At 38.4% G+C, this 52,368-nt stretch overlaps 1 protein-coding gene across 5 annotated transcripts; it reads right to left on the reverse strand.

Moving 5' to 3' along the window:
- Positions 1-337: 337 nt before the first annotated feature.
- On the reverse strand, positions 338-26,512 carry MDM2 (MDM2 proto-oncogene). Of its 5 annotated transcripts, none has more exons than XM_061416534.1 (11): positions 26,500-26,512; positions 25,704-25,788; positions 23,018-23,092; positions 20,733-20,866; positions 18,719-18,768; positions 16,035-16,102; positions 15,800-15,896; positions 11,653-11,813; positions 5,823-5,978; positions 4,737-4,814; positions 338-2,859 (listed from the first exon to the last, which is right to left on the reverse strand). In XM_061416534.1, the coding sequence occupies exons 2-11, from the start codon at positions 25,782-25,784 to the stop codon at positions 2,284-2,286; spliced, it is 1,476 nt and encodes a 491-aa protein (XP_061272518.1). In that variant the 5' UTR covers positions 25,785-25,788; positions 26,500-26,512; the 3' UTR covers positions 338-2,283. The 5 variants fall into 5 exon arrangements, with proteins under 5 accessions (XP_061272518.1, XP_061272517.1, XP_061272515.1 ...); XM_061416533.1 differs by having other exon boundaries at positions 16,035-16,105; XM_061416531.1 differs by lacking the exons at positions 25,704-25,788; positions 26,500-26,512 and adding an exon at positions 25,926-26,025.
- Positions 26,513-52,368: the final 25,856 nt, after the last annotated feature.

Below are 52,368 nucleotides of genomic sequence, written 5' to 3' on the forward strand. Positions count from 1 at the left end.
GTGTACAACAAATTCAAGTTTTCTTTTTGAAACTTTCTGGTATCTTTTTCCTATTTCCAAACCAAGTTAAAATACATGGAAGTGGAACTCACAGCTACGGAGAAGACTATAGTCCTAGCTTAAGAATTATAAACCCCAAATTAAGCTTTACTCTATTTGAGGAACACTCTTTGGCTAAAGTACTGATCCATTCAGCCATTACCTACCTATCTATATACATGGGTAAGTTGTCTATGTGTGTTGGGTGGTGGGGGGGGGGTATTTTTAAAGTTTAATACCATGTTCTGTAACTGGCACACAAACTTGCTGTACAAAATTACCCCAGTTCTATCCTAAATTCACAGTTCAGTTGGTTTTATTATCCTCACTTGAGTATGTACAACTGTCATATATAGGAGAAAAACACTGGGACCTTGTAAATCAAAGTTACTTTCACTATTCTGTTGAAGATTTAATATAAATCAAGATGTTAATCTACACAGTTTGAGAGTTATTTTAGAATTTTATGTTCTGATTCTGTTATTCTTAAAATAATGTATAATTTTTGGAATATTTAGAGGTTATAACATTTTTGGCTAGTATAAAAAAACAAGTCTTCTGTTTAGTCTATCCCTGACAATATCGAAGAGACTGGAGAATGAGAAATGTGTAAGTGCTACTCATGTAGCACCAATATTTCTTTTATCTAGAAAGAGCACCGTAAGCCCCCTACATACACACAAGTTCTAAGAGCACATTTGTGAAGTCCAATATGTTCCTTAGTTCAACCGAGTCAGCCTAGGTACCCAACTAACACAACTGGATACACAGTGCTATACTCTAATAGGTTTGTAACTTTTCACACAAATAATACATGAAAAACACAAAAAAATAAAATATTTATCTTACACAGCAGTACCTTAAAAAAATACAGCAATCCACTATACTGGTACAATTCAGCTGGTACACAGGGATTGGCACCAAGTGAATAGGCAAGAAGAGTTACTGACTGGAGGGAGAACGGGTGGGAGACGTTGGGGCTGAAGGATGGTCAGCTACAGGAGACAGAGGAAGCTGCGATTGCATTCATGCCTCACGCTGACGGCACAGGTTCTGGTTCCTTACTAGATTCAATTCTGTCTACCCTCTTGGAAAAACGATCCAGGGATGTCTGGGTGGTAGCTGTTTTTTCTCATCACAAAATAACATGGTAACACTGGACTGCATTCTGAATGGCTGCTGTGACCCTGTTTCGTGTACTGTTCTACATTTAGCTCCTGTGTCTCAAAAACGAACGGTACCTCCTCAAAGAAAAGCCCCATGCCATTTCCTGTGTTGGGAACCATTGTGGTCCGTCAGCTACTTTTTTCCTCTCGTCAGTCCACTCTCTCAACTGTTTTCACTTTCGTGTCCACTGTTACCACTTGGTGCTTTTTTTTTTCTTGGCTATATGAAACTTTTAGTATTTTATTTTCATAGTTTTACAGTATTGGTAAAAAATAATGACCATTATAAATAAGTATAAAATGGAAGCTGATGAAAAAATAACCCCAAGTCTTCCTTGACTCCCACCCTCCCACCAAAAATTAGGTAATATGTAGCAAATACCCTTTTCAGACATTATCTTGAGGCATATATTCACTTTGTAGTGGTGGATGGTTTAGTTGCTAAGTCGTGTCTGACTCTTGCGACCCCACAGACTATAGCCTGCCAGGCTCTTCTGTCCATGGGGTTTTCCCTTCAACAACTGTATGACCCCTGCTTTTACACTTGCTTCTGGACATCCTGAGCTTGAAATAAAAAATACTGTACTACTGTACTCTGCACAGTAGTGTACAGTATACAAAAGCACCGGCTGCAGAGGATGCATGCATGTGACGATGTATAAAAGACATGAGAACTTTAGTGGCTGAGCATGGAAATCCTTGTTTCACTCTTTCAAAGTTCGCAACTTAAAGGTTTCAACTCTTCACAGCTAGGCGGCTTACTGTATTTTAAGCATCTCCAAAAGACTATAGAAACGAAGGATTGGAAGGTGTAAGAGTATCTAAAATTTAAATATTACATCTTTCACAGGAACTTTTTTTTTTACATGAAAGGTACTAAATCCAATCTAAATTACACTGAAAGCCAAATATAAAATAGCAACAGAATAGGCATTTTCCTAAAAGGAATAATCGCTATTGGGAGAAATCTACATGTAAGGTATTATCTTGCTTTGATACACCTAAAAAAATAAAAATAAATTTCATGTCTAAATTTTTAGGCTTATAATATATAATTCTGTTTTTACAGGTAGTTCAACTAGGGGAAATAAGTTAGTACAATCATTTGAATTGGTTGCCTACATACTGGACAGGGCTTATTCCTTTTTTTTAACTTCTTTGCACATGTGAAGCATGCCATAAGATGTCCTGTTTTGCCATGGACGATGCAACCATTTTTAGGTCGACCCTGGCAAATCACACAAGGTTCAATGGCATTAAGAGGAAAACTAGACTCCATACTTTCTTCTTTGTCTTGTGTTTCTTCTCTCTCAAACTCTTTGACATCTTCTTGGCTACTATAAATGATGCTATTAGAAGTCGATGGCTGAGAATAGTCCTCACTTTCTTGAGACAGAGAGGCTTGTGTGATTTTATCATCATTTTCTTCAACACATGATTCTCTGGAATCACTGACCGTAGATTTCTTACAGTCAGGGACATCAAAGCCCTCGTCTTCTTGCATCGAGTCTCCTAGTTTGGCTTTCTCAGACATATTCCCTTTATCTTTTCCTTTATCTTCAGGAAGCCAATTTTCACGAAGGGCCCAACATCTGTTGCAGTGAGGTGGAAGGGGAGGATTCATTTCATTGCATGAAGTACACTTCCAATAGTCCTTCAAGGAAACAAGAGAGTTAGCTTCTATAACCCTTCAATAACCAATCCAGCAATGCTAGCAACTTGTTCACTATGTCTAAGGCAAAATGTTTTATCATACAACTCAAATTTCAGCATTTCATGTTTTATATAAAACAATGTATTTTCTCAAACATGATCTGGTAAATACCTATTTTTTCCAGCCAAACTACACTGAAAAATTCTAAAATGAAAAATGTATTCACCATGACCTTAACATGTACCTATAAAGTTACAGATACGGTTGGTTCGTTCAGTGTGTGTGTGCTCAGTCGTGTCCGACTCTGCAACCCCATGGACTATTGCCCATCAGGCTCCTCTGTCCATGGGATTTTCAAGGCAAGAATACTGGAGTGGGTTGCCATTTCCTCTTCCAGGGGATATTCCTGACCCAGGGATCAATCTCACATCTCTTGCACTGGCAGGAGCCACCTGGGAAGCCCTAAGAAATGGATATACAGTTTGTGTGTGCTCAGTCGTGTCCAACTCACTGTGACACCATGGACTGTATGTAGCCCACCAGACTCCTCTGGCCATGGAGTTTTCCAGGCAAGAATACTGGAGCAAGTTGCCATTTCCTACTCCAGGGGATCTTACCAATCCAGGGATTGAACCCACATCTCTTGCGTCTCCTGCACTGGCAGGCAGATTCTTTACCACTGCACCACCTCCTTTGGTTTAATCCAAGTGCTATGCTATGGGATCTTCTCTGTAGAGGCCTGTACCCACTCTACTCCTTAAAAGCTCAGATCTGATACCTTGCCCAGAGTTCACCAAATCAATCTAGACAAAACTATTATCCAGTTTGCCATTGACTAAATCTCTTTTAGAAGTTCTATAAAACCAGGGTTCAAATGGGTATTCCCTAATTTCACCCACAAAGGAAATGCTAAACGTTCTCGGCAATTACCACCAGCTAAACTCTGCCATCCTTGTCACTAGCCAAAATGCAACCTCCCACACTGGTTCTTTCAGGTTGTAAAAGCAGGGCTCTACTAAATGATAAAACCAAAGACAGAAGTCTTGTAATGTGGGAGGAAGGAAACGGCAACCCACTCCAGTATTCTTGCCTAGGAAATCCCATGGACAGAGGAGCCTGGCAGGTGTTGTCGCAGAGAGTCAGACATGACTGAGCACACACAGTCAGTGGAGGAAAGTGCTTCAAGAGTTCAAATAAATTGTAAGACCTATGTCTAAAATATTTAATTCAACCTGACATCAAATGAGTCAATTAGTTATTTGAATTATTTTCTAATATAGTATAGTATTTTCCTATACTATAGTTTTACAATTTCTCTTTTGCTTTAACTGGATAATAATTGTTTCTATCTCAGAAAAGAGAAAAATGTGATTTCCTACCTAAATAAAAGGCAATATTAAAAACAAAAATTAAACAATATTTAATTTAAAAAATACACATTCAATACCTCAAGAACTCTGAGGCATAATGTAAATGTTTAAGTCCAAATTTAATAGAAAATCCTATATTTTCTAATACAAATTAATATGAAAATATTTATATTTGGTAAGACTGGCAAAATGTTGGTAAATATTAGAACTGAATGATAAGTACAAAGGAGATACACTGTACTATTCTCTATGCTATATATACTCAAAATCTTCCATAATACAGTTCTTTAAAAGTTCAAATTCCAGCACAAAAAAAACCTAAAAAGAGTAGCCGCAGATTCCAACCCAATAAAAGAACAAAAATACTTATTAAAGTCATTAAAACTTCACAATTTTAACTTTATAAAAATTATCTCATGTCAAGAAGTAGGAGACTAGATATATTTTTTTAATCTTGATCTCAATGCTATTTTTTTGATTCCTTGAAAAAAATAAATGTATACTTACAGCTAAGGAAATTTCAGGATCTTCTTCAAATGAATCTGTATCACTCTCGCCTGCCTGATACACAGTAACTCGATACACCTAAAACAAACAAAACATTAGCATCCATTCATCACCTTTCTTCTTCAAACAGTAAGACCTGTCAGTGTTGAGTCCTAAACAAACAATATGTACTACAGTCGTCCCTATGTATCTGTGGGGAGACTGGTTCCAGGACCCCCTGAGGATACCTAAATCTGCAGATACCTAAGTCCCTTGTGTTAAGACTGCACAGTATTTGCATACAACCTATGTACATACTTCTCTATATTTCAATCATTTCTAGATTGTTTATAATACTTAATACAATGTAAATACTATGTAATAAGTTGTAAATGCAACATGAATGCTATGTAAACAGCTGATGGCTCACAGCAAATTCAAGTTTGGCATTTTGAAACTTTCTGGACATCTTTTTTTTAACTTGAATATTTCCAAGCTGCACTGAGTTGCATCTGCAGATGTGGAACCCGTGGTCCAACTGTGCTATATGTGAGAAATCTGAGACAAAGGTCACATGGAATGAGTGACTACAAAGGGAGAGAAATAGAGGACAATAAAATCCTCACCCACGACCGCAGAAAGTCAACACAGAGGATGTTTAAAATGAATAAAATAAAAAGTTCAATACGAGCAGTTTTGTTTTATAAATATGCAGGTATTAAATAATAGTGAGATAGCTAGAAATGTCCAAGCTGGTCATTTCTAGGAAACAGATCTGGTGGTACTATGTGACTTTAATTGCATGCTTTATTTTTATAAAAAGTAAATTAACAGTGAAAAGAGGAGAACTGGATTAATTTTAAAATGAGCAGACTATTATAATACTCATTAAGGCCTACTGACTTCTTGCCACTGTGTTTTTAAAAATATAAATAAGACAACAAGGAATTACAAAGCCTCAAGTCCACAAACCAATATTCTAGTTTGAATAAATTAAGAGCCAAAAATTGTGATATGAAATCTGATAACATTATTTCAACCTCAGTTAATGAATATGGAATGTATATAAGAATTTTAGAATATAATCAGAGAAAAGAAAAAAACTACCTCATCATCTTCATCCGAGAGTTCTTGTCCTTCTTCGCTGAGGCTATAATCTTCTGAATCAAGAGACTCAACTTCAAATTCTACACTGAATTGATCTGAAACTGAATCCTGATCCAACCAATCACCTGAATGTTCACTTACACCAGCATCCAGATCCTAAAATCAGGGGCAAAAAAAGATGACTTAATGGACATTACTTGTAACAGCTTCTTAACTCACCCTGTGCACCTAATTTCCCCTCAGTCCCATTCTACACATGGACACTAGGTTAAGCTTCTGAGTTATGACTATATAAATATTTTCTCTGTTCAAAACTCCATTTAAGAAAAAGGCCAAATTCCCTTGGCATTCAAGGTACATACAGTAACATCCATATTAACATTTTCATATTTTCTCCAACTAAACACCCTGCTTCCCCTTCACTAAATATGAAAAATTAGCCAGATCCAGATTGTTTTCTAAACCAAACTTCAACTTCCACACACACAATTCCTCCCTAACTGGAGTAACTTGAGTTTTCAAATCCTGCTCATTCTTTTTTGCCTTTTTTGCCTCTTTAAGGCTTTGTCAATGCCATAACTAAAAAAACACTCCCACCTTTAATATCTGTCTACTCATACTATTTTCACACACAATATACAAAACATAATTTTGCATGCATATTTATCTGAATTACACATACTTTAAGAGTTAAGACAATATCTAATCATCTTTATATCTTGATGCTAGTAGTTATAACACATACAATTATGATTTATACTTAATGAACTTTGAGAATTTCTTTGGAAGAGCTTTCATATATAATTTTTCAAATTTATTTTAAAAATTTTGTATCTGCTCATGTGATTCCTATTTTAAAACTCTGATTAACAGTATAAGAAACTAAGACCTTCAGTCCTGTAATATTTGCCATCAGTGGCTAAGGGTAAGAACATACATAAAGCAGAAGGCTAAAAACAGAAAAAGTACTTTGGTCTAGTAGTCAGGATACATACAATCTTATTTTAGACTTGCCACTAAGTGCCTTTAAGCTTAGACAAATTCAGTTTGTAAAGGCCACAATGATTTCATCCATGAACCATGAGTTTGGATTAAATGATCACTAATATTTAATCATTTATAAAAACAAGGTATATTATTTTATAACCACTAAGGTCAAAAGACTACAATATTTTTAAATCATGATGTTAGGAAAATAGTAGAAATAACATTCAAATCGCAGTTCTAATTCCTAAAAAAAAAGGGGGGGGCTCTATTAACAATCACACTAAAATCATAAGTCAAATCAGAATACAGTAACTATCCATCCTTTCACAGAAAAAGTTGGCCCATGCTGACCTAGGGGTTCTCTGAAGAGAGCAAAATTTAAAGTAGTTTTCAAAAGTTTCACCTGATGTTCAAAAAAGAAAAACCTAGAAACTTTTAAACACTGTGTATTTAGAAAGCATCAGACAGCCTTGATCTGAAAAAATATTAAAATCTGTTTTTCTGAATTTCGATTATGACAATTATTAGTTATGTGATCTAAAGTTATTTGAAGCCCCCAAATCTTAGTTTCCCATCTATAAATGGAGTTTGAGGCTACTGAGGTGACAAAATGTGGTAATTGCCTAGTATAGAGCCTAGAATGAGATGAGCTAAAATGAAGAAGGAAAGAAAAAAAAAAATCAACCCAACCAAAAGCTTTCACAACTCGGGACTTCACCTGAAAAACAAAAGAATTTTATTTTAATAAAGAGGATTTTTAGAAAAGAACATAGAATAGGACTAACAACAACAACAAAAATACCCTCTACACTGCTTTGGTTACAAGGCAGTATTTCAGGTAGAATGAACAAAAACTTTTAATATCACTTAGCTAGAATTCTGAAACAACTTTAACAAAGACTGTAAGTTTAAATGGGGCATAGTTATTGTATTAAAACCATCTGTAAGGAATCAGATCAGATCAGTTGCTCCGTTGTGTCCGACTCTTTGCGACCCCATGAATCGCAGCATGCCAGGCCTCCCTGTCCATCACCAACTCCCGGAGTTCACTCAGACTCACATCCATCAAGTCAGTGATGCCATCCAGCCATCTCATCCTCTGTCGTCCCCTTCTCCTCTTGCCCCCAATCCCTCCCAGCATCAGAGTCTTTTCCAATGAGTCAACTCTTTGCATGAGGTGGCCAAAGTACTGGAGATTCAGCTTTAGCATCAGTCCTTCCAAAGAAATTCCAGGGCTGATCTCCTTCAGAATGGACTGGTTGGATCTCCTTGCAGTCCAAGGGACTCTCAAGAGTCTTCTCCAACACCACACTTCAAAAGCATCAATTCTTCCGTGCTCAGCCATCTTCACAGTCCAACTCTCACATTCATACATGACCACTGGAAAAACCATAGCCTTGACTAGACGAACCTTTGTTGGCAAAGTAATGTCTCTGCTTTTGAATATGCTATCTAGGTTGGTCATAACTTTCCTTCCAAGGAGTAAGCAGCTTTTAATTTCATTGCTGCAGTCACCATCTGCAGTGATTTTGGAGCCCAGAAAAATAAAGTCTGACACTGTTTCCACTGTTTCCCCATCTATTTCCCATGAAGTGACAGGACCGGATGCCATGATCTTCGTTTTCTGAATGTTGAGCTTTAAGCCAACTTTTTCACTCTCCACTTTCACTTTCATCAAGAGGCTTTTTAGTTCCTCTTCACTTTCTGCCATAAGGGTGATATCATCTGCATATCTGAGGTTATTGATATTTCTCCCGGCAATCTTGATTCCAGCTTGTGTTTCTTCCAGTCCAGCGTTTCTCATGATGTACTCTGCATATAAGTTAAATAAACAGGGTGACAATATACAGCCTTGACGTACTCCTTTTCCCATTTGGAACCAGTCTGTTGTTCCATGTCCAGTTCTAACTGTTGCTTCCTGACCTGCATATAGGTTTCTCAAGAGGCAGGTCAGGTAGGTGGTCTGGTATTCCCATCTCTTTCAGAATTGTCCACAGTTTATTGTGATCCACACAGTCAAAGGCTTTGGCATAGTCAATAAAGCAGAAATAGATGTTTTTCTGAACTCTCTTGCTTTTTCCACGATCCAGCGGATGTTGGCAATTTGGTCTCTGGTTCCTCTGCCTTTTCTAAAACCAGCTTGAACATCAGGAAGTTCACAGTGCACATATTGCTGAAGCCTGGCTTGGAGAATTTTGAGCATTACTTTACTAGCCTGTGAGATGAGTGCAATTGTGCGGTAGTTTGCTCATTCTTTGGCATTGCCTTTTAAAACTATCCAAACATGAAGTTTGTGACACATCAGTTTAATTTAAGTGAGTAAAGTCACTCAGTCGTGTCAGACTTTGCGACCCCATGGACTGTAGCCTACCAGGTTCCTCGGTCCATGGGTTTTTCCAGGCATGCATACTGGAGTGGGCTGCCATTTCCTTCTCCAGGGAATCTTCCCGACCCAGGGATTGAACCCGGTCTTCTGCGTTGTAGGCAGACGCTTTATCATCTGAGCTACCAGGGTGGATTCAATTTTTAAATCACACATATTTGTTCTTGAGAGCAAATATTTTTCCCCTCACAGCATTTATTGACTATTTAAATTATTTGTTTGATTGCTGATGATCTATCTCCCAATGAGGCTAAGGATCATATCTACCTTGACTACTACTGTATCATTACTGCCAAAAGGAACCTGGCACAGAAAAGGCACAAATATCTACTGAATGAAGAACTTGCTCTTGGAGGAGAGCTCAACATGCCATCTAGTGGCCTACACAAGTAACAGCTCTATTAAATGTTACATCTAGAGGGTGCATCTCTATCAATAAAATCCCTGCTTTAGAAGAAAAAAATGCAAAGATAATAAAGTAACAAGAATACATAAAAAGAACATAGTTACTATCATAATTGGTTCATTCCTTTACATATTCTAGAAAACCATAAAACAATCACTAATATACAGAATGGCCATGAGACATTGCCATATCACAAATAAAGATTCCAATTTTAAAGACAAATGTTTAATGACAAGAAAATATTCCATTTGCTAAGTGTTCTTGTTGGCAAAAACTTCTTTACAAACCTCCCTTCAGTGGTATCTTAAAAATATTAATGCTGGCTAATACTTTGGAATTATTCTATCAGTAATCAAAAAGCACTGATATTTTCCCATCATCCATGCAATAATATACAAATATTTCATGGCCTTAGTAAATACTTTCCCTGATGTCTAGACCTATATATGGAAAATGTGAAGATCAGATTACAGCTGAGAGCTGTAATAAGGTATTTTTACTATAAATATTCAAGACAAAATTGTTTAGAATTCTAAGATTATCTTTGGTGCAGTGGCTCACAAAGATTCTCCAATATGTAGGGTGACATTAGTAACTAAACACTGGTACGAATTTTACCAACACACTCCAGTGCGACTCCATTATCTTCCACCCTTTTCGCCAAACCTGGGTTAGGAGTAGGGAAGATCTATCAGTTCAGTTCAGTCACTCAGTCGTGTCCAACTCTTTGCAACCCCATGAACCGCAGCACGCCAGGCCTCCCTGTCCATCACCAACTCCCGGAGTCCACCCAAACCCATGTCCATCATGCCATCCAACCATCTCATCCTCTGTCGTCCCCTTCTCCTCCTGCCCTCAATCTTTCCCAGCATCAGGGTCTTTTCTAATGAGTCAGCTCTTCACATCAGGTGGCCAAAGTATTGGAGTTTCAGCCTTAACACCAGTCCTTCCAATGAACACCCAGGACTGATCTTTAGGATGGACTGGTTGGATCTCCTTGCAGTCCAAGGGACTCTGGAGAGTCTTCTCCAACACCACACTTCAAAAGCATCAATTCTTCAGCACTCAGCTTTCTTTATAGTCCAACTCTCACATCTATACATGACCACAGGAAAAACCATAACCTTGACTAGACAGACCTTTGTTGGCAAAGTAATGTCTCTGCTTTTTAATATGCTGTCTAGGTTGGTCATAGCTTTCCTTCCAAGGAGTAAGCATCTTTTAATTTCATGGCTGCAATCACCATCTGCAGTGATTTTGGAGCCCCAAAAAATGAAGTCTGACACTGTTTCCATTGTTTCCCCATCTATCTGCCATGAAGTGATGGGACTGGATGCCATGATAATTAGTTTTCTGAATGTTGAGCTTTAAGCCAACTTTTTCACTCTCTTTCACTTTCATCAAGAGGCTCTTTAGTTCTTCTTCACTTTCTGCCATAAGGGTGGTGTCATCTGCATATCTGAGGTTACTGATATTTCTCCCAGCAATCTTGATTCCAGCTTGTACTTCCTCCAGCCCAGCGTTTCTCATGATGTACTCTACATATAAGTTAAATAAGCAGGGTGACAATACACAGTCTTGACGTACTTCTTTTCCTATTTGGAACCAGTCTGTTGTTCCATGTCCAGTTCTAACTGTTGCTTCCTGACCTGCATATAGGTTTCTCAAGAGGCAGGTCAGGTGGGTGGTCTGGTATTCCCATCTCTTTCAGAATTTTCCACAGTTTATTGTGATCCACACAGTCAAAGGCTTTGGCATAGTCATTAAAGCAGAAATAGATGAAGGTGCCCAATATGCTACTGGAGATTAGTGGAGAAATAACTCCAGAAGGAATGAAGGGATGGAGCCAAAGCAAAAACAACACCCAGTTGTGAATGGGACTGGTGATAGAAGCAAGACTCGACACTGTAAAGAGCAATATTGCATAGGAAGATCCATAGTTTCATTTGAAAGAAAAAAAATTTACCAAGTGTATAGCAGCAATCATACATCATACACGTATATTCTGTCTGAATGCCTATTAGGAATGCCAGAACTAGACTTTAGAGGATTACCGGATTTGATGGAGTTCCTGTCGATTCACTGCTACTGCTTCTTTCACAACATATCTCCCTTATTACACACAGAGCAAGGCTTTCATCAAAGGAAAGGGAAATATTATCAGATTTGTGGCGCTTTCTCTGTCGTTCACCAGGTAATTCATCTGAATTTTCTTCTGAATATGTAAAGAAAAACAATTAAATTGCTATACTGTAATTTATTTAAAAATTGAGCTGTCTGAAGTTACATCTGTACTAAAACTGTTTCAATGAAATTAAACAGAAAAATAATGAATGCTTCAAAAGTCAACACTTTTACTGATCTGTCCAACTGATGGCAGAACATTACATTTTTAAAAAACTTTTAAAGCTTGTTTCAGGACTTCCCTGGTGGCTCAGACCGTTAAGCGTCTGTCTACAATGTGGGAGACCCGGGTTCGATCCCTGGGTTGGGAAGATCCCCTGGAGAAGGAAATGGCAATCCACTCCAGTACTATTGCCTGGAAAATCCCATGGACAGAGGAGCCTGGTAGGCTACAGTCCATGGGGTCGCAGAGTTCGACACGACTGAGAGACTTCACTTTCACTTCACTTCAGAACTTTATCCAGTCACAATTAATTTAATCCATCTAGAGTTTTTACTAACAAGTCAGGATTTTTCTGTCAAACTTTAAAAGGTTTCAAAATTATTTAATTTACTTAGAAGGTATTCTTAATGTTCGGTTTCCTTAGTACTCAGTATTTTTAACAGGAATCATAATTAGCAAAATTGGTCCATTTATTATTTATTTGGCCATGTGGCTTATTTATTTATTGGGCCAGGTGGCACGCACAACCTTAGTTCCTTGACTAGGAATCGAACCTGTACTCCCCACAATGGAAGCTCATAGTTTTAATCATTGGACCACCAAGAAAGTTCCTGATCCATTTTATTTTAAATAAGAAATTATCTCTAACTTAAACTCAGAATGTTACCAAATCTGTCAGGAATATAAATGAGAGTCCTACCTCATATCAGACATAAAAATAAATTCCAAGTGGATTAAAAAACCAAACACAAAGAACAAAACCATCCAACTATTTTTATATAAGAATGGGAAGGGTGGGAAAGTATAATGTAACACTACAAAGCCCTCAAGAAAAAGATTATCAAGATTAGGTTATGTTAATTAAAACTTAATAACAATATAAAATACAATAAATAAAAGTGAAAAGGCATTGTCAAACTAAAAAAGAACTGCAATATATATTAGAAAATGGTTAATATCCATTTACACAAAGTCCTCCTGCCAATCAAGTAAAAGACAAGATTTTTAAAAAGTCAAAGGACAGTTCAATTCATAAAATACAAATGACTAATAAATATGAAAAAATGACTTATCTTCTAGTGATCAAAGAAATGCAAACTGAAATGAGATACCATTTTCCACCCATGAGAATGACAAAAACCAAAATGAGAAGGAGTGTCAAGAGACTTGGGAGAAAGGACTTTTTATACACTACTGGTAAAAATCCAAAACAATGTAATATTTTATAGGCAGTTTTTTGATCATAGATAAATACCTACACAATCATTTATAAACATATGTGCAAGGGTGCTCACTGCAGCCTTACATGTTAAGTACCCAAAAGGGTTATGAGATTTAATAAAACATACTCCTAATCTGTATGCCTGAAACAGGTACAACTCACACCTCTGCTCATTCCATTTCCCTCTCTTGACCTTCCTGGTCAGAAGTAATCTTTTCTTCCTCTGAATTCCCAAAACCCATTTATATCCTCTAAGATCAAAGTTTCTGATATAAGTTCTTAATCATGTTTATACTATTAGAAAAGGTGACCTTGACTGAAAGATGTGGACTAGAAGGGTAAAACCATGCTGTTGATGAATATTTTTTCAAAGTCCAGAATATTTTTTTAACTCTATTAAAAAATAACCTTTGGGGCTTTTTCTGATTATCAAAGTATTATATTACTTATTATAGAAGTCTCTTAAGAAATAGAAATTTACAAGTAAATCATCTATAATATAACTACTGAGATAACTACTATTAACACTTTAGTAATTTTCCAGCTGTCATTTAAAAAATTTATATCTTCTTAAACATACCTTTATCACACTGTACGTATAATTTGGGACTGTTTTCTAATTTTTTTTTTGGCTGCACTGCATGGCTTGCAGAATCTCAGTTTCCCAACCAGTGATCCAACCCAGGCCCTAGCAATGAAAGCATCAACTCCTCACCACTAAAAAAAAACTGCAGAACCACTAAAAAATGACCGCCAGGAGCTGTTTTCTCTTAAATATTTTTTTACACTATTTTTAATGCCTCAGAATATGGTGTCCATAATGTATGTTCATCATAACTGAACTATTTAGTCCACAAATCTGAGCACTGGCTTCTGTCTGGCACAGTGCTAGGCAGTGGGTGTAAAAGTGAAGTCAGCCATCATCCTTACCACCAGAGGAGGTTTACATTCAAACATCAAGGCAACCAAAACAAGCTATAATGAGTGGTATGAAGGAAAAAAGCAGGGTACCAAGGAAAAGAGTAACAAAAAGGGATCTACTTTTCTGGGTGGTTAGAGGCAGCCTCTCTGAGAAAGTAATAATTAAGCAAAAATTGAAAAACGACGAGTTGGTCTTGCAAGGCTGAAACAGAAGAAAAAGAATTTTGACTTGTTTGAGAACCAAACAATGTAGCTGAAACACACTGAAGGTGGGGAAAAAGGCCAAAAACCAGGATAAAAATAGATCAGGCCTTGCAAACCAATGTAAAAGTGTGGGTTTTATTTGAAGGTTAATAGCTTCAAAATAGCTAAAGGGGATCTGGCATACCACAATCCAGTTTACCTTTTATGATCCCTTTTGGTACTATGGTAAAGGACAGAAGCAGCAGTAACTAGAAACAGAAAATGAGAAGCTGCTGCAGTGGTCCAGGTAAGAGATGACAATGGCCTGGACTAGAGTGATGACATTCTCTGGCATTGTGTATGTTTTCAACTATGCATAATGCTTTAATTAACATCTTTACATATAATCTTTGAATTTCTGACTATATCCTTAGGAGAGATTCCTAGAAGTGGAGTCAACCATGATAATTTTAAGGACCCCAAGCCTTTTTATAATTCACAAAGGTCAACCAATTTATACTGACTGATGCACCACCGGTGTATTAGTGTCAACACGTACATTAGCAAGATTTAAAAAAAAATTATCTTTGCCAATTTGAAAGACCAGAAAAGACATCTTTTTTGCATTTTTTTGTTGTCTATAAAGCTAAATCACTAAAATCTACCCCTCCTCATATTTATTAGTCATTTGTATTTACTATGAAATTTGCAATTCGGATTTTTAATACTTTTCTTATTGATTTTTTGAAACTTTTAATACAGCAGAAATAGTAACAGTCGAATTTTAAAAGTAAATCAATTTCAGTATGTTGTAATTTTTAATTTATCTTTTAAACTCATTTAGTATTCATTTTGGCATAATGTACAGATGTAATTTGATTTTCACCCCACCCCACCCCCGGCCCCAAATAACTAACCATTTGTTCTAGTCCTATGTATTTAGTAAGACATCCTCTGCACTTTCTGCCCTTCGCCCTCATGTACAAAACTCTACCCTGAGTTTATCTATATTACTTCACTGATCTGCTAAATTCCTTTTTTTCACTTGAAATATACAGTTTTAGTTATTATGACTTTCACTGGGTAACAGCCTCCTCCCTCTACTCTTTTCTCTGTTAAAAATGCTCTTAGGTATTTTCTTTACCTCATCTTCATTTCTAAGATGTTACTTTCTGTTTTTAAACTCATTGCTTTGTTTTATTTATTAGAAATAACAAATACTTTAACTGGAAAGGTGACTAAGAATGATGACTAAAACAGAGTTTAAATTCTTGTCCTCTATTATGTTGACTAGCAGAGAGCCAACTATAAAATATAGGACACAGGAAACTGTGCCTGCTGTAGTCAACCAGAAACATGTTGCTAAGAAAACAATTTTTAAGCCAACTAAATCATATAAAAATAAGAACCTCAGAAATTCATTCACATAAACCACAAAAAGCACAATTTAAGTCTAAACATACTAGTATCAGTAAAAAATGAAAAATGAAAAGCAGTTTGAAAGTGCCAATTAAATATTCATATATACCTGTCTCACTAACTGCTCTCCTTCTAGATGAGGTAGATGGTCTAGAAACCATATCTGAAGATGAAGGTTTCTCTTCCTGTAGCTCTTGCACAAGGTCCTAAGCATTCAAGGGAGAAACAAACAAAAAAAACCCACAAACTTATAACATCAGGAAGCTAAAAATACATTGTTTTAAACAACCTTCCCCAATTTTCAAAAAAAGTATCATAGTAGAATGAGTTCGTATCAATATTACCTTTTGATTACTCCCACCTTCAAGGTGACACCTGTTTTCACTCACAGATGTGCCTGAATCTGATGGTTCTGCTAGAAAATAAAAACAAAGAATCACAAACTAAGAAAGGAAGGGCTACTCAATAGATGCTATCTAGGACAAACTCCTTACACAGTTTAACTTTCAACCAACATTGAACCTGTAGTCTCCCAAGTGCCATGCTGTGCTGGATACTAGAGATGTAAATAGATAATTCATTTTAATATAGAAGATACGTAAGAATCATCATAAAGTACAATAAACACACTAAAAGAAGTAAATTAATGGAGAAGATGGGAGTATGGAGTAATGATTATTTGGCAGAGTAAGGCAAGGTCTGAGTAACAAAGAATCAGGAAAGGTTTCATAGTTGAGTATGTGGAAATACAACTGGGAAAGGCTATTTCAGACTGAGAGCCCTGTGTGAAAAAAGCATCCAGACGTGAACTACCTGTGTTTGCTGTAGAACTACAGGTAGTTCATTACTATGGGAATGTAAGCAGGATCATCAAGGATCCGGCATGTCTTGCTAAACAGCACAAAGATAAACAAGCAGTATGCATGCCACCAACTGCAAATCACTGCATCCTTCTCAGCTAATATTTCACATTCCTCCCTAAGGCACGGCTGCAGCCACTCACCATTAAAAAGGTTTAATCTAAGAAATAAAATTGATCTGCTAGTTCACACCAAGTACTTTGGCCAGCGAGTATTAAGGAATCCCTAAATGGTCACTTTAAGCAGGAGTGACAACTCACTCTGCCAAAAGAGAAGAGAACGGGGCAGTGAAACCAGTGTTAGCAACTGCAATTACACACATGAAAAGCATTAAAGCCTAAACTAAAACATGGAAAAAAGGCCAATTCCAGAGAAATTAAAAAAGGTAAAAACCAACAGATACCTGGTGTCTAATACATAAGACAAGGGAGAAAGGAGTCAAGAAGGATTCCAAGATTCTATCTTGGGTAGATAAATGGGTGGCGTATCATTCACCAAGAAAGAAACTTCAGATGAAAAACAGATTTGAATGGGAAAATAATGAACTGAAGTGGGTAACTTTCAGGTAGGCAGGTTTAGTTTGTATGTTGATGTATAGACCTGTCACAGCGCAAGTCAAAATTTCAGATATGGAAATATATACAATCACCAAAGATCATAATCAAATACCCTTTATTACTCCCTTGGAAACATTTCACCTTAACAATGAAGCCAGGTCTGCGTATTAACATTTTAAAATGATATGCATTATCATTAAAAAGTTTCTCTTTTGTATTATAGGTAAAGGTATTATATTGATTTTAAGTTGTCCATATGAATAGGTTATATTTTTAGTGTAAGAGATGTTATAAAACAGACATAATAAAAGGGAAGTGCCAAGTATAATAAGGTTGAGAACCATATTATAAAGGAGTTCTGAAGTTAATTAAGTAAACTAAAACCTGAAACAAAACTCAGAATCTAAATAACATAGGTAATCTACAGGTTACCACCTCATTAATACAATTTTCCTAGCAATCAACAAAGGTTTATTTAAATGAACTGAATACATCAGGGACAATAATTCAGAAAACTGAAAATACTACAACAGATACTATAGTTGTTTATTTGCCTTTATTTGATTTCAAAAAGTGCTCTGTAAAACAAAATCTCAAGTTACCAGCCTAATAATTACTTCTGTTCTAGGATAAGATGATGATGCCCTTTTCTGGGTCTTAAATCCTAACTCTGGAAGAATAGGTATTCAATTCAACACATTTACTAAAAGACCTTATTACCAAACACTGTATTATGTGATGCAGATTGCAAACCTGAATAGGACATAAATGTATAAGCAAGTAAGGGTAACAAAGTAATATAACAATAAAATCTAATATGGAATAATAAGAGCTCAAAGGGGTGGTCAGTTCATTCTGGAAAGTAAACAAGCTTCTGAGAACAGTTCTTAATTACAGACCAAAAATAGACTTAGAAGTCTGTGGTATATTGGAGCCAGCTCCTACCAGCATTCCCAAGCCAAATGTACATTTCTTCCTAATCCCATGTTTGTAGTTGAAAATGGTCAAGGTCAGAGTATTTATATTATGAAAATCAGTAACCACACCTGTATATGTTTAGGTTTATCTTTATGGAATAAGAACCTAGCACTTTCATCAGATTATCAAAGGGTTATATAATCCAAAGACAACCAGTTAAGAATGACATCTAAAGGAAAGGAAGTAAAATGGCACTCACCTGGAAAAACTGGTAAACAAAGCTTTGTCTACTATAAAAAACACACAAGCAAAGGGCCCTTCCATTCAAATGGTCCTACCTAGGTAGCTGGATTACTTCCCAAAGTTTTTGAATACATGTTTCAAGGTTAGATCATGTCTACCATGCAGAATCTTTTGAAATTATCTACCTTTCAAACAAATTCTAACCTGACATCCCAAGGTTTAAATTTATGTAATAGGATATAGTGCAAATGTGCATAAGGAACTTAGCATTATGTTATTTGTGTTCATATGTATTTCTTCCTATTAAATTTATCATACCCTTACTATAATTAAATATACAATTAGAGCAACTTTTAAAGAGAATCACAATTATAAAATGTCTGCACATCCATAAAATGTCTTTAAGGTATTTTTACAGTATACGGTTTATGGCATTCAAAATTAACTTACCTTGCTGACTGACTACTACCAAATTTCTGTAGATCATTGTATATATTTTCCTTGTAAAGAAAAAGAGAGATGTACATTTTAAAATAAAAATATATTAAACTGGGCTGAACAGGACTTTTAAATATATATTAGTATAAGCTATCAATTACAACCCAAATTTTAAATTATTACATTCAAGTACTGATAAACTCCTAGACACTAAAAAGCACCAAAATAATTAGTTGCACAATGATTTACATACAGCCATTTTTAATAATCACTAAGGTCTCCCTAGCTCAAAGATTTCCCATCTCCATTTCCTAAAACATGCATGGTTTAGACTTTGGCAAAAGTCCACAAACACTGGTATGAACACATGAGGCACGTTAACATTCTTATTTTCAAACAGAAATTATCTAGCTCTGGGCATAGAAGTAGACTTAAAAAGGTAGTAGGTTATGTAAAACCCAATACATAGGAACTTGATTTATAGTTTTGACTTTCATCAACCTTGGATCAATCATCTAATGGATTTTCTTTCTTGATCTGAAAATTGAAAGATGAAATAGTATGCAGTCATTTAATACAGGCTGACTACTAGTCACTGTTCTAGAAATTGGGGAAAACAAAGAAGGAAATAAAAACAAATCTCTGCCCTCCTGGAACATAAGGAAACAATTCACTTATGCCAGTACTCAATGAAGTCATGGTATTCTTTTTTAAATAAATTAAAAATTTTAGAGAACATTTATTGGTCACAAGACATTTCTAATTCTCAAGGTTAAGGGGAAAGTGCCAATCCCAGCTAATTGTTTTCATCCTTGAGACTAATAATATAGCTCCTTAAACTCACAAAAACCAATATTCGTATTCATATCTCATTCCCAAGTCAATAGTTTCGCCAGTGTTTAACCTTAACACATTAGACTTCAAGTCAAAAATAATTTTAAATCTGTACTTTCAGTATCAGAAATTACAGCTCCAAACATTATCAAAATTTAATACATAGTGCAAAATTATCAAGTTATTTATTTTATAAAATTAAAGCTTATATTCCAAGGCCAAGTATAAAATAAAGTAGTAAACATAAATGGTTTGTCAATGGAAAGATGCTTATGTTAGTTTAATAGCAAGATGAAATCAAATAAAGTATATTCACCAATAGTTAAAACACATCTGTGCATACTATCAAAATGATGAGTAAAAATACCTTTTGGTGACAAACCGTAGTCACTTCTTCCCTGTCCTTAGCTTTCGCTCTTAATGTACAATAACGAATATATATTTTTAAGTGAAATTGTTTTAAAGTTATAAATATCCCAATTCAATTATCTTTTTAGCTATAATATTATTGAGCCTTAAATACCAGAAGCTAGTTAAATGTTTCAGGTGAAAAGTATTCATCTCATTAATTAAGACACTGCGAAGAGACGAACTGTCCTAAACCAAATGAAAGGAATTCCAAATGTAAAGAAAGAATGACTGAAAAAAGGGTCTTCAATTCCCAGTAGAACAATTCTAGAAATGTTACCTGGGTTAAATGCAGCTGATTAAGTGTCACAATGGTATATGACAAAGAAAAAGATCTCCAAAGTAACTAGAGCTCAAATTTAAGCCTTTAACCACAAGATAATATAAAGATTGTCTTTGGAAATGATTACAATATTTTTTTTTAATATGCAGTAACTTGTAGCTAATAAATGCTTTCCATGTGCCAAACACTATTTTTTTTTTACACACTGCTTCCTTATAACCTCTAGGATATTTATATTACTCCTACTTCATATTCAGGGGAAACTTAAGGCTTAACCCAATTTACCTAGTTTCACTGCTAGTAAATGACTGAGCTAGGTCTTAAACCCAAGCCTATAAGATTCCAGAACTCAGGTTCTCAAACAATATGCTGTAATACTGAGAAATTAAACTTCAGTTATCTTTTATACATATTATAACAATTTTCTCTGACAAAATGGTGTGAAGATGGAGGTGAACTGAAATGTTTGCCCAGTTGGCATTTTACAGACTAAAGACTTACCTGTGTTCCTTCACAGAGAAGCTTGGGACTCCAAACAAATCCCCTAGAAGATCATTTGAACAATACACAATATGTTGTTGTTTTTCATCATATAATCGTTTAGTCATGATATACTGGCCAAGATAAAATATAACCTGAAATAGAAATATGATTTCTGAGCATTAAAGAAAATTAAATATTAGTTTCAAATATACTCAATAACATCTCATTTATCTGAAGAGGGTTAAACAACCAACAACCACATCTAAATAACAACCATCCTATATTCTTCAAAAAAAGAAAAGAGCTGATCTTTTATGTTCTCCTTTTAATTTGACAGAAGTAGAAACACTGCTTCTGATTTACTTAAACTTTAAAATGTGTCTTTGGCCAGGGGTGGGGGAGGGCAGACTTCACCTTTGCCCAGATATCTAGGTATTACTTATTAGGAAGAAAGTGAAAGGCAGCAAAATGCAAAACCAATGATAACAATAAAAAGCTGCAGAATCAAAAAAACATCAATTAAAATATAGCAGTGACCTGGAGTCATTTACTAAATAGTTCCGGATACCATATAACTCAATAACCTGAGGTCATCACAGATGAGGAAGACAAGATAATGATCAATTAATTACATCTATGTAACAGCTGGGGAGAACTCAATGCATGAAATAAGCCCTCAAAGATACCAACATAATGCATACAGTAAGTAACCAAAATAATGACCCTGAATCATACATATATGGTTAATATTTTACAGTTTACAATGTACTTTTACGAGTACTTTCTCTTTCTTCTGATATTTCATAAATCATATGAGAAGTAAAAAAACTGACCAGGTCTTCTGACTCTTAGTCCAGTGTTTCTTTCTTTCTACTACTCCAATACCAGCTTTCATTACTCTCCCACATACCACAAAACAAAGATTCTACAACTGGAAACTGTGTCAGACAACATATACATCACTCTACACGGTCTAACATAAGCATTTTAAGTCTTTATCATGGTCTTGATCAGTTTTCTCCTTATTTCTATCTGCTACAAGTCATATTTTTTTGTTTCCTTAACTGATTATATAATAAGGTCAGACCCAAGTTAACATTCCTAAAATCATCATTTACCTTGATACTTCCCTGCAAACACCATCTATAGACTTAACTGGCTAAGCAGGTTTCAAACTTAAAGGAATAGCTGAATGTGACTGTGGATCAGAAATGGTAGACAGTGAGAAAGGAAGAAGGAAGACAACCTAGACTCCTTCCACAAAACATCCTGTAAGAAAATTTCTGGTGTGGCTAAAAACGGAAAGGATCTGAAATTTCTTCTTGCCCACTATCCTGATGTAGATAAAGTACTTAAGTATTTTAAAGTAATCTGAGCCCCATAAACTGTGAGAGATGGGGAAGAGGCACATTTCATTCACATCAAATTTTGCCCAAGACAGCCCAATCTCTCAGTGAAAAGCATGCTTTTGTACACAAATTCAAAGCTAGAGAACAACACATTGAAATGTATCCATTAAATAGAATGTATGTTCACGAATCAGCTCACCTCTATCCCAGAAAGATCAGTATACTGTACTCATGTATCTCTAGTGCAGAAGTTCTTAACCTGGGATCCATGGATGCCCAAATCCTTGGATAGAATTCAGGGGGTCCATTAATTTGGGTGGAAAAAAAACTGTCTATCTTTATTCTCACTACCTTTTAACTGAAATTTAGCTTTTCCTTCAATTATGAATACAGGCAACAAATCACAAAGTATTAACAATAACTGTGATTTTGTCACCAATAAAAAAAAAAATCACAAGCATTTCTCATATCATACTATGCTTGATGTAAACATCTCAAAATACCAATTATACTTACAACTTTCAAATTAATTTATTAGATCTGTTGCTGAATTAAAGTGGTCATAAAAAAGCATGTATCACAAACTTGTTTACCATTTTGTTAACTGTATTTTAATGTAATTTTTCCACTGTAATCCTATATATTTTGTTTCATCCATTTAAAAACATGATTCTGAGACAGAATTACCAATCTGAAAAGTCTTTACAACAGTGCATCAAGTGGGTTAACAGCACAAAAAGGCAATAAACTCCTATAGAGCTTCCCTTTGTCTGAGGTTCCCAGCTGAGAAATGAAATTCGAGTATAAACTGAATTTTCAACTTCAAATTATAGTCCAAATGAGCACAATACTTAATACCACTGCCTACTGAAAATCCCTCTATATGGCCAATTTCTCACCATGGCTATATGTAACTAGGAAGACTTTTTTTTTTTTAAACTTAGTTCAACATACCTCTTTCATAGTATAAGTGTCCTTCTGTGCACCAACAGACTTCAACAACTTCAAAAGCAATGGCTTTGGTCTAACCTATAAAGAACAAAGAGTTGCTATTATACTTTTAAACCATTCTAGAACCAAAAGCCCTGCAGGAAACTCATCCATAATGCATTTCAATAAGGGTAGCAAACACAATGTCTCGCAACCTCACAAGGTTAGACCCAAAAAAGTCAGTCATAATGTCTTCACTAAATATAACAGACTATGTAAACTGAATACCGCAGACTGTGTTTGGGGAAAAAATACTGAGACAGAATTATTATGCAAGTAATCAGAGGAACTGAAGTATTATCAGCTGTGATCAACATTCATGCCAAGGCAGTGAAACTTACTCTTTTTCCTCCAGCAATTTCTATCATCTGCTTACTACCTTACAAGCTCAACTGTAAACTGAATACCCAAATGAGCTTACTGTAAGCTAAATGACAAAATCTGAGAGAAAAAAATAAATGTAATTTACAATGAGTCCCTTTACCAATCTCTTCTTTCTGCAGATTAGGTTCGTGAAGGTTAAGGAACTTTAACCAAGCTGACAAGGATAATTAAGAACAGATCTGAATACTGCAACTCACAACCCTCAATGGCAAGCCAGCATTTTCCTCCTACTATAGTATCACGCTGACTTTTAGCTGGCTACGTTCCACATATCTACTTGACAAGCATTTTTTGAGCTTCTGCCATGAACCAGACAGTGCTGGTTATTGCACAAACACAAAAATGACAAATACAAAGAACAACGTGTATTGAAAGAGCCAGCCAACTAGATCAAGGGGTCATTTTTTTTCTTTAAAGAGCCCAATAGTAAACATTCTAAAGCTTTTCTCACCAGACAGTATGACTCAGAAGCATAAATAATATGCAACCAATGCATGTGGATGCATTTCAATAATACTATTCACAAAATTAGGCAGCAGACCAAATTTGGCTCATAGCCTGTAGTTTGCTGCCTCTGATCTAGAGGCTCTGCAAGTTGTATTGACAAAATAACTGGCAAGGGGGCAGGGATGTAACGTGTTTATGTTCTTTCTCCCTATCTGTTGCTATATTAAAATCTTCAAAAATCTTTACAGCTACACAACCACCCCTACAGGCTGGTGCTTCTGCACCTCCCTTCAGTATACTCCAGTCCTATCTAACTTTGAAATCTGACAGCAACCCAGTTTGGGATCTAATTATCAAAACTAGTTTAAGAAAATTGCCTGTTTCCTGCTCATCAACAGAACATTATTTAATAACTGAAAAATTTTAAACACACAATTAATGTAGTATTGAATCATTTATTGTTCTCATCATGTGTTTTTTCCCCTTGTGCTTACATTATGAGCTTTATTTTCAAGTTATTGAAAGAATCAATTCTCCCAGAGAACATATTTTTCTAAAATTTTGTTGTATTAACTTCAAACTATATAAAACAATGCAAAAGGAAAAATCTGCAATGAAAAGCCATAAGCTTTTTATTAAGACTTAAAAGACACGCATTAATAAGAAAATTATTATAAAAAATACCATTCTTTAATCTTACATAAGTAAAATTCTAGGCGAGAAAAGAAAAGGCACTAGAAGAAAATACAGCAATGTATTTGCATCATCTTGGGAGGGGAGAGTTCCTCCAAGGCATAATATGAAATTCAAATGCCATCAGAAATCAAATTTTACTTAAAGACCACATAAGCAAAGTTATTTGTAATATTTATAAATGATAAAAATCAAATACACTTAAAACAAAGAACAGCTACAAATTATTAAGAAAAACCAATAAGCCTAAAAGAAAAGTATACAGATTAAGACCAAGCAAACCCCAAGACACAGATTCAACAAATGACAAGATGCCCAACCTCACCAAAGATTAGGGAAATACAAATTTAAACAATACAATTTCTTTGTCAAAACAATGGCAAAATAATAAAGTGATAATACTCAGTTTTGGCAGAGAGAGGTAACACTTGTGTTAAGATATATAAACAAAGTGCTATTTGTAATACTCAAAAACTAAAAACAATGTAAAAAAGTCTATCACTGAAGGCATAAATTTTTAAAATGGTATACAAACACTGTGGGTTACCACGCAGCTGTTAAAGAAGAATTCTATATATTTTATTTATTGACACAGATGTTATTTGCCCAATATATACACATAAAATCCTATTTTAGCAAAATAAACCAAACAACATAACTAAAACTCACATGTACACATATATATGTGGATATGTACATACAAAAAGATCTAAAAAGTAAGCGTGATCAAAAGACCGGAATTTTCAGTTTTTACTTTATACTCTTCTATAATGTCTAAAATCTTTACAACAATCATGAATGATTTTTGTGACTTTCAGAAACCATTTAAAAGTTAAATACTAACAGGTCAAAATCGAAAAATCAGTCACATAAACCATAACTTCACCATCCATACTTAAGATAATGAAACTGACTTTTAAATTCAGTTTGGTAAAAAGCTAAGAAAATAAATAATGATGCTTACAATTAACTTCTGCTCCACAGTTATAGCTGAGTGGCAGAATTTAAGCTATGGAGTACAATTTCACGTAAAAGAGCCAGGCTATAATTAGGATCTATGGAATTTAGCAGATCGCCTCATAAAATAACTTATTGTTAAAGTTACGCTGGGGACAAAAATACCAACCAGGGTCTCTTGTTCCGAAGCTGGAATCTGTGAGGTGCTTACAGCACCATCAGTAGACACAGACATGTTGGTATTGCACATTTGCCTAAGAGTAGGAAAAAAAACACACGATAAAAACTTGAAATAATGAAATACCTGTTTTTAAAAAAGACAAAAATCATATAGAAATGAGACAAATAATGCCTTTACTAAAAGTAAAGCCGTTAGCAAGCGGGTCCTTACCTGGATCAGCATAAAGTAAGTGCTATATACGTAGGTGACTACAGGTTCTCTCTCCCAAACAGCCAGCGAATACAGCTGGGAAAAGGCATGTTTAAATAGCCCCAGCTGGAGACAAGTCAGGGCTTAGCTCCTTCTACTGCAGACTCGGAACGTGTCCGAACTTGACCAGCCCATCAGGAAAAGCTGAGTCAACCTGCCCACAGAACCAGCCCAATCTTGTCCAGACTCAACGCCTGGGTAATAGAAGCTACCGAACAGGCACCTGTCATTACTACGACTCCGGGTCAAGAACCTGCCCGCAGCTCGGCAGCTGCCCCCGCGCACACGACCTTTACCCCGGACGCCCGCGGAGCCCCCTCCCAAACCCCCCGCCCGCTCGGAGCGCGGCCCTAAGACCCCGCCCTCCTCCCGGGCGGCGACAATCTCGCCTCCTACCAACAAAATCTCCACAAACCCACGTGCCCCGCGCCCCCCACCACGAAAACCTAAAGGCTGCGCGCGGGGCCGAGAGCGAGCCGGGAGACACAAGTCACAGAGCAAACCCCGAACTGCCCACGCGCTTCCACGCCGATACCGGATGCTCACTAACTGGGGTTTTCCGCGACTGGAGTCGGAGTTGGGGGGGGGTCCCCCGAGGCTCCCCAGTTTCCGTCACCGGGCGCGCGGAAGCCCGACGCCCCAGGCCTCGGCGACCATTCCACTCGCAGGGCCCTGGCCGACGGGGCGCTCGAACGCAGTAGATCCGGAGAAAAAAAGAGGCTCCTGGCGGTGAAAACGGCAGGACCTCGGTCAGAGGGGTGAGGGCTACCCCTCAGACTAGGCTTCTTGCTCCATTTTCCTTTCAGTCACACCGGGCCGCATAGGCCCCTAAACCTGCCGAGCTGGCCGAGGTGCGCCGGATGCGCGCCCCCTGCCGTCCGAGGGCACCGCGCCGGAAGCCGCGGCCCATCCGGGCTTTTGAGCGCGCGCGCGCGCGCCAAGGCCCCGCCGCCTCCGCCCAGTAGGGGCGGGGCTGGACCCGGCGGCCTCGGCGAAGGGGCCCGTCTCGGAGCAGGCGTGAGGCTTTCGGAGTGAGGAAAGGTTACTGGGCGCGCGCGAACGAAGCAGATCGCGAGTTCCCAGCGAGTGGAGGGGATCTCTGGTCCTTCCCGCCGCCGCCTAGTTTGGGCGCCAAACTTGGGACTTCTTTATCCGTTGGTTATTTTTGTATTTGGTGTGTTTACACTTCCAGACCGCGATGGAAACTCAGGCAGATGTGAAGCTAAGCGCCGCTACCAAAAGAGAAACCAAAATTCACAGCTGTGCGATATATTAAGCCCGCACCACCGGCTGCTGGAGTTGTATACAAATAAATTATTTCAAAGCTTGTTTTTTAAAAGTATGATTAAAAATAGCACAGTGTGGGCTTGTTGAGGGATGTATACAGTATTTTAGTTGGAGGCATAAAAGACTGGTGGTTAGCGTTCAGACGAACGGGAGTAGAGAACGGTTACGCCTTAGGCTTTTAGAGTGTTTGGGCTTTTTTGTCTATATATGAATGTATTCATTCCCATTAAAAATATATTTATTAGGCATTCAGGACTGAAAGACTCACCTACTTTGCCCCCTTTTGCACATAGGCCTGGCCGTCTCAGAAATGAGCCAGGACGTGAGAACTGAGTTGGCTCAACCCAAAAAGTAAAGAACAGCTCATTATTTGAGCTATTCATTACAAAGAACAGCTTCTTCGCCCAGGAAGCGGTTAGTTCCTTGTGAACAAAGAAGTTTCTGATAAAGTTGTATCTTTCCCTTCTCCCACCCTCTAATCTACTAGAAAGTAATCTTTTTTAAACATCAGTTCAGTTCAGTTCAGTCGCTCAGTCGTGTCCGACTCTTTGCGACCCCATGAATCGCAGCACGCCAGGCCTCCCTGTCCATCACCAACTCCCGGAGTTCACTCAGACTCACGTCTATCGAATCAGTGATGCCATCCAGCCATCTCATCCTCTGTTGTCCCCTTCTCCTCTTGCCCCCAGTCCCTCCCAGCATCAGAGTCTTTTCCAGTGAGTCAACTCTTCGCATGAGGTGGCCAAAGTACTGGAGTTTCAGCTTTAGCATCATTCCTTCCAAAGAAATCCCAGGGCTGATCTCCTTCAGAAAAACATAGTGGTCACTAAATTGATTTAATCTAATTACTAACATGATCTTCAGGGATTTATTCGGGCTTTATAAAGAACTCATCTTTATCAAATAAAATATAGTTAAGTTTCTGGTTGTAAAAGTGTGTGCTTGACACAGGATAAAATCTCAAGCGATGAAGAAAACAGCATAAAAAGATAAATTATGCAATTTGTTAACGCCAAGTAAAGGAACAGGTGTGTGCTCTGAGTTGAAAAACAGGATTGCTCAGTCAATACTAGGCAGTGCACAAAGGCTTCAGAGACCTTTAGATATAGTCCAGGCACAAGAAAAATATTCAAAAAGCCCAAAAGTGAAAATATAAAGGGCTGTTTCAGAAACAAGTTTGTCTTGCATAAGAAACAAGAAAAAGAATTTAAAGAATTTGGATGTTTCCTTAAATGTCCAACAAAGGAAATTTGGACTTTGGACAGGGTAGGCAGTGGACAAAGGGGAAGAATGTAAACTGGTGAATTGCTTCAAACTGTTTTTAACAGCATCACCAAGACCAAATTCATGAATAGTCTGGCAAGCCTCCTCTGGACCAAATTTCCCCCTTCTCTTTGGCCTCGTATTTGAAAAAATCTTCTTGGCAGAATTAGTAGAGCAGAAACAAAGGGCAGAACTGATCAGATTAGTCTTTTTTTTTTTCTAATGGAAGCAAAAAAAGAAGGGCAAAAATGAAGTGATAGTATTTGGAGTGTTGGGGGAAAAAAGAGATGAGGCAAGGATTCTATATTTCAGGGAAAAGAGACTGAAAATTAACCTAGTGTAACAAGCACTCTCCAAGGCCCCTACTGGTAAAGAAGATGGTCATACTCCTTGCCATCATAGCACCTAGCAGGAAGACTATGAATTTATGCACAAAGAAATAATGATACTGCTGACCAGAAGTCTGGAAGAAATGAAGTTGAATGAGTTGTTGCATTTTGGATGATGCACCACAGAATGAAGAGTTCATGGTAGAAAATACAGAACTGAAACTCAGGCCGAAGACAGACTATCAAGTTTAGGTGTCATTTCAGGGGGCCTCCAAAGAGCTCCAGTACCACAGTCCCTTCTGTCTCAGCACCGAAAGAATTCAGTGAGAGGCAAAGTGATAGAGAAGAAGTGATATACTGGGATAGGCTCTTGTGAGGCTTACAAGCAGGAGGGCAAGGGGATGCCACACCCCAAGAACTCGGTATAGTTTTATAATCAACAGAAAAGTGGGGAGGGAGAGAAGAACTTCTTTGTCTTTCTCAAATAGATGTCATGCTTCCATTATCAGTTCCTCCTCCAGGTTGAGCAAGGGAGTTTTCTTGTCCCTACATGGTCAAGCTAGGCTTCCTTGGTGGTTCAGCAGCAAAGAATCCACCTGTCAATCCAGGAGACGTGGATTTGATCTCTGGGTCGGGAAGGTCCCCTGAAGAACGAAATGGCAACTCATTCCAGTATTCTTGGCTGGGAAATCCCATGGACAAAGCAGCCTGGTAGGCTACAATCCACATGGTTACAAGAATCAGACATGACTTCGCAAGTAAACAACAACAGCAACGGCCAAGCTAGGTCCACAAATTGTTTTTTACATCTGCAAGAGCACGTTCTAGGGATTATTAACTGAGCTCACTGGGCAGGATGTGTGTGTCATGCCACCATTGTTTTATTGTTTTGGGGCATGTTTCCTTGTATGGTTTTATTGCTAAGCAAGCCTGCTTGATTTTGTCGTTAAGCAAACCTGCTTTCTTGAATAATCATTAACTTACAGGGGTCCTCCATATTTTTTTCCTACTTACAATCCCCTAGTGGGATTAACAGTTTAATCACTTACTTTAGGGTCCCTTTACTCTGTCCCTATCAGTTGGCTCTACACTTAAAACCTGATGAGTTCCTCAAAGGAAAGAGACTAAACTGGGATAAGGTAGCAAGGGAACAAACAGCAGAAAATCAGAGAAATAACCAGAAGGCCAACTAATGCCTGGCCATATGGTAGTGTTTCTGGTTAGAGGAGCCAAGTAATGGTACTGAATACTGCAGAAGTCAAAGAAAATGAAGAAAGAAAACACCCTGGATCCGCTCACTCTAAAAGCAGTTCCTGGAGGGGAAAGGGGTAGCTAGGGAGTTTGGGATGGACATGTACACACAGCTGTATTTAAAATGGATAACCAATGAAGTCCAACTGTATAGCACAGATAACTCGGCTCAATGTTATGTGGCAGCCTAGATGGGAGGAAAGTTTGGAGGAGAATGGACACATTTATATATGGCCGAGTCCTTTTGCTGTTCATCTGAAATGATCACAACATTGTTAATCTGCTATATCCTTATACAAAATAAAAAGTTTTTTAAAAAAACAAACCAGTTACTGCTGTTTGTGACTTTACTATTAAGGAAAAAATGCAGACCAGCTGCTATTGTTTCCCTGCATGCATCCATCCCATCCATGGATGTCCTGTATTACTCTGCCCTAGCTGTGCTGCCTGGAGGCTTCTCTGGAGGCACCTTCTGCTTAATATTTAGCAACATTGTTCTTGATACCCTCCTTTGTTCTAAGAGATGGAGATACCTTGAGTATCTTTGCATTCTTTGGCACCTAAGCTCTGCAAACACAGGTACAATAGACTTTTATCCTGGTCCAAGAGCCACTTCTTACTCGCATTTATTCAGTTCAGTTCAGTCACTCAGTCGTGTCCGACTCTTCGTGACCCCATGAATCGCAGCACGCCAGGCCTCCCTGTCCATCACCAACTCCCAGAGTTCACTCAAACTCACGTCCATCGAGTCAGTGAGGCCATCCAGCCATCTCATCCTGTGTCGTCCCCTTCTCCTCCTGCCCCCAATCCCTCCCAGCATCAGAGTCTTTTCCAATGAGTCAACTCTTCACATGAGGTGGCCCAAGTACTGGAGTTTCAGCTTTAGCATCATTCCCTCCAAAGAAATCCCAGGGCTGATCTCCTTCAGAATGGACTGGTTGGATCTCCTTGCAGTCCAAGGGACTCTCAAGAGTCTTCTCCAACACCACAGTTCAAAAGCATCAATTCTTCGGCACTCAGCCTTCTTCACAGTCCAACTCTCACATCCATACATGACCACAGGAAAAACCATAGCCTTGACGAGACGGACCTTTGTTGGCAAAGTAATATCTCTGCTTTTGAATAGGCTATCTAGGTTGGTCATAACTCTCCTTCCAAGGAGTAAGCACCTTTTAATTTCATGGCTGCAGTCACCATCTGTAGTGATTTTGGAGCCCCCAAAAATAAAGTCTGACACTGTTTCCACTGTTTCCCCATCTATTTCCCATGAAGTGGTGGGACCGGATGCCATGATCTTTGTTTTCTGAATGTTGAGCTTTAAGCCAACTTTTTCACTCTCCACTTTCACTTTCATCAAGAGGCTTTTGAGTTCCTCTTCACTTTCTGCCATAAGGGTGGTGTCATCTGCATATCTGAGGTTATTGATATTTCTCCCGGCAATCTTGATTCCAGCTTGTGTTTCTTCCAGTCCAGCGTTTCTCATTGATGTACTCTGCATATAAGTTAAATAAGCAGGGTGATAATATACAGCCTTGACATACTCCTTTTCCTATTTGGAACCAGTCTGTTGTTCCATGTCCAGTTCTAATTGTTGCTTCCTGACCTGCATAGAAATTTTTCAAGAGGCAGGTCAGGTGGTCTGGTATTCCCATCTCTTTCAGAATTTTCCACAGTTTATTGTGATCCACACAGTCAAAGGCTTTGGCATAGTCAATGAAGCAGAAATAGATGTTTTTCTGGAACTCTCTTGCTTTTTCCATGATCCAGCGGATGTTGGCAATTTGATCTCTGGTTCCTCTGCCTTTTCTAAAACCAGCTTGAACATCAGGAAGTTCATGGTTCACGTATTGCTGAAGCCTGGCTTCGAGAATTTTGAGCATTACTTTACTAGCATGTGAGATGAGTGCAATTGTGCGGTAGTTAGCGCATTCTTTGGCATTGCCTTTCTTTGGGATTGGAATGAAAACTGACCTTTTCCAGTCCTGTGGCCACTGCTGAGTTTTCCAAATGTGCTGGCATATTGAGTGCAGCACTTTCACAGCATCATTTTTCAGGATTTGAAATAGCTCAACTGGAATTCCATCACCTCCAGTAGCTTTGTTCGTAGTGATGCTTTCTAAGGCCCACTTGACTTCACATTCCAGGATGTCTGGCTCTAGGCCAGTGATCACACCATCGTGATTATCTGGGTCATGAAGATCTTTTTGTACAGGTCTTCTGTGTATTCTTGCCATCTCTTCTTAATATCTTCTGCTTCTGTTAGGTCCATACCATTTCTGTCCTTTATCGAGCCCATCTTTGCGTGAAATGTTCCCTTGGTATCTCTAATTTTCTGGAAGAGATCTCTAGTCTTTCCCATTCTGTTGTTTTCCTCTATTTCTTTGCATTGATCACTGAGGAAGGCTTTCTTATCTCTTCTTGCTATTCTTTGGAACTCTGCATTCAGATGCTTATATCCTTCCTTTTCTCCTCTGCTTTTTGCTTCTCTTCTTTTCACAGCTATTTGTAAGGCCTCCCCAGACAGCCATTTTGCCTTTTTGCATTTCTTTTCCATGGGGATGGGCTTGATCCCTGTCTCCTGTACAATGTCACGAACCTCATTCCATAGTTCATCAGGCACTCTATCCATCAGATCTAGACCCTTAAATCTATTTCTCACTTCCACTGTATAATCATAAGGGATTTGATTTAGGTCATACCTGAATGGTCTAGTGGTTTTCCCTACTTTCTTCAATTTCAGTCTGAATTTGGTAATAAGGAGTTCATGATCTGAGCCACAGTCAGCTCCTGCTCTTGTTTTTGTTGACTGTATAGAGCTTCTCCATCTTTGGCTGCAAATATAATCAATCTGATTTCGGTGTTGACCATCTGGTGATGTCCATGTGTAGAGTCTTCTCTTGTGTTGTTGGAAGAGGGTGTTTGCTATGACCAGTGCATTTTCTTGGCAAAACTCTATTAGTCTTTGCCCTGCTTCATTCTGTATTCCAAGGCAAAATTTGCCTGTTACTCCAGGTGTTTCTTGACTTCCTACTTTTGCATTCCAGTCCCCTATAATGAAAAGGACATCTTTTTCGGTGTTAGTTCTAAAAGGTCTTGGAGGTCTTCATAGAACTGTTCAACTTCAGCTTCTTCAGCATTACTGGTTGGGGCATAGACTTGGATTACTGTGATATTGAATGGTTTGCCTTGTGACGACTAATCTTTAAAGAATGGTAAAAAAATTAAGATTTATCTCAGAATGTTTAGAATGCTGAAAGTTTTACAGTATTTATGAGACCATCTAAAATTACAGAAGTAGGTCAAATTTCTCATATCTTTGCAAACATCTGAAGATAGTGTTATTTAAAAAGCAAATCCCAGCAAACAGTATCTATAAATACAACATTTTTAGTTCTATTTGGAGAAACAATCAACTTTTTGCTTATTTTCAAAAGATTCAAGTGTGCAGAAATATTCACAAAATAATTATTACCCGATGTCACCACTGCTTATAATACACATTTGTCGTTTCTACTTCAGATATATTTTAAAAGCGGAACATTAAAAAATGAAATTCCCCCATTCTCATTCCTAATCCTATTCCCCTCCCTCTCTTGAGGCAATCATAATTATCAACTTGATATTTATCTGCTGATTCCATGGTTTTAGACATTGACTCTATAAACAGTAAGTACAATAGACCATATGCACAAAACAATAAGAGGAATTGCTGAGCTGTAGGGTAATAATCTATATGGTAAGTTTCAACATCTAATAGGGAAAGCTAGCCTTATCTTTTTAACTATTGTTTCGACTCTTCTTTAATGTCATTTTTAGAATCAGGTTGTCTAATTCATAAAAAAGAATCTCATTGGAATTTTGATTCAATTGTATTGGATTAATAGATTAAACTGACATCTTTTCAGTTTGGATTCTTCCCGGATGAGAACATAACAGATTGTTCCTTTTTTTCAGGTCTCCCTTTAGCATTCTTTAATAATGCTTTACCATTTTCTCCCCAGGGCTCTAATACCTTTGACTATTTTTTCCTAAGGTAATTTATAATTTTTATTGCTATTGTATAATTGCTAAGTTATATCTTTTTCTGTTTTATTTCTAGTTGGTTATTCTTGGCATATAGGACAATTACTGATTTTTGTATTTTGATTTTAGAGCCAGCAACACTGTTGCATTTTCTTTTATAAATATAACTAATTCTCCAATAGATGCTTTTCAATATTCTATGTAATAATCTCATCTGTAAAAATCATCAAATTGTCTCTTTGTTTCTTGTGCATACATATATTTGTTGTTGTTTAGTTGCTAAATCATGTCCAACTCTTTTGTGATCCCATGGACTGTAGCCTGCCAGGCTCCTCTGTCCATGGGATTTCCCAGGCAAGAATATTGGAATGGGCTTCCATTCACTTCTCTGGAGAATTCCATGGACAGAGAAGCCTGGCGGGCTATAGTCCATGGGGTCACAAAGAGTCAGACATGACTGAGTGACTAACACTTTCACTTTTCTTTCTCCAGGGGATCTGCCTGAACCAGGGATCAAACCTGAGTCTCCTGCATTGCAGGCAGATTCTTCACCACTAAGCCACCAGGGAAGCACCACGTGGCTTGTGGGATTTTAGTACCTCGACCAGGAACGAAACCCAGGCCCTCAGCAGCGAAAGCACAGAGCATGGCATCCTAACTGCTGGTTTGCCAGGGAATTTATTTATTTCCTTGTCTTAAAACGATTATAAAAATTATTACTTTAGGAAATAGTCGTAATGATAGTGGGTATCCTTGTCATATACTGAACTTTAATAAAAATGCTTTTGAAGTTTGATTTTTGTTGTCAGTTTTAGGTAGATGCCCTTCATTACACTATAAAAGTTTCTTCTATTCACAGGTTTTTACTTTTTTAACTATATAAGTGTTCATTGCTATATTTAAAATGAATAACCAACAAAAACCTATTGTATAGCACATGGAACTCTGCTTAATGGTATGTGGTAGCCTGGATCAGAAGGGGTTTGGGAGAGAATGGATACACATATACGTATGGCTGAATCCCCTCACTGTTCCCCTGAAACTATCACAACATTGTTAATCGACTATACTCTAATACAAAATGTTTTGGTTGTTAAAATAAAAAATATTAGAAAATATAGATAATAAATTGCTAATAAAAATGACCAGAAATCCATAAATATTTATGAAAGAATATATATTACTTTTTAATAATTATTTATACTTCTCAACATGTCATGAACATTTTGACACGTGTCAAATGTAACAATTTTTTAAAATTTTTATTTTTAATTGGAGGATAATCGCTTTGCAATGTTGTGTTGGTTTCTGCCATACAAGAACATGAATCAGCCATGAGTACATGTGTCCCCTCCTTCTTAAACCTCCCTTCCATCCCTCAACCTCATCCCACCACTCTAGGCTATGTGTCAGGATTAAAAACTGGTCAACTAAAAAAAAAACTGGTCAACTAATAAATATATATATATATACATACACACACACGTATGTGTGTGTGTGTGTTCAGTTTTATCAAATGCCTCTTTATGCATCTGGAGATGAAGTGTTTTGCTCTTTAATATGTTAATATGGTAAGACTATAGTGATAGATTTGCTAATATTGAACTATCCTTGTATTTATTTGGATAAACTCTACTTAGTTATTATTTACTTAGGGCTTTTTTCTTATAAAGACACTAATGAATTAAATTTATAACAAGAATCATGCAACAGGATAATATATGGAGCATGTTGTGTGTGTGCTTGCTAAGTAAGTTGTTTCAGTCATGTCCAATTCTTTGTGACCCTATGGACTGTAGCCCACCAGGCTCCTCTGTCCTTGGGATTCTCCAGGCAAGAATATTGGAATGGGTTGCCATGCCCTTCGCCAGGGGTTCGTTCCAACCCAGGGATTGAACCTGTGTCTCCTGCGACTCCTGCTTTGCAGGCAGATTCTATACCACCGAGCCACTGGGGAAGCCCCAATATGGAGCATAACTGGTATCCTATCTGGTCCTCAGAGGTTACCGGTGGCTAGAATCCTCAGGATTTTATTGGGGATGCTGCTCTATGAAGAACAGTTGCTCAGTTCTTCAAGACTAAGTTCAAATTAGGCCCAGTTCTTGACTTGAAACTCTGGTTCCCACAGGGGCAATACAGGTTCAACCAGTTTGATAACTTTTACTACTGAGAGTTTAAAGGGAGGACCAGGAACAAAATAGGTACAGGAGTTTATAACATCCCATACCCCCAACTAAATCTGAAACTGATCATATCTTGTCTGGAAGTTGATGAACCACTCAACTGGCAGAAGAGACATAGTGAGTTCGAGTGGTATCTTCTGCCTTGGTGTGGAAAGCTTGCTGGAGTTTCTCACAGGCCCTTAAGAAGATGGCAAGGGTGTAAGGAGTTTTACTGTAGCCCCTAAGATGAACACTGCCTTTTAACGGAATCCCAGCAGCAAGAGACTGCAGATGTGTATGGTGCAATATGCTGAGTTGTTGCAAAAGAAATTGAATTTCATTCTGATCCCCCCGTCCAACTTCCCACCAGGACCAAGTCAGAGGATCCCTTTGGAGAGCTAGCTTTTGGACACCAGCCACATGGAGGGAACTGATGTTCAACTAGTATTAAACAGAGAATTTGAAACAAGCAACAGAAAGGGGGCAGAAATGTCTTCATCATGTAGCTGGGATTGTTCATATAAAGGAACCGTGATTATGCACAACTCATAAAAGGCAAACAAATTCAGAGGGCAATCATGTAATGAAGTTAATTTTCCTCACCCTCCACCTTCTCAACCCAATATCAAAAGAATAACGTAATGGTTCTCTATTGAGAACAAATTATCACAGAGTGGCTTAAAGTAAAACAAATTATCACAGAGTGGCTTAAAGTAAAACAAATGTATTAGCTCACAGTTCTATGTATCAGAAGTCCAAGTGAGGGCTTCCCTGGTGGCTCAGTGGTAAAGAATCCACCTACCAACGCAGAAGACATGAGTTTGATCCCTGGTCTGAGAAGAATCCACGTGCTGCAGAGCAACTAAGCCCACGCACCACAACTACTGAACCTACGCTCTGGAGACCTGGAATGGCAAACACTATAGAGCCCACCCACTGCGACTAGCGAGCCCGAGTGCCCTGGAGCCCACGCTCTGCAACAAGAGAAGCCACCAGGAGAGGCCTGCGCACCGCAACTTAGAGAGGAGCCCCCACCTCCCACAGCTAGAGAAAAGCCCACGCAGCAGTGAAGACTCAGCACAACCAAAAACAGACAGATAAATAATTTTTTTCTTTTTTAGAAAAAGAGCAGTGTAAGTGAACCCAACTGGGTTTCTCTGCTCCAGGCCTCATGAAGTCAAACCCAAGATTGGCAAGCTTGAGCTCCTACGTGGGGGTTCTAGAAAAGAACCCACTTTCTAGCTCCTTCAGATTTGGGCCCACATTCAGTTTGTGTTGGTTACAGAACTGTGACCCCCTTTCCCTGTTGACTGTCAGTGGGGGCTGCTCTCAGCTCCTGAAGGCTGCCTGCGTTCAATACATGGCTCCTTTCACTTTAAAGGCAGCAATAGTGTGGTGAGTCACCTTATGGGGCATACTTCATTTTATTATGCTTTGCTTTATTGTACTGTGGATGCTGCTTTTTTTTTTTTTTAACAAATTAAAAGTGTATGGCAATCCTGTATTGACCAAGTCTATCAGCACCATTTTTTCAATAGCATCTGCTCACTTCACGTCTCGGTGTCGTGTTTTGGTAATTTTGGCACTATTTCAAACTGTTTCATTATTACATATATTATGGTGATCTGTGATCAGTGATTCTGATGCTAATATTATCATTGTTCTGGGGTGCCACAAGCTGCAGTCGTATAAGAAGGCAAACTTAACCTGTAAATGTTGTGTGTGTTCTGACTGCTCCACCAACCAGCCAATCTCCTTCCTCTCTCCCTCTTCTTGAGCTTCCTATTTCCTAGGACACAGCAGTATTGTAATTAGACCAACTAATAACCCTACAATGGCCTCTAAGTTTTCAAATGACGGGAAGAATCCTAAGTCTCTCACTTTGTCGTCTCTCACGATTTTGTTTATTATGTCTCTCACATCATCAAAAGCTAAACATGATTAAGCTCAGTGAGGAAGGCACGTTGAAAGCCAAGACAGGACAAAAGCTAGACCTCTTGTGCCAGTTAGCCAAGCTGTGAATGCAAAGTAAAAGTTCTTGAAGGAAATTAAAAGTGCTACTCCAGTGAACACACAAACAGTAAGAAAGCAAAATAGCCCTATTGCTGAGATGGAGAAAGCTATAGTGGTCTAGACAGATGATCAAACCAGGCCATGGCACCTCTGTTTACAACATGGTTTACTGAATATTTTCAGCTCACTGCTGAGACCTGCTGCTCAGAAAAAAAGAGTCCTCTCCAAATATTATTGCTCACTGACAATGCACCTGGTCACCCCAGGGCTCTGATAGAGATGTACAACTATTTAATTAATTGATTTTGTTTTCATGACTGCTAACACAACATCCATTCTGCAGTCCATGGATCAAGAAGTAATTCTGACTTTCAAGTCTTAGTATTTAAGAACTAGATTTCCTAGGGCTTCGACTGCTATAGACAGCGATTCCTCATGATGAGTCTGGACAAAAGCCAACTGAAAATCTTTTGGAAAGAATTCACCATTCTAGATGCCATTAAGAACATTCACAATTCATGAGACAAGGTCAGAACATCAACACTAACAGGAGTTTGAAAGAAGTTGATTCCAACTCTCAAGGATGACCTTGAGGAATAAAAGACTTCAGTGAAAAAAGTAACTGTAGGCTTGAGGGAAAGAGCAAGAGAACTAGAATTAGAATTGGAGCCCAAAGATGTGACTGAATTGCAAAATCTCATGATAAAACTTGAACAGATGAGGAGTTGCTTCTTATGGATCAACAGAGAGCTTTCTTGAAATGGAATCTACTCTTGGTGAAGATGCTGTGAAGATGGTTAAAATGAAAACAAAGGATTTAGAGTATTACTTAAATTTAGTTGATAAAGCAGTGGCAGGGTTTGAGAGGACTGGTTCCAATTTTGAAAGAAGTTCTGTTGTAGGCAAAATGCCATGAAACAGCACCGCATGCTACAGAGAAATGTGTCATGGAGAGAGTCACTGATGTGGTAAACTGCCCTGTGGTATTATTGAAGAAACTGCCACAGCCACCCCACCTTCAGCACCACCACCCTGATCCGTCAGCAGCCATCAACACTGAGGCAAGACTCCACCAGCACAAAGGCTACAACTCTTTGGAGACTCAGATGACAGTGTTTGTAGAAACAAAGTATTTTTAAATTAAAGTTCATACATTATTTTTTAGGCATAATGCTACTATTACACACTTAATATGCTACAGGGTAAAGGAAATAATTTTTATATGCAGTGGGAAACTAAAACATTTGTACAACTCTCAGAGAAGGAAATGGCAATCTACTCCAGTATTCTTGCCTGGAAAAGTCCACGGACAGAGGAGCCTGGCGGGCTGCAGTCCATGGGGTTACATGACTGAGCATGCGTGCCTGAGGGTGGAGGGAGATGGGTTGGTAGCAATAAACTGGTAGAACTAAAAAAAAAAAAAAAGTGCAACTCTCTTTATTGCAATATTCACTTTTCTGCAAAGCTAGGGAACTGAACCCACACTGTCTCCAAGGTATGCCTGTATTTTGAATCTCAGATTCCCCCCTATGCCACTAGCCAGAGAAAGCTCTGAGTTTAAAGGCTCCTGTGATTAGAATTAGCCAACCCACACAATCTCCTTTTGCCATCTGATGTAACATAATCATGGCTCTACTGACACCTTGATTTCAGACTTCTGATCTCCAGAATCATGAGACAATAAATTTCTATTGTGCTGAGACAATGTCATTTGTGGTACTTTGCCAAGACAGCCAGCAAACTAATACAGTTAGTTTCTGATACTTACCACTGAGAATCATGACTAATGTTAATTTTGTATTGAGTGAATTGTGGTACAACCCAGAACTGGAAAATCTGGCTTAGGAAGGGATAGGTGCCTCTGAATGGCAGGTCCACAAGAACTTCAAATTAAAGTCTCACAAAAGCAGTACTGCCTTGCAGGACTGTGGAGCAGTCTTTGGTGGCTTTAAAATCTTCCTCCCAAGACAAGTTGGAGTGGTTGTTGCCATGCTCAGTGGATGCCTTGAGGGAATCAGAGCACTCCTGCCCTGAAGATCAGCAGTCTCTGCCTGAGCACTCAGTTTAAACTGCTGCTGGTGGCTGAGGTGTTTGGAATTGTCTAGTATCTACCACAGGTTCCAGAGGTTTCCACTGTTGATCTTCAAAGTGTTTACAAAGACACTGTGCCTTCCCCATGAGGAGGAGCTGCCTCATACGCAAACAGATCAAGCTTTTTCTCATGTTGCCAAGTCTAGAAGGGGAAGCCAACTTCTAATTATCTATCTCCTATTTCAGGTCACCCTAACACGTGTGTGGGTTTCTTTTTTTTTAGATGTCATGGTATTTTTTGTTTCTGTATTGTGAGCCAACACTACCACTTACATAGATTATGTCAGCCATTTTAGGTCAAACTGTTCCCTAAAACCCAGAAAACAGCAGAAAATTAAAACCAAAACAACACAAATGAGGCACCTGCATTACACTAAACGGAGGGGAATTCAAGGTACTTTCACTGGCTAAGAGTCTTGGCAGCATGGTACACTTCGTCTCATTGGCTGGAGCAAATAAAACAACTGCCTTACCAGCTCTAATTAGTTCTGACCATAGACAATGCTGAAAAGATAAGGGAAATAGATCTGTAAACAAAATTGTAACGGATTATTATACAAATAATGAGGTTGCACATTTAACACACCACAGCTCAGACAAGAGAATAAAAAATAACACTTTAATTTTGCTATAATTATTCCTAAGGATGTACCTGAAGTTTAATAGGAAAAGTAATTAAATGTCCAATATTATTTATATCTGGTTATTTAAGTCATTTAAACAGTGCCCAATGTCTTTTATTTTATTATTGGTAAATACGTCATAATTTTTTTTTAAATTATTGACATATAGTTGACTTACAATGTTGTGTTCGTTTCCAGTGTACAAAAAAGTGATTCAGTTATACAAACATATATATCTTTTTTCATTCTTTTCCATTACAGGTTATTACAAAATATTGAATATGGTTCTCTGTGCTAAACAATGCTAACACATTGTTTGTTATCTATTAGTGTGTACATGTTAATCCCGAACTCATTTATCCTCTCTCCTTTCCACTTTGGTAACCTCAAGTGTGTCTTCTATGTCTCTAGGTCTATTTGTTTTGTATATAAGTTCATCTGTGTGTGTGTGTGCATGTGTATATATATATACTCCACATATAAGTGATTTCATGGTATTTGTCTAACTCACTTCACTTAGTACAATAATCTCTAGATCCACCCATGTTGCTGCAGTGTCCAGTCTCTTTTAAACAGAAATGTTCATAGGTGCTAATGGTATTTAACAGTTTATTCTAAGAATTTCAATGCAATAGTCTGGTTTTTAAAAATAAATAGGTAGGTAGATAGATAAATAGAAATGCTCATCTTTCATTTAGATTTCCTTCACCCCCTGCTTTTCTAAGTTGAAATTCTAGTATTGGGGTGGGAGTGGAGGCGGTCCTGGCATGTGCTGTTCTGTATCAATTCTGCTCACATCTTTTGCTTTCCAGTTAGGTGATTCCCTTTGACCACCTGGTTACTCCACAATCTGTTAGCTTCTGATGCTAAAATCTAGAGGTTATAGCCCCAACCCTACTAATAAAGTCTAACTGATTCTCTTGCTCTGTGAGCCCCTTGGTTTTAGCACTTACTGCTTAGATTTGGGGGCTCCCTTTTTATTATTTCTGGGGCTTCCCTGGTGGCTCAGAGGGTAAAGCGTCTGGCTGCAATGCGGGAGACCCAGGTTCGATCCCTGGGTGAGGAAGATCCCATGGAGAAGGAAATGGCAACCCACTCCAGTATTCTTGCCTGGAGAATCCCATGGACAGAGGAGCCTGGTAGGCTACAGTCCATGGGGTCTCAAAGAGTCAGACACAACTGAGCAACTTCACTTTTTATTTCTGGTATGAAAGAAAACATCTTTTTCTTGATTTCAAGTTATGCTATATATGTATATATGTGTATTTAAGTTTATACGTATTTAAATTTTATTTGATGTATTACACATCTCTAAATGTTTAAAGGGAGTGCACATATTTCATCTGCATCAGTTAATAATCAGAAAATGAACTTTTTAAAAATAAAATAAGTAATAAACACATTACTGCTACTGCTAAGTCACTTCAGTCGTGTCCGACTCTGTGTGACCCCATAGACGGCAGCCCACCAGGGTCCCCCGTCCCTGGGATTCTCCAGGCAAGAACACTGGAGTGGGTTGCCATTTCCTTCTCCAATGCAGGAAAGTGAAAAGTGAAAGTGAAGTCGCTCAGTCGTGTCCAACTCCTAGTGACCCCATGGACTGCAGCCTACCAGGCTCCTCCACCCATGGGATTCTCCAGGCAAGAGTACTGGAGTGGGGTGCCACTGCCCTCTCCAAATACCTTTATTTAAAAAAGGGGCAACATTTGAGATCGTTTTAAGTCCTACCTGCACTCCTGTCCCTCATAGAAATATATCTGTAACTTGCTTTTTTTTTAAGATTTTGTTTATATTTTTTAAGTCTTTGTTGAATTTTTTACAACATTGCTTCTGTTTTATGTTTTGGTTGTTTTGGCCACAAGGCATGTGGGATCCTAGTTCCCTGACCAGAGCCTGAGCCAGTACCCCTGCACTGAAAGGCAAAGTCTTAACCACTGGACCACCAGGGAAGTTCCTGCAACTTGTTTTTTACCCAACCGCACGCGGCTGGGTAGGTTGGCAGAGACCTACCACACCCTTTAAACTGCCTCAAACCACCACATACACAGTTTGAATATACACTTTATTAGCCATTCTTTTATTCATGGTTCTGCATTTCCTGTTCCAGGGGATCTTTGTGACCAACTCCGCAACGGACATGCTTGTACATGTTTTCTTGTGTACAAGTACCGGTGTTTTTGAAAAGGAGATGCTACATCTATAGTGGCTGGCTCATAGCATATGTGTATTTTTATTTTATTCAATATTGCCAAATTGCCCTGTTGAATGTGGCTGTATCAATTTTATATTCCCATTAGCTGCTGCTGCTGCTAAGTCGCTTCAGTCATGTCCGACTCTGTGGGACCCCATAGACAGCAGCCAATGAGGCTCCCCTGTCCCTGGGATTCTCCAGGCAAGAATACTGGAGTGGGTTGCCATTTCCTTGCCATTAGCAGTGTGTATGTATACTCTACCACATTTTACATTTTATTAATGAGTTTAATTTTTATAATGGTTGAAAATTATCTCAGTATTCTATCAAATTTTCTTGATAATTGGTGACATTCAGCTTCTATTTATATGTTCACTGGCCAATTACATTTATTTTTCTACAATTAATTTATCCTATGATTTTTTTCCAGGTTCTCATTGGTTTATTTGAGTTTTCCATTTTTGTAGGAATATCTTATGGATCTAAATACTAATCTTTTCTGTGTTCTATGTTTGGCAAATATTATCTCCTACCTTGTCACTTGTCTCTGAACTTTGCTTCCATATGCTAGACATGTTATTGAAGGCTTATGATGCCTTTTGTAATAGAGAACTTATACACACTATTCAAATTTATCAATCTTGATGCAGTAAAACATATCAACTCATTCCCTAAAACTGACTTCTAATTTTCCAGTCATAAACATTTTCCTACATTTTCTCCTGATACATTTAGGATGTTGCCTCTTAACATTTGAGTCTTTAATCCCTCTAAAATTTATTTTCATGAATGGTGTTAGGTAGAGAATCTAATTTTATCAAAACAAATGATCCACTTTCCCAAAGCCTTATGGAATTGTTAGTGCCTCCTCACTGAAACTGATTCCATCTCTATCGTACATAACACTCTAACTTGGATGAACTAGCCATTTGCAGGTATAACCCACAATAAGAAAAGCCTTAAACATCATCTGCTGGAACTAGGCAACTATCCCATGACTTATCTAAGTGAGCAGGATGTGTCCTTAAAATGAGATTGCTACATATTTTAGAGCCTTTCTGGAATAATATGCTTGTCCCATCGTATCCATGGGGGATTGGTGTATTTGCATAATAATCTATATGTATCCTTCATATCTCTTGACTTCCTATTTTTGCATTCTGGTCCCCTATAATGAAAAGGACAGATTATAGGGGACTGGAATGCAAAAGTAGGAAGTCAAGAGATACATGGGTTTGATGCCCAGGTCACAAAGATCCCCTGGAAAAGGAAATGGCAACCAACTCCAGTACTCTTGCCTGGAAAATGCTATGGATGGAGAGCCTGGTAGGCCACAGTTCATGGGATCACAGAGTCGTACATGACTGAGCAACTTCACTTAAGAGACACCTGGAGCAAAAGGCAAATTTGGCCTTGGAGTACAAAATGAAGCAGAGCAAAGACTAATAGAGTTTTGCCAAGAGAACGCACTGGTCACAGCAAACACCCTCTTCCAACAACACAAGAGAAGACTACACATGGACATCACCAGATGGTCAACAATGAAATCAGACTGATTATATTCTTTGCAGCCAAAGATGGAGAAGTTCTATACAGTCAGCAAAAACAAGACCGGGAGCTGACTGTGGCTCAGATCATGAACTCCTTATTGCCAAATTCAGACTTAAATTGAAGAAAGTAGGGAAAACCACTGGACTATTCATGTATGACCTAAATCAAATCCCTTATGATTATACAGTGGAAGTGACAAACAGATTCAAGGGATTACATCTGATAGAGTATCTGAAGAACTATGGACAGAGGTTCATGACATTGTACAGGAGGCAATGTTCAAGACTATCCCCAAGAAAAAGAAATGCAAAAAGGCAAAATGGTTGTCTGAGGAGGCCTTACAAATAGCTGAGAAAAGAAGAGAAGCGAAAGGCAAAGGAGAAAAGGAAAGATATATCCATTTGAATGCAGAGTTCCAAAGAATAGCAATAAGAGGTAAGAAAGCCTTCCTCAGTGAGCAATGCAAAGAAACAGAGGAAAACAATAGAATGGGAAAGACTAGAGATCTCAAGAAAATTAGAGATATCAAGGGAACATTCCATATAAAGATGGGCACAATAAAGGATAGAAATGGTATGGACATAAAAGAAGCAGAAGATCTTAAGAAGACGTGGCAAGAATACACAGAAGACCTGTACAAAAAAGATCTGCATGACCCAGATAAGCACGATGGTGTGATCACTCACCTAGAGCCAGACACCCTGGAATGCGAAGTCAAGAGGACCTTAGGAAGCCTCACTACAAACAAAGCTAGTGGAGGTGATGGAATTCCAGTTGAGCTATTTCAAATCCTAAAAGATGATGCTGTGAAAGTGCTGCACTCACTATGCCAGCAAATTTGGAAAACTCAGCAGTGGCCACAGGACTGGAAAAGGTCAGTTTTCATTCCAATCCCAAATAAAGGCAATGCCAAAGAATGCTCAAACTACTGCACAATTGCACTCATCTCACACGCTAGTAAAGTAATGCTCAAAATTCTCCAAGCCAGGCTTCAGCAGTAAGTGAATCGTGAACTTCCAGATGTTCAAGCTGGTTTTAGAAAAGGCAGAGGAACCAGAGATCAAGTTGCCAACATCTGCTGGATCGTCGAAAAAGCAAGAGAGTTCCAGAAAAACATCTATTTCTGCTTTCTTGACTATGCCAAAACCTTTGACTGGTGAATCACAGCAAACTGTGAAAAATTCTTAAAGAGATGGAACTACCAGACCTTATCTGCCTCCAGAAAAATCTGTATGGAGGTCAAGAAGCAACAATTAGAACTGGACACGGAACAACAGACTGTTTCCAAACTGGGAAAGGAGTACGGCAAGGTTGTATATTGTCACCCTGCTTATTTAACTGACATGCAGAGTATATCATGTGAAATGCCGGGCTGGATGAAGCACAAGCTGGAATCAAGATTGCCAGGAGAAATATCAATAACCTCAGATATGCAGATAACACCACCTTTGTGGTGGAAAGTGAATAAGAAATGAAGAGCCTCTTGATGAAAGTGAAAGAGGAGAGTGAAAAAAGTTGGTTTAAAAGTCAACATTCAAACTAAGATCATGGCATCTGGTCCCATCACTTCATAGCAAATAGATGAGGAAACAATGGAAACAGTGACAGCCTTTATTTTCTTGGGCTCTAAAATCACTGCAGATGGTGACTGCAGCCAAGAAACTAAAAGACATTTGATCCTTGGAAGAAAAGCTATGACAAACCTAGACAGCATATTAAAAAAGCAGAGACATTACTTTGCCAACAAAGGTCCATCTAGTCAAGGCTATGGTTTTTCCAGTAGTCATGTATGGATGTGAGAATTGAACTATAAAGAAAACTGAGAGCCAAAGAACGGATGCTTTTGAACTGTGGTGTTGGAGAAGACTCTTGAGAGTTTTTTGGACTGCAAGGGGATCCAACCACTCAATCCTCAAGGAAATCAGTCCTGAATATTCACTGGAAGGACTGATGCTGAAGCTGAAACTCCAATCCTTTGGCCATCTGATGCAAAGAACTGACTCACTGGAAAAGATCCTGATGCTGGGAAAGATTGAAGGCGGGAGGAGAAGGGGACCACAGAGGATGAGATGGTTGGATGGCATCACCAACTCGATGGACATGAGTTTGAGCAAGCTCTGGGAGTTGGTGATGGACAGGGAAGCCTGGTGTGCTGCAGTTCATGGGGTAGCAAAGAGTCAGACCCAACTGAGCAACTGAACTGAACTGCACTGTATCCTCCCGTATAACTTTAAGTCATCTCTATTTTACTTATAATTCTTAATATAAGATAGACTATGTGTAAATAGTTGCAAATAAAATCCGAATGCTATATGAAAAGTTGCCAGTGCATGGCAAATTCAAGTTTTGCCTTTTGGAACTTCCTGAAATTTTTTTCCTCAATTTCTTCCATCTGATATTGGTTGAATCCCCAGATGCAGAACCTGTGAATACAGAGGGACAACTGTATATAATAAAGGAATGTTACATTTATATACAGGAAGTATATAAAAAGGAGAAATAAATAGTAAGAATTTGATCTTAGAGAAATAGAAAAATAGATAAAAATTTCCAGACCTTCCATGTTTTGAAAGAAATAGCCTTCTACTTAGTCTACTCCCTTCTCTCTGATTATATGCCCACTACAAAACTTTTGACTTTATTCAGTTTCATAGGTACTATGATGCCAAAGGAGCAGATGTCCATAGGGAAGAAATGAGTAAATCAATCTTTCTGAATTGAAAAACATCCTCTGTCATAGAAATAAGTCCTTTAAGAGACTTTAATTCTGTAGTTTAAACAGTTCAAGCCATACAGTTTTCTGGAATTCAATTCTACAGTCTTAGCTCTAGTGCTTGCACCAGTCAGTTCAGTTCAGTCGCTCAGTCGTGTCCGACTCTTCTCGACCCCATGAATTGCAGCATGCCAGGCCTCCCTGTCCATCACCAACTCCCAGAGTTTACTCAAACTCATGTCCGTTGAGTCGGTGATGCCATCCAGCCATCTCATCCTCTGTCAGCCCCTTCTCCTGCCCCCAATCCCTCCCAGCATCAGGGTCTTTTCCACTGAGTCAAATCTTTACATGCGGTGGCCAAAGTATTGGAATTTCAGCTTTAGCATCAGTCCTTCCAATGAACACCCAGGACTGATCTCCTTTAGGATGGACTGGTTGGATCTCCTTGCAGTCCAAGGGACTCCCAAGAGTCTTCTCCAACCACAGTTGGAACCACAGTTCAAAAGCATCAATTCTTCGGCACTCAGCTTTCTTCACAGTCCAACTCTCACATCCATACATGACTACTGGAAAAACCATAGCCTTGACTGACAGACCTTTGTTGGCAAAATAATATCTCTGCTTTTGAATATGCTGTGTAGGTTGGTCATAACTTTCCTTCCAAGGAGTAAGTGTCATTTAATTTCATGGCTGCAGTCTCCATCCATGGTGATTTTGGAGCCCCAAAAATTAAAGTCTGACACTGTTTCCACTGTTTCCCCATCTATTTGCCATGAAGTGATGGGACCAGATGCCATGATCTTCGTTTTCTGAATGTTGAGCTTTAAGCCAACTTTTTCACTCTCCTCTTTCACTTTCATCAAGAGGCTTTTTGGATCCTCTTCACTTTCTGGTGTCATCTGCATATCTGAGGTGATTGATATTTCTCCCAGAAATCTTGATTCCAGCTTTTGCGTCCTCCAGCCCAGCGTTCCTCATGATGTACTCTGCATATAAGTTAAATAAGCAGGGTGACAATATACAGCCTTGACGTACTCCTTTTCCTATTTGGAACCAGTCTGTTGTTCCATGTCCAGTTCTAACTGTTGCTTCCTGACCTGCATACAGGTTTCTCAAGAGGCAGGTCAGGTGCTCTGGTATGCCCATCTCTTTCAGAATTTTCCACAGTTTATTGTGATCCACACAGTCAAAGGCTTTGGCATGGTCAATAAAGCAGAAGTAGATGTTTTTCTGGAACTCTCTTGCTTTTTCCATGATCCAGCGGATGTTGGTAATTTGAACTCTGGTTCCTCTGCCTTTTCTAAAACCAGCTTGAACATCTGGAAGTTCACGGTTCACGTATTGCTGAAGCCTGGCTTCGAGAATTTTGAGCAGTACTTTACTAGTGTGTGAGATGAGTGCAAGTGTGCGGTCGTGTGAGCATTCTTTGGCATTGCCTTTCTTTGGGATTGGAATGAAAACTGACCTTTTCCAGTCCTGTGGCCACTGCTGAGTTTTCCAAATTTGCTGGCATATTGAGTGCAGCACTTTCACAGCATCATTTTTCAGGATTTGAAATAGCTCAACTGGAATTCCATCACCTCCACTAGCTTTGTTCGTAGTGATGCTTTCTAAGGCCCACTTGACTTCACATTCCAGGATGTGCTTGCACAGTGCCTGGTATATAGAAAGTACTCAGTACATTTCTTGAATTAATGGATGGCTAAAACCACCACTGTTGTTTGGTTAGGTGAACATTTGAAATGCTATGAATCACAGTAATTTTCCCCCTGAAGTATTACCATGTAAATGATATATTTCTGCAAAACAGTACAGGCCTACATCTTGAAGTAGAGCTACTTCTTGAAGTAGAACTCATCACATTCAAGGCAGATCACAAATACCACATTCATTTACTCACTCATTCAGTAAAAATTAACTAAGTACCTAAGCTAAGCTCTGGGGAATACAATTATTAAAAAAAAAAAAAATGACCAGGGTTCTTCTATTTAACTAGAATGGAAGGCAGAGGGAGTTGCAGTTGCAAATACTTGGAAGTTTTAAGCAGCAGACTGAAAACACGGGGGAAACCAAGGTATCTGTACTCAGAAATGGGAGAAGACTAGTAGTCATTAACTGGAGAGGCCCCTGGACCTCTAGGGTCCCACTCATCCAAATGAGGTTCATGTATATCAAGTACAAAGTTAAAAACTCCAGGTCTTTCCAGAGGACTGGGGAATCACATAGATCAGCGGACCAAGAACTGTTGGACATTTAGGTGCTTTCCAATTTTTTGCTATTATCAATAGTGCTATGATAAACTTCCCTGGACAAAATCCTTTTGCACATCTGAACTTCCCACAAGTGGATTCTTTGGGTCAAAGATTATGTCAATTTACTGTTTTATGAGCAATATAAGAGGGTACTTGTTTTCCCATAGCCTTGACTATACTAGATTTGGAAAGATATGGAGTTCTAGGTCTCTACGAAAATGAAAACAAAATTTTTTCCAACTTTAAAGGTTAAAAGTTTCTGTTTAACTATTTATTTCAGAACTATTTTCATCAGTTAGGAAAACTTCTGTTATATTTATAGAGAAAGGAATTCACTTTACATTATATTGCAATGATTGCTAGAGTCTTGTTTATTTGTATTAATATTCCCGAGTTGATGGGACTTCCCTGGCGGTCAAGTGGTTAGGACTCCCCTCTTCCATTGGAGGGGATGTGGGTTCAATCCCTGATTGGGGAACTAAAATCCCACGTGCCTCATGGCCCAGCCAAGGGAAAACAAAAGTTTCTTGAGTCAAAGAAGACTGAGTCAAAACAGTTAAAGAGCACTGGTGGGCTTAAGGAAGAGGTCTCTTAGAAGGAAAAAAGGTGGGAAAGGTTAAGAAGAAAATGGAAGAAGATAGGAAACTGAGACAAAAAGAGCAAAAGCAAGAAAGAAAATGATGTAGCCGTGAGACAGTCTGACTCCTGCCACCACATGCCCTGCCTGCGCTTGCCTGCTTTCTTGTGTAGTTTCCCTGTCTGATGTTTTCAGTTGAAACATTGAGCAACAGCAGCTTCCTTTACTATCAGAGGAGGAAATGAAACAGCAAGCATAATAACACTCTGAGAAGTAACTACTAGGGCCAAAATGAGAAATCAGGACATAATGTTTTGTCAAAGGGAAAATCGCATGTTGCGCCTCGCTAAGTCACAAGGATTTTAGGGTTCTGACCCTCCAACATTAGTCATTCCTTCCTTTTCAGCAGTTCCCTCTCTAGTCTTCTAACTGGTCACTGTGCTGTTAATGAACACAGCAGGGCCCTTCAAATCTCTCTGAAGAGTCTAGAAATGAATGCAAATTTTAATAAGCAGCATTTCTGAATGCTGAAATATAAGTCAGTTGACTACAACTTTCTTTCTGCTTCTTAGCATTTTCCCCATTTAAGGGAATTCACTGAACTAAAATTGAAAACTTTTAAGAGGGTTTCATTTTAAGATAACAAAAGAGAAAGTTTACAATAAAAGCCAAGGGTAGCAACGGCTCCCTCTAAGGCCCAGAAAAATGTTACAATCTAACTTTCAAGCCTAGAGGCCAGCTGTCATTTCTTTTAAAAATGTTGGTCAGGCTATTTTCTATCTCTCATCACCTTATTTAAAGTGTCCTCATCATTTTAAGTTGTTTGGAGACATAAATCTAAATATATCACATGAAAAACAGAAACAAAAAATTAATAAAGTAATTTTAAAGTAAATTACTATTTTTAAAAGTAGACCTGGGGTAGTGGGGCTGAGGGAGATGTTGGTCAAAGGATTAAAAACTTGGAAGATGGGAATATTCTGCACCTGCCAAATAGGGTCCTGATTGCAGGAGAAGGGCTCGGGCTTTTATGGGAAGAAGAGAGGAAGATGAGGCAAGTAGTTTTTTAAGAGGGGTCTGTTGGTAAAAGATGAGGTGATCAATCGGGAGAAGTGTTCATTGGTAAAAGATGAGGTGATCAATCGGGAGAAGTGTTCACCGGTAAAAGATGAGGTAATCAATCGGGAGAGGTGTTCACCGGTAAAAGATGAGGTGATCAATCGGGAGAAGTGTTCACCGGTAAAAGATGAGGTAATCAATCGGGAGAGGTGTTCACCGGTAAAAGATGAGGTGATCAATCAGGAGAAGTGTTCACCGGTAAAAGATGAGGAAAGCTAGAGGCCACTAGGGTTAAGTTCACTGATCGGTCCTGGTCTTCAACAGAATAGGTCCTTTCTCATTTCTCTTCTGACTTCTCAGACAATTGGCAGTTTGGTCCAGTTCAGAAGTCAAAAAACAGGATATGCATGGCAGTTCCTCCAGAAGCCTGTTCCAGCTCTTTTTAAAGAGCTCCAGTTAGATCATCTTCCACAGTATCAATTCACTCGATTTGTCATATGTTTCTGCATCAGTGGATGTTTCAAAACATTTCTTTCTAAAATGTCAGTAAAGCTGATATCACTTATACTGTGAAAGTATATCCCTTAAAATTTAAATACGAATTTTAAGAAAAGTAGAGTCCTTATCACAATTAAAAATAAATAAAGTCTTTAAAAAAGGAAACCAGATCAGAACTTTGCCCAGCACGGCCATTTAGCAATAACATGGAAAGATGAAGCCAATGTGACCAGCTGTGTCAGAAGTTTCTGGTATTACCACTACAACCCTCTGAGCCAGGTTTCAAAACATTTTAAGGAGGAATTTGGCTGTGGTCTTTATTTTTTTTAAACAAATATTTATTGGCACAGTGCACAACATTTGAAAGACAGCCTGATCAAAACATACAAAGTCCCTGCCTTTCTGGAGCTTGCAGTGCAGTGAAGGAGAAAGGCTAGAAACAAAGAAAAGTATAATTGCAAATTGGGATGAAGCATTAGGAGGAAAAGAACTGGGTTCTTAAAAGAGAGACTAACAGGGGC

The sequence above is a fragment of the Bos javanicus genome, chromosome 5, assembly GCF_032452875.1.
Source record: "Bos javanicus breed banteng chromosome 5, ARS-OSU_banteng_1.0, whole genome shotgun sequence".
Classification (NCBI taxonomy): Eukaryota; Metazoa; Chordata; class Mammalia; order Artiodactyla; family Bovidae; genus Bos; species Bos javanicus.

Coding starts and splice junctions, on each gene's coding strand:
- MDM2 (XM_061416533.1), bottom strand. CDS start 25,784: ATGTGCAATACCAACATGTCTGTGTCTACTGATGGTGCTGTAAGCACC. Junction 18,769..20,732: donor TTCTCTGTGAAGGAACACAG/GTAAGTCTTTAG, acceptor TTTCTTTACAAG/GAAAATATATACAATGATCT. Junction 5,979..11,652: donor CAGGAACTCCATCAAATCCG/GTAATCCTCTAA, acceptor CCCTGATTTTAG/GATCTGGATGCTGGTGTAAG.